Below are 72,089 nucleotides of genomic sequence, written 5' to 3'. Positions count from 1 at the left end.
TTTCTGGTTCTATACAAAAGGAAGAATTATTTTTTCCAACATTTGCAGTTTTGAGATTTTGTGATGTGGGCAATTCTCACTGGGGTTAGATGATATTGCAGGGTGGTTTTGATTTCCATTTCTCTAATAATTAGGGATGATGAACAATTTTTTCATGTGTTTGCTAGCCATTCATCTATCTTCTTTAGAGAAGTTTCTATTCATCTCTCTTGTCCATTGATATAAGGGATTGTTGGCTTTTTTATGTTGAGCAAATCAAATTCTCTGAAAATCCTAGTTATTAAGTTTTTGTCCAATTCAAAATATGCAAATATATTTTCCCATTGTGTAGGTTGTCTATTTGCTTTGTTTTTTTTTTGTCTCCTTAGCTGTACAGAAGCTTTTCAGTTTAATTAAGTCCCATTTGTTTATTTTTGTTGTTGTTGTAGATGCTGGCATGGATGTTGAGAGAAGGGAACACTTCTACACTGCTGGTGAGATTGATACTAATACAATCTTTTTGGAAGGAAGTATGGAGAACCCTCAAAGAACTCAGACTAGATCTTCCATCTGATCCAACAATCCCATTCCTGGGCATCTACCCAGAAGAAAAAAAAAATCCTTTTACCATAAGAGCACTTAAACTATACAGTTTATTACAGCTCAATTTACAATTGCTAAAATGTGGAAACAGCCTAAATGCCCACAAACTCAGGAATGGATTAACAAGCTGTGGTATATGTATGGATGGAATACTATTCAGCCACTAAAACAGAAGGAGACTTTACATGTTTTGTATTAACCTGGGTGGAAGTGGAATACATTATTCTTGGTAAAGCATCACGAGAATGGAGAAGTAAGGATCCTATGTACTCAATTCTGATATGAGGATAATTAATGATCTAGTACACAGTGGGGATGGGGGAAGGGGAGAGCAGAGAGAGGGAAGGAAGGATGGTGTGGGGGGTCATGGTGACCTTTTGGGGGCAGGGCACAATTATGAGAAGGGCTTTACCTAACAAATTCAATCAATATAACCCAGTTCTTTGTACCTTCAATGAATCTCGAACAATAAAAAAATGTTCTCAAACAACAGATGTTGGCATGGATGCAGGGAAAAAGGAAATCTTATACAATCTTAGTGGGACTGCAAACTAGTACATATCTATAGAAAAGTTTATTAAGGTACTTCAAAGAACTCAAAGCAGACAGGTATATTACTTGATCAAGAAATCCCTGTACTGATTATATACCCAAAGAAAATAAGGTCATTTATAAAAAGGGCACCTGAACTTGGATGTTTATAGCAGCACAATTTATTATTGTGAAGATGTATAAACAGCCTAACTACCCACCAATACATGAATAGATTAATGAAATGTGGTATATGCATAACATGGAGTACTACCCAGCCACAGCCATCAAAATGGCAATCTAGTACTTTTCTGACAACCTGGATGGAACTGGAAACCATTCTTCTACATAAAACATCATAGGAAGAGAGACACAAACACATGTGCTCAATAACAAATTGGATCTAATTTATTACCACTTAAATGAACATATGGAAGTAATTCTCAGTGAAAATCAAGCTGGAGAGAGTTAGGAATGGGTAATTGGATACAGTGCACAGTATATGGGTTAAGGAAACACTTATAACTTTGACTCAATCTGTACAAAAACAAAGCATATAAACGAAACATGTGTACCCCTTAATATTCTGAAATAAAATAAAATAAAAATGCATAAATAAAGTAACAAGTCCAAAATGAAAGTAATGACTAATTCATTAATTAATTATGGTGATAATAGAAATAAAGGAATAAAATTGAGGAAAATGTCAACTCCCCATTACCATTTTTTCCTCATGGAATGGTATGCTGAGAGGTCAGTTGGATCCCGATAGACATACAGATCATCTCATTGTTCAGGGAGCCTATAATTGTTTGATAAGGCTAATGTTCTGGACCTAATTATGTCCACCAAAAATTCCTATATTGAAGCTCTAATCCCCAGTTCCTAGGAGTGTGACTGTATTTGAATATGGGGCTTTTAAATAGGTGATTAATTTAAAATTAAATCATTATGATAAGCCTTAATTCAACCTTACTATTGTCCTTGTAAGTAGAAAATATTAGGGTACACAAGAGACACCAGGGATGTGCACACAAAAAACAAAGATCATATGAGAACAAATAGATAAGGTGGCTATCGCCAAGCCTAGGAGAGGCCTCAGGAAAATACAAACCTTCTAATACCTTGATCTTTGAATTTCATCTTTAAGAACTGCAAGAACATGGATTCCTATTGTTTTAGTCACCCAGTCTGTGGTATTTTGTTATGGTAGCCTTAAGTAAACTAATACAGCTTCCATAATAAAGTACTACAAATTGGTGGATTAAACAGAATAAATTTATTTTCTTATAGTTATGCAGGCTAGAATTCTGAGATCAAGGTGTTAGCATGATTTGTTTCTTTTAAGATTTCTCTCCTTGGATGGCAGATTGTTGTTTTCTCCAATGTCTTCACATAGTTTTCCTTTTATAAGTGTCTGTGTCCACATTTTCTTTCCTTTGTAATGATACCAGCAAAATTGGATTAGCACCCCCTCACATTATTTCCCTTTTCCTTAATTGCCTGTTTAAAGCTCTTGTCTTCAAATGCAGTCACATTCTGAGGTATTGACTGGAGGTAAGAGCCTCAACATATAAATTTTAAGAGAACTAAAGTTAGCTAATAATGAGCCTCAAACAAAAGGCATTGGCAGTTTTGTGGACCCTAGGGTTGGGGATAACTAAGCAGTGGGGTTTAGGAGTAAAAATACTGGGTATTGAGTCAGAATTAGGGTATCTTTAAAGTCTCCTATCCATTACCCATTGTACAATGAGGACTTAGCACAGGTGCCTAAGGAAAAGCTCTGAATCTTGAACTTCAGTTCTTTCAGAGACTGCCACTCACTGGCTGTGCATCAAGTTTGGTATGAAGAAGGCACTGAATGAGACCTGCCAGGTAAAGCTTTTTTAATTGCCTGTGACGGAACCTGGAAAATCATACACAGGTTTCTAACCAGACTTTTTAATGTACTGTTACTGTGAAAATTCCTTGGATATTGATGTCATTTTAGATTAGACCTGAGATTTGAGGGCTTTTTTTATGGACTGTGTGCAATCCTTTTTGGAGATCAGACTTACAAAGTCAATCAGTCTACTCTCCTCCCTTCTGCTTTGCTACTGGTATGTGGCATGTCTGTATGATGTTTTTATAAAATAATTGACTTATAATACAAAGTCCTTATTGTATTAAATATATACAGATTATTATTTAATAGATATACAAGCAGTTCTCAGGTTACAAATGAGAAATTTTTAAAGATATCTTTATGTTCTCAGATCCCTGATGAACAACTATTTGATAATAATAATAGCAATACTATTATGTTTCATATGTGGTAATAATAATTAAGGTAGGGGTGGCACCTGTGGCTCAAAGGAGTAGGGCTGGCCCCATATACCAGAGGTGGTGGGTTCAAATCTGGCTCTGGCCAAAAACTGCGAAATAATAATAACAATAATAATTAAGTGTAATACCATAATAATAATACCTCTGTATGCAATAATAAGTTATAGAAACTATTGTACTCTTTCTTTTAATTCAAACACACAGAATGTAAAGTCAAACTCAAGCAAAATGTCTATATTAGAGATTGAAATTACGAAAAAGTTTATTAAAGGTTAACATCCACCTTATGCTGCATCAGTGTCTACTTACCAAAAGGGACATTTTGGGGACAAGAAGTCAGGCTAACATTACTCAAAAGATGATGCTAGAAATGATGCTTTAGAAGATGTAGTGGGTGCTGGAGTATCAGAATTTGATTCTGCTGCTGGAGAAGGGGAACTTACTGGTAAAGTCAATTTCTTTAAAAAGGGTCATTTGTACAGCCTTTTTACTTTTTTTTTTTTTTAAATCATAAATTGCCTTGTAACTGCATGGTAAACCTTTGTAAACTGCTGAAAGTTGGGTCTTGTTCCTTAAGCTTACCAAATCTTCTTTCAGTGAGAATGCTCCAACTATTTTGTCATAAACTTTCTTAGCTCTAGATCTTCTGATTCTTAGTTCTTATGTTTCTATCTGCTGCTTCTATATTTCCATATGGTCTTCACTAGTTAATTCTTGTGAATGCAATTCTAGTAAATAAATTACATTTTTATTGATATACAATTGCAGTACATTGCCACTATCCTCCATGGCTTTTCTGGCTTTACTGATGTCTTCTTTTGTGAAGCCACAAAAATCAAAACAGAATTGAGGGCGCAATTTGTTACATACCCCTTTTATTGTTGATTACTTCATTTCCTCTCAAGAATTAGCAATGCTTCTGATGACATCATAAACATAATTCTTCCAGAACTCTGTAAGGTCATACCATCATCTTCCATAACCCTAACTACTTGTGTGGATACATGACATAAATACAAAACCTTAAGTGCATAAATGACTCCAAGGTCCATTTTCTGGGGGTCCATTTGCTGATAATAAGAATACAATGTTTACATTAGGGTGAAGGTCATCTAAATATGTTAGATGTACAGGAGTATTACTCAGCATAAATGGAATTTTAAAGAAAATTTTCTTAAAACAAAAATGTTCCATAGTATAAGTACATAATACAACAATTCAAACATGACAAGTGTGACTCATGTCTTTGACTTGAAAATATGGGAAAGTTTCTTTAATAATGTGATGAAGTGCTTTTGAAATTTTGGAGTGGTAAATAAGCAAAGGCTTGAGCTTAAAGTTTCCAGATGCATTACCCCCAAATACTAAGATTAGCCTGTCCTTTGCTATTTTATGTTCTGGTGAACTCTTTTCTTCTGTTGAAATGTAAGTGATTTTTTAAAAGTTTATTTATCTATTTATTTAAAATTAACATGAGGGTACAAATATTTAGGGTACACTGTTTTCAATTCTAATATAGAGTTCAAGTTGTAGTTGAGCCCTTCACCCAGGGGATGTGCTAAACACACTCACATTATGCATATTAAGTGAGATTCCACCAATTGCCCTCTCTCTTTCCTCCTTCTCTTTCCCTCCTCTCCCCGGTTCATTTCTAGACTATATCTGTGTTTTATCATTTGTGTGGGCATGTAGTTATTTATATATTGGTTTCTTATTATTATTGAGTTCACTGGATATTATTTTTTCCATTCTTCAGATGCTTTACTAAGAAGACTGTGTTTCAATTCCATCCAGATAAACATAAAAGATGTAAAGTCTCCATATTTTCTTATGTCTGAATAATACTCCATGGTATACATATAACATAGTTTGTTAATCTATTCATGAGATGATGGACATTTGGGTTGTTTCCACATCCTGACAATTGTGAACTGAGCTGCCATAACCATTCTGTTGTAAATGTCTTTGTGGTAAAATAATTTTTGTTCTCTGGCAAAAATAATAATAATTAATATTAAAATTAATATTAATTAATATTAATTTTTGTTCTCTGGCAAAATTCCTAGCAATGGAATTTTGGGATCAAATGGAAGTTTGACTTTTAGTTATTTTTTCTCTTTTTTTTTTGGGGGGGGGCAGATTTTGGCCAGGGCTAGGTTTGAACTCGCCACCTCTGACATATGGGACCAGCACCCTACTCCTTGAGCCACAGGCTCCGCCCAGACTTTTAGTTCTTTAAAAATTCTCCATACTGCTTTCCATAAAGGTTGTATTAGTTTGCAATACCACCAGTACTGTAAAAGTGTTCCTTTCTCTCCACATCTGTGCATCTGCAGCTTTGGGACTTTGTGATATGGGCTAATTTCACTGGAGTTAGGTGATATCTCAGAATAGTTTTGATTTGCATTTCTTTGATGATTAGAGATGATGACCATTTTTTCATGTGTTTGTTGGCCATTCATCTGTCATCTTCAGAGAAGTTTCTGTTTACATCTCTTGCTGCTTACACATGGGGTTGTTTGCGCTTTTCTTGTTAATTAATTTGATTTCTCTGTAGAATCTAGTTATCAGCCATTTGTCAGATTTGTAACATGAAAAAATATTCTCCCATTCTGAGGACCATCTGTTTGCTTTAGTTGTAGTACTCTTAGCTATGCAGAAGCTTTTTAGCTCCATCGAGTCCCATTTATTTATTTTTGTTTTTGCTGAAATTGCTGGAGAAGTCTTCTCTATAGAACCTTTTCCCAAGCCAATTTTTTTCAGAAATTTTCCCCACACTGACTTCTAGAATTTTTACTGTTTTGTGTCTTAAATTTAAATCTTTTATCTAGTGTGAGTCAATTTTTGTCAATGTTGAGAGGTGTGGATTCAACTTCAGTCTTCTACATGTGGCTAACCAGTTCTCCAAAAAATATTTAATTTATTAAATGGAGATTATTTTCCTCAGTGCATGCTTTTGTTTGGTTTATCAAAGATCAAATGGCTATACGTAGCTAGGTTCATCTGTAGATTTTCTATGCCTTCCATAGGTCTTTATCTCTATTTTTTGTGCCAATATGATGTGTTTTGATCACTATAGACTTGTAGTATAACCTGAAATGTGGTTAATGTGATGTCTCCAGATTTGTTTTTATTTATAAAAATTGTATTGGCTATTCAAGGTTTTTCTGGTTTCACATGAAATGAAGTACTATTTTTTAAAGTTCTTCGAAGTTTGACATTGGTGCTTTGATGGGGATTACATTAAATCTGTAGATTGCTTTGGGTAGTATGGACATGTTAACAATGTTGATTCTTTCCAGCCATGAGCATGGTATGTTCTTCTATTTCTTAATATCTTCCGCTCTTTCTTTTCTCAAGGTTTCATAGTTCACTTTATAAAGATTCTTTACATCCATTGTTAGATATATTCTTAGGTATTTCATCTTCTTTGGAGCTATTATAAAGGGTATAAAGTCTTTGATTTTATTCACATCTTGACTGTTATTGGTATATTTGCACACTACTGATTTGTGGGCATTGGTTTTGTATCCTGATATGCTACTATATTCCTTGATCACTTAAAAGAAATTTGTTCTTTAAAAAGATTAATAAAATTGATAAACCCTTGGACAGAATAACCAGAAACAGAAAAGTAAGATCTCTAATGACTTTGATCAGAGACAATAAAGGGAAAATAACAACAGATACCATAGAAATACAAAATAATGTCAATGATTCCTACAATGAACTCTATGCCCAGAAATATGAAAATTTAGATAAAATTGACCAAAACCTGGAATCATGTCATCTCCCTAAATTCAACGTGAAAGAATTAGACATTTTTAATAGACTTATATAAAACACTGAAACTACATTAACAATACAAAACTTTCCAAAGAAGAAAATACATGGACCAGATAATTTCACACTAGAATTCTACCAAACCTTGAAAGAGAACCTAGTACCTATATTGCATAACCTATTCCACAACAGAGAAGGAAGGAATCCTCCCCCACATATTCTATGAAGCAAATATTACCCTGATTCCAAAACTGGGAAAGGAACTAACAAACAAAAAAACAAAATTATAGGCCAGTATCTTTGAATATTGATGTAAAAATATTCAACTAGCTCCTAACAAGCAGAATACAGTGACACATTAAAAAAAATCTATACATCATGATCAAGTAAGTTTTGTCCCAGTTATGTAAGGTTGGTGTGCCATGCATAAATCCATAAAAATAATTAAATACATAAATAAAATAAAAACAAAGACCATATGGTTTTCTCAATTGATGCAGAAAAGACTTTTGACAATATCTAGCATCATTTTTCCTATAAGAACACTTAAGAAAATAGGCTGGGGTGGGACATTTCTTAAACTGATAACTTCGTCTACAACAAACCCATAGGCAATATCATATTAAATGGAGTAAAACTGAAAACATTATCACTCAGAACCGGAACTAAGAAGGGATGCTCTCTATTGCCCTAGCTATTCAAGATAATGCTGAAAGTACTAGTCATTGCAATCAGGCAAGAAAAAGAGATCACAAGCATTCAAACAGAGAGAGAGGAGGTCAAACGCTTGCTTTTTGAAGATGACATGGTCTTATTTCTGTAAAACTGCAGGGACTCAACTACAAAGCTCTTGAAATCTAAGTTCTTTCAGACGTTTTCTCCAGTACTTTTCACTCTAATTTATATAAATATTTGTTATGGCAATAATTCTTAATAATTCCTTTCGACATTTCAGGAAATTCAGTTGCTACAGTTACATCACCACTGTCTATTTTCACTTGCACTTTAATAATATGATTATTTGCCATATTTTTTAAATGATTAAATCAACCTTTACCTGCACAGATTCAAATTCTCTATCACAGACTTCCTTCGCTTTCTATGCACACAGCTTTTAAACTGCTGAAAATGCTTCAGGCCTTTTCTTGCACTAAAGCTAGGCTAATCAGAATATTATATTTTTATGTGTTATTCTTACAAAATAAGAAATAACCTATTTCAATAATTAATCCACAATGCTGCTTAGTCATAATTGATGATTTGATTGGAGTATTACTTTTGCATATTTCATTATTCTCACTTGGTTCTTTATAACAGTTCTGAGAGTCAAGTGACTAAAGCCTAATATTTATCCAGTGAATGATGGCATCTAACCTTTCTCTGAATTCTTAATTATTTCCACTTTTGTTTCAATTATAATCATTGACTCTTACTGAAGTTTGACCTAGACATGCAATGGACTTTCACTATGGAGGCATTGTCATAAGGTTAAACACAGACTCATAAAATTGAATAAAGTAGTTAAGAGGAAAGTGATACTGTGTATAAGAATCTGTATAAACAATGAAACTAGCCACCAGTGTAAAGTTGCTGCCCCAATGAACCACTTCTTCTATGTGGTTTTGTTTACACGCATGGAAGAAACTAATTCCTATAGTATTATTTTAATTATTTAATTATAAAATATCCTTTCTGGGAACCTTAGAGTCCATTCATAAGTACTGAAAGCCATAAGCCAGCTCATCCACAATCTAGTGACTGCCTGTACTCTACCATCTTTCTTATAGTTGATATCATTGCCGAATGCATTATTTTCCACTTTAGTTTTTTTTTTTTTTTTTTTTTTTTTTTTGCAGTTATTGGCTGGGGCTGGGATTGAACCCATCACCTTTGGCATATGAGGCCAGCACCCTACTCCTTTGAGCCACAGGCGCTGCCCTGTCCCCTTTTTTTAAGTGTCTCATTTGACTATCTAAATTTGTTGTCACTTCTTCTGATTATCATGATTACTAAAAGATTGTAAACATTGCTTTGGCAATATTATCTGGGAACTATTTTGGAAAACTGCAATCTTGAATTTTTGTAAAGGTATTAAGTGATCTCTAACAATCAATGCAAAATATCTTAGACTTCAATTTCTTCTGGCCAGTGTTTGTTCCACAGTTTTTTTTTTCTCTGAAATTATTATTCTATTTATTTTATTTTATTTTTTTATTAAATCACAGCTGTGTACATTGATACGATCATGGGGCATCATTCTTTAGCTTCACAGACCATTTGACACACTTTCATCACACTGGTTAACATAGCCTTCCTGGCATTCTCTCAGTTACTGTGCCAAGACACTTATTCTAATTAGAGATGTCTATTATATTAAGACTGAATAGTTTTGTCTTCTTTTTGTCATTCACTTTAATGACTTTACATTCTCCAAACATAAAATCTTTCTTATTATTCTATTCTTTGTGAATGCATTCTTTGTGGATGCACATACAGAACAGATTTTCTTTTCCAGGTAATTTTTGAGTAATATTTTACTTTGACACTTTCCACAGACTACATAAGCAAAACCATAGCATTCTTATGAGTTTTTATTTAATCTACTGATAGAAGTCTTTATTGTTTTTTACACATTTTTATAGAAATGAATGCAATTGTGAGGTAAGACCCTGTGTGAAATTTTATTTATTTTTTAGATCCCAGATACTTACATATACCTCACATATCATTTATAACTATTTACTTGGAATTAAGTTTAAGAAATTATCTGTCTTCTTAATCTATGTTTATTTTTAAGAGTGTCAATTTACAGATCATGAAATTTGCACTCTGCTTCTTTAAAGACTTAGATACATATTTGAGAAAGTTCACTTTACTCCTTCATTTATTACGTTCATTGTCTCTACCAAATTTTTTTAATTTTAATTTAATTAACTAAATTAAATTTGATAGTCATAATTAGATCTATTTGCAGTATTTCCCTTTGTCATGCTTTCTTATTAAGTTATAAGTAAACTAAAGAAATAATTTGACAAATATTATTCTAGTTTAGTAGAATAATGGGATTGTGGTATCAAATCAATTATCAGATGTCCTGATTGTTGAAATGATAAAGGATTGTATATTTTGCCCTGGTGCCAACTTTCTGTTTCTCAAATCAATTATCTATTTTGCTATCTCATTGTACTATCAGAAATTATATACCTACAGCGTTAGAAGTCATACTCTTCTTCACATTACTCTTTCTGCATCTATAAGTCAGAGATATTTCATTTTTAGAATTGTAGATTTCTATGCAATTAGACATATGCAGTGGATGTGTTTATAGTCTATTCCTCAAATTATATTTACGGTATTTTTCTCATCTGAAGTCCTATAAATATCTTTCTAGTGCTATTCATTTTATTCAGATCACACCTGATCACTTCCATTGTAATACAGAAAAATTTTACTAGTATGTTTCTATACTAATCTCCTTTTTAAACTTAAACACTTCTTCAATACTTCTGTGAAGTGGTTTAGTATATTTGCAATTTTTTATTTCAAAAAGCCAAGTTTATGTTTCATTGATCTTTTGTAATATTTTGTTTCAATTTCATTTATTTATCCTGTGATTTTCTAATATATTGTTTGTATTTTGTAGTTTTTTTTATTTTATAGCTCTTCAAAATGGTCCATTAGATTGTGAATTTGAAGTTTTTCTACATTTTTGATGTACTCACAGCTATAAACTTTTCTCTTCATACTTCTTCCGTTGTATCTCATAGAATTTGGTATGTCATGTTTACATTTAATTTGTTTTGATAATTTTTTAAAATTTCCTTTTTAATCACTTCAATATCCCACTGGTCATTCAGAAGCATGTTATCTAATTTCCATGTGCTTGCATAATTTTCAATATATATTGTTATTAGTTTCGCATTTTATTCCATTGTCTTCAGAGAAAATACTTGATATGATTTCACTTTTTATTTGGAAATTTTTTAAAACTCATTTTTGGCCTAACATGTGGTCCATTATTTAAAGTGATCCATGAGAAAAGATGAGCATGTATTCTTTAGTTGTTGGACAAAATATTCTGTAAATATTTATTATATTTTTTTTATTGTTAGGGATTAATTGAAGGGTACAAAGAACCAAGTTACATCGACTGCATTTGTTAGGTAAAGTCCCTCTTATAATTGTGTATATTACATTCTTTGGATCTATAGTGCAGATTAAATGTTTCTTTTTTTGATTTTATGTCAAGATGATTTGTCCAATGCTTAAGCTGTTTTGATATTACCAATGGTTATTGTATTATCATATTTGGATCTACATTTTTAAACTCTGATAGTTTTTGCTTTATATATCTGGATGCTTCAGTGTTGAATGCATATATATTTTGAATTTTTACATCCTCCTGCTGAAATGACACATTCATCACATATAGTGGGTTTTTTTAGTCTGTTTTTACAATTGTGATCTTGAAATCTATTTTATCTAATAGAAGTATAACTACTCATGCTCTTGTTTAGATTTCCAGTTGCATGGGATATCTTTTTTTATCCTTTTATTTTTATTCTATGTGTGTCTTTACAGGTGAAGTGGGTTTCTTATCGATGACATATAGTTGGATCCTTGTTTTCTTGATGCATTCAGCCACTCTATATCTTTTTTACAATTTATTTATGTATCTTTATTTCAGGTTAATGTGAGATTACGAACAGCTAAGTTACAATGTTTGCATTTTATTTTAGCAAGTATAATCCATTTTAATTTTGAAACTAAGATGTACAAACAGAATATATCTATTACATCTAGTCTCCATTCTTTGTACCAGACTCAAAAAACAATGCACACCATTCTTTTAATCTGACTTTCACCTTTGGCCATTCTGCATACTCATCCACCTGGCAACTATTCCCTGATGGAGAAAATGAGGAATGGCAGATTGATGGTGCTCTTTGAAATAAATTTTTTAAAAGAGAAGACATTAATGGTTTTAAAATAGTAAGGTTTAAGAAGTATTTTAACAAGTGAAACAGGAAAATGTTTAGCTTTTAACAATGTTTTCATTTGCTAGGTAGAATCCCACATGTAGATGTGTCCCACACCCAAGCGATGTGCCATAAATCCCTTACATGTGCCCATTAAGTAAGAGCACACCTATTCCCCTCCTGCCTCTCCTCTTCCCTGTTTCTAGTTCCCCCTCCCCCAGCATGAATTGAATTGAGTTTTTCTCTTATGTGGGCATGTATTACATTGTCTACTGGCCTCATATTAGTATTGAGTCATTGCATGCTTATTTTCCATTCTTCTGATACTTTACTAAGAAGAATGTGTTTCAATTCTATCCAGGTTAATATAAAAGATGTAAAGTCTCTGTCTTTTTATGGCTTAATAGTATTCTATGGTATACATATACCACAGATTGTTAATCCATTTCTGGGTTGGTGGATATTTAGGTTGTTTCCGTATTTTGGCAATTATAAATTGTGCTGCATTAAACAATCTAGTCCAGTTATCCTCATGATAAAATAATTATTTTTCCTGGGTAGATGCCTAGTGATGGGATTGTGGTATCAAATCAAATAACTAATTTGAGTTCTTTGAGTATTCTCGATAATTCTTTCCCAGGAGGCTGTATTAGTTTGTATTGCCACCAACATTGTAAAAATATTCCCTTCTCTCTGTATCCACGCCAGCATCTGCAACTTTGGGACTTTGTGATGTAGGCTATTCTTATTGGAGTTAAGTAATATCTCATTGTGGTTTTCTTTTGCATTTCACTGATCAGGAACAATGAGAATTTTTTCAGAAGTTTGTTAGCCATTCATCTGTCTTACTCAAAGAAGATTCTGTTTATGTCTCTTGCCCAGTGATATATGGGATTGTTTACTCTACTTTTATTGATTAATTTGAATTGTCTATAGATTCTAGTTATCAATGCTTTGCCAGATTTGTAACATCTGATTATTTTTCCCCATTCTAAAGATTGTCCATTTGCTTAAATTGCAGAAGCTTTTTGGGTTAATTAAGTCTCATTTGTTCATTTTTATTGTTGCAATTGCCACTGAGGTCTTCTTCATAAAATCTTTCCCCAAGGTGACATCATCAAGAGATTTCCCCCACAATTTCCTCTAGGATTTTTATTGTTTCATCTCTTAGATTTAAATCTTTTACCCAGATTGAGTCAATTTTTTTAAGTGGTGGAAGGTGTGGTTTGAGTTTCAGTCTTTTACATGTGTTTATCTAGTTCTCTAAGCACCATTTATTGAATAGGGATTCTTTTCCCCACTGCATACCTTTGTTTGGTTTATAGAAGATCATATGACAGGAAGAGATGGTTTTCTATTCTGTTCCATATGTCTATGTCTCTATCTTTCTGCCAATACATGCTGCTTTGATCACTATGGACTTGTAATATAATCTAAAGTCTGGTAGAGTTATACGTCAGGATTTGGTTTTATTACTAAATGTTGATTTGGCCATATGGGTATATTTTTCTGATTCCATAAGAAACAACTATTTTTTCAAGTTCTTCAAAGTATGATTTTGGTATTTTAATGGGGATTGCATTGCATGTGTAGATTGCTTTGGATAGTATACACATTTTGACAATTGATTCTTCCAATACAGGAGCATGGTATGTTTTTCAATTTTTTAATGTCTTCTGCTATTTTTTTTCTTAAGGTTTCATAATTATCTTTGTAGATATCCTTCACCTCTTTTATTAAGTATATTCCTAGGAATTTCCTTTTCTTTGAAGCTACTGTGAAGAGAATTGTGTGTTTGATTTACTTCTCAACTCAGCTGTTATTTCACTTTAGTCTTTGTGTTCAAGGTGAAAATTGTTTATATGCCACAATTACAGCAATAGCATATTTTGTATTTGTATACCTACTGTCACCAGTATTATACCTTCAGATTGCTTCATATTATTCATTAGTATCCTTTGCTTACATATGGAATAAACCTTTTAGCATTTCTTGTAGAAAAGATCTTGTGTTGATGAAATTACTCAGCTCTTTTTTTTGTCTCAAAAAGTTTCCATTTCTTCACATTTGAAAGATATATTACAGTATATAATATTCTAGGGTTAAGTTTTTTTGTTCTTCTTCTTACTTCAGCAGTTTTAATATGACATGCATCTCATTCCATGCTCATAAGCTTTCTTCTGAGAATTCTGCTGCTTAATGTATCTGAGGTCATTCTATATAATTCATTTTTTTCTTGCTTTCTTTATGAACTTTTCATTATCCATGGCTTTTGGAACTTGATTATTAAAGTGTCGTGATAATATCATTTTCATTATTATTGACTTGGGGTATTATGACCTTCTTGTACCTGAATATATATTTCTTTTTCATTATTTATGTATTCATTTATATTTCATAATATGATAGGGTACAAATGTTTTGGCTACCAGAATTGATTTTACAGATTGATTCAAAGTTATAAATGTGCCCATAACCCAGATAGCATTGTACCCATTAGATATAATTTTACCCATTCTCTACTCCCTCTTTCACCCTCTTGATTTCTGTTACATTATACTTCCATATGTGCACATAAATGTACATCAATTTGTTTCAATTTAATATTGAAAACATGAAGTGTTTGTTTTTATATTCTTGTAATACTTTAATTAGGAAAATGGTCTCTGGTTTAAGCCAGGTTGTTACAAAAGATATCAGTTCACTTTTTTTTTTGTATTTTTAAAAATATTTTAATAGTATTCCATGGTATATGTATACTACTTTTTATTAATTCACTCATATACTGATGGACATTTGGGTGGGTTCCACATCTGTGTGATTATAAATTACATTGCCATAAATATTTGAGTATGAATGTCCTTTTGATAAAATAGCTTTTTATTCTTTGGATATATAACCAATAGTGGTATTTTTGTATCAAATGGTAAGTCTATACTTTGAGTCTCTATGAGGTATCTCCATACTACTTTCCATAGATGTTGTACCAGTTTGTAGTCCCACAAACTGTATATATATATCTTCCTTTCTACATCCACACCAGGATCCACTGTTTTGGAAATTTTTGCAAAGCTTTTCTCACTGGAGTTAGATGATATCTAAATGTGATTTTGACTTATATTTATCTGATTAGAGTTGATGAGCATTTGTTCATATGCTTATTAGCCATTAATCTATCTTCTTTTGAAAAGCTCCTGTTCATGTCCTTCACCTGCATTTTTCTGGGGCTGTTTCATATTTTTTAATCTTATTTTCCCGAGTTCTTTGTAGATTTGGTATATTAGCCCTTTATCAGATATATATCATGAACATATAATATTATTTTTCCATTTTGTAAAATGTCTATTTGTTTACTATTTATTTATTTAGACAAAGTCTCACTCTGTTGACCTGAGTAGAGTGCTATGGCTATAACAGCTCACAGCAACCTCAAACTCTTGGGCTTGAGCAAGCCTCTTATCAGCCTCTATTTGATCTATTGATTGCTTTTTTGACTGTGCCTGTAATTTTCAGTAGCAGACAACTTTATTAGGATATTATTCTTCCCTGTTGGAATTTAGATGGAATATGGTATTACAAGATGTTGGTGTGAATGCCAATGCCGCAGAAAGACAGCCTGGCAGCCTTCAGGGATAAGCTCACTCCTGCAATGTTAAGAAATGAGGGCAAGAAACAAACTACACAGCATGGGATGGTGTGTAGCAAAGTTCTTTATTCAGGGGTCTGATTTTATACACTTTTAGTCAGGTACACACTTAATCTATCATCTGTTAGTTTTACCATTACCTCATTTTACCTATCTGAAATTAACTTGTAAGGAAATATCCTGTTACCACATCAACACAATCACTTCTGTAGTAAACATTCTTTTCTAGACACTGACTAATCTCTTGGGAAGATATCTAAATAAAGATCACAAAGAATAAAGCAACCACAGGAGAACAAAGTTAATGGAAGAGTACCTTCAAGCGTTCACTCAGTTTACTCAGCATGAAGTAACAACTGTGTTTCTCCTCAGGGCAGAGCACCTATAGACCTCTGACAATATGTTTTTTAACATATGTCAACCCTCTCGCCCATATCTCTGAGGAAGGGTGGCATGCCCTTTGGCCTCAGGCTTGACAGGGTGCACAACTTCAGAGAATTGGCTTGTGGAATTTTAACTCTACACAAGTTAACTCTGTGCATGCCTCTGGGGGGCCCAGGTCCCTTAAACCTCCGTAAGAATAGCAAGCCATTTTAAACTCACACTGAGTTCACTTTGTGTGCTTGATGTAGGATATGTTTATTTCTAAATATTATCCTACACAATATCCCTTTCCTCTGCTATAATAACCTTTCTGGCTATATAAGAGTAATGTACAAAAGTTTCTGAACTTATTTCAAGTTCCTTAGTGTCAAGGCAGGAAAATTTTATATGAAATTATAGGGGGGCGGAGCATTGATGGCAGACAGGATGGACGTGTAGCCCACCTCTCCCAAGCCATCAGGTGAGAGGAAAGGCAGTCTGGACCTTCCCTGTGTGTGGATTATTGTAGTGGACAGACAGCTGGAGGCACCCAACGAACTGGCGGATTGCTATATATGAGGGGTAATTTAAAATCACAGACTCTATTGTAGAGATTCTTCCCTGCTCGGCTGTGCCGGCCAGCAGGCCCCTCCCCTACAGAGGTCAGTAGCTTGTAAATGCTGACAAAACCCAATTGACAAATAATTATTCCTGACCTGAGGGAGGCATCCGAAAGGAGAGCCACTCAAAACCACGGGGAGCTGGGCAAACTGTTGGACAATTGAAGGGAAGGGATCCTGCCTGGGAAATAGACATTTTGAACTACCCAAAAGGGCGGGCACCTTTCCCCCAGGCGTTGGAGGGGGCTGGCGGTTTAGGCTGCATGGCGAACTGGCTGATGCCAATCCAAAAGAGAAACTCTGAACCATAAAACCCAGAATAATTCCCCCGAATGCTCCAACCCCAGGACCCGGCTTGAAGCCGCCGACCAGGCTTTGGCTGCTAAAGCTGGGAAGCTACAGAAGCCACAGACCCGGCTTTAGCTGCTGAGGCCGCGAACTTGGCTTCAGCCCCGGGAGCCAGCTACAACAGATAAAACTGCAAGTCCGCCAACAACCCCGCGAACTCTGCACGACTACCCCTACAGCTGATTGTAGTCGCCAGTTTGCAGGAGAACCTGGGAACAGAGTGGGAAGACTTGAGAAGCGTGGACACCTGCACTGAGTGGGAAGGTCGGTCGCAAGTGCTGTCTGGAAAAGAACAGCCGAGGTTACACAATTATTAGGCGACAAACTTTTGCAGAAATTCCAAAATGGCGATCGGCCATGGAAGGTGGTTACCATGGTAACAGTATAAACTGTAAATCAGGTATAAACCTCGGAACCACTCACAGCGCCACCTGGTGTCCAGAAAGTATATTGCAGTATGAATATATTCCTACGAAAGTTGATCCCTACAGCAGACATATAGATAAATATAGGTATATTTCTACATGCAAGAATATTTTTGTAGTTGGTGGCTTTTTTTTTTTTTTGGTTTTCATGTTTTTTTTTTGTTTGTTTGTTCTGTTTTTGTCTGTTTTTTCCTCACCATTTTCTTAGAGGAGATTTCGATAATTTTTTATTATTACTTTTTATATAAATATATTTTTATTTCTATGTATTCTAATTTTAATTTCTTCTTTCTTATCATTTAACATTCCTAATAACACCACTTTTTTCTCTCTATTTTTTCCTTTCTTTCAATTGTTTTACGATTATCACTATTTTTATTGCAGTTGTCGTGGCTGTTACCTGTATGTCTATGTGTTTCTGTCTGTCTCTGTATCTATGGGCCCGCGTGCCTGGTAACCTTTTTATCTGTTTATTTGTTCATTTGGTCTCAATGAGCTTGGTGTTACGACCTGCAACTCTGAGCTCCTAACACTCCCCTCCACTCTCACTCCGTGATCTGGAGACCTGCCCCTCCAGGAGTCCAGATTCTTGGGTGAACTCTCGAGAGGTGCAGACAGGACCTGGACTGCAGCTGGCCAGTACTGACTCTGTAGCAAAGGAGCGAGAAGATGATGGTCAGCTAAGAAGGAATTACACAGGAACGGTGGTGCCCCGAGGTGCAGAGCAACAGCTGTCTTCAGCAATAACAAGGCCCACCCCCAGATATCCCATAGCCTTTGCTCCTATCTTCCTGGGCAACCAGATGAGGCTGAGCATCTTCTAAGATGGCAACAACCATGGAACAGATCTGGGACTGAAACACAGGCCCCGTGAGTAAAGGGTTTGCCTGAGGCGGCACTGACCTGGGTGGAACACAGGGACTAGAAAACACACCCACAGAGCCAGGAAACTCCCAAGGTGGGGCTGATCCAGAGGACCGCTTGACTGAGCCTAAGATGCACCTGGCCCTCAGGGGATCACCAGCCTATAGACAAAGCAGACCAAGTGGCTGCAGCTGACAACTGATCGTGCTGCGAATACAAACCCATAGGACTAAAGACAGGGCCTGAGGCACAGGTTCTGGGAACTCAAATCAGCCTCTCCACTGCAGAAAAATCTAGCAGGGTCAGAAACAAACTCCCACAGGGTTGTTCCATTCACCCAGTAACATAAACTAAGGGTGGGTCTGGAACTGAGTAAACACCTCCAGCCTCCATCAAGTGCCTGAGGTTGACAGGACACAATACCCCCTGCTAGATAAAGACAGAGAGTAGCGGCCTAGACTACCCTGTGATTTAGGCAGGTGCAAACCCCTGGAGTATCTGCTTACTGCAGAAAACTGACTGGGTCACAGCCCTGTGGGGCTAGCAGCGACTGGGTATGGCAGAGCTGCAAGGTGGGGAAGGAGGCATCAATCTTCCCAGATGGATCTATTTACTGCGTGGCTCTTCCTGACTCCACGCAGCACTGGAGCAAGCCATATTAGAGCAGTCACCAGAACCCTGTGATCCAGTTCGTAGGGACCTCTTGAACTCTCCCACCCGAGGCAGCTGCTGACTGAGACAATTGATTTGGACCTTTTGAACTGAGCCACTAACTTGGGGACTATCCAGGTGGTACCCTGGGTGTGTGGTTGTAGGAAGGTTTTATTTTCCCTTTCCATTTGTTGCCTGTGGTGGGTGGCGTGACTTAATTGCTGGTATTTCTCCACAGCTGAGACTTCAACCCAGAGTAACTGTTTCACTAGGGTCAAATAGAAACCAGCTGAAAACAAGACAGAACAACTTAGCCCCTCTACACCAAACAGGGCCCCAGTTTCTCAGGCCACAGCAATGTAAAGGTCCTTGACAAAACACCAGGGGAGAAATCAAAGGGAGTAAAACAATCATGGGGCGGAATCAGCGGAAAAACTCTGGTAACATGAATAACCAGAATAGATCAACCCCCGCAAGGAAAGATACAGCAGATGTAATTGAAGATCCCATTCACAAACAACTGGCTGAGATGTCAGAAATCGAATTCAGAATTTGGATGGCAAACAAGATTAACAAAATGGAACCAGGAATTCGTGGAGAAATTCAAAAGCTGTCTCAAGAATTTAACAAATTTAAAGACAAAACCACCAAAGACTTAGACACACTGAAGCAATAATTTGCAGCCCTCAAAGATATGAAAAATACAGTAGAATCCCTTAGCAACAGAATGGACCAAGCAGAAGAAAGGATCTCCGACATTGAAGATAAAGCCTTTGAACACTCCCAAACTCTCAAAGAGGAAGAGACATGGAGAGCAAAAATGGATCACTCTCTCAGAGAACTCTGGGATAACTCGAAGAAGGCAATTATCCGACTCATAGGAATTCCTGAAACAGATGAAGTGGCCTCACTGGGCACAGAGGCCCTTCTGCATGAAATTATGAAAGAGAATTTTCCAGACATGCCTAGAGAACCTGAAATTCAGATAGCAGATAGATTCAGAACCCCAGCATGACTCAACCCCAATAAGATATCCCTCAGGTATATCATAGTTAACTTCACTAAAGTTAATATGAAGGACAAAATTCTCAAAGCAGCCAGGTGAAAGAAAACTATTACCTTCAAAGGGAAGAACATTAGAATGACTGCAAATCTCTCTGCTGAAACTTTTCAAGCCAGAAGAGGGAGGTCATCAACGTTTAATCTCCTCAAGCAAAATAACTTTCAACCCCGAACTTGTACCCAGCTAAACTGAGTTTCATTTACGATGGAGAAATTAAATACTTTAATGACATTCATATGCTAAAGAAATTTGCCATAACCAAACCAGCTCCTCAGGATATTCTCAAACCTATCCTCCATAATGACCAACCCAATCCTCTACTACAAAAGTAAACTCACTCAGAAACTTCTGATCAAACTCCAACTTCCACAATGGCAAAAGGATTAAAAATGCCTGTTGGACTTTCAAAAAACTGAATATCAAAAATTTCAATAAACTTATCAATACTCTCCATTAATGTGAATGGCTTAAACTACCCTCTAAAGAGACATAGGTTAGCTGACTGAATACAAAAACTCAGGCCAGACATTTGTTGCATACAAGAGTCACATCTTAACTTAAAAGGCAAATACAGACTCAGAGTGAAAGGATGGTCATCCATATTTCAGGCAAATGGTAACCACAAAAAAATAGGTGTTGCAATTTTATTTGTGGATACAATAGGCTTTAAACCAACAAAAGTAAGGAAGGACAAGAATGGTCACTTCATATTTGTTAAGGGTAAGACTCAATATGATGAGATTTCAGTTATTAACATCTATGCACCCAACCAGAATGCACCTCAATTTATAAGAGAAACTCTAACAGACATGAGCAACATGATTTCCTCCAACTCTATAATAGTCAGAGATTTTAACACTCCTTTGGCAGTGATGGATCGATCCTCCACCAAAAAGCTGAGTAAAGAAATTCTAGATTTAAATCTAACCATCCAGCATTTAGATTTAGCAGACATCTACAGAACATTTCATCCCAACAAAACTGAATACACATACTTCTTATCAGCCCACAGAAATTACTCCAAAATCAATCACATCTTAGGTCAGAAGTCTAACCTCAGTAAATTTAAAGGAATAGAAATTATTCCTTGCATCTTCTTGGACAATCATGGAATAAAACTTGAGCTGAATAACAACAGGAATCTGCATACTCATACAAAAACATGGAAGTTAAATAACCCTATGCTGAATGATAGCTGGGTCAGAGATGAGATCAAGAAGGAAATTGCCAAATTTCTGGAACAAAACAACAATGAAGACACAAACTATCAGAACCTCTGGGACACAGCAAAGGCAGTTCTAAGAGGGAAATTTATAGCACTGCAAGCCTTCCTCAGGAGAACAGAAAGAAAGGAAGTAAGCAACTTAATGGGACATCTCAAGAGACTGGAAATGGAAGAACCCTCCAACCCCAAATCCAGTAGAAGAAAAGAAATAACCAAAGTCAGAGCAGAACTAAATGAAATTGAAAACAAAAGAATAATACAACAGATCAATAAATCAAAAAGCTGGTTTTTTGAAAAGGTCAATAAAATAGATAAACCTTTGGCCAACCTAATCAGGAAAAAAAGAGCAAAATCTCTAATCTCATCAATGAGAAATAACAAAGATGAAATAACAACAGACTCCTCAGAAATCCAAAAAATCCTTAATGAATATTACAAGAAACTTTATTCTCAGAAATACGAAAATCTGAAGGAAATTGACCGTTACTTGGAAGCACGCCACCTTCCAAGACTTACCCAGAATCAAGTGGAAATGTTGAACAGGCCCATATCAAGTTCGGAAATAACATCAACCATACAAAATCTCACCAAAAGGAAAAGCCCGGGACCAGATGGTTTTACGGCAGAATTCTACCAAACCTTTAAAGAGCAATTATTACCTATATTACTCAACCTGTTCCAAAAGGTAGAAAAGAAGGAAGACTACCCTACACCTTCTATGAAGCAAACATCACCCTGATTCCCAAACCAAGAAAAGACCCAGCAAGAAAATTATAGACCAATATCAATAATGAATATAGATGCAAAAATATTCAAGAAGATTCTAACAAACAGAATCCAGCAACATATCAAACAAATCATACATCATGACCAAGTCAGTTTTATCCCAGGGTCTCAAGGCTGGTTCAATATATGTAAATCTATAAATGTAATTCAGCACATAAACAAATTAAAAAACAAAGACCATATGATTCTCTCAATCGATGCAGAAAAAGCTTTTGATAGCATCCAACATCCCTTCATGATCAGAACACTTAAGAAAATTGGTATAGAAGGGACATTTCTTAAACTGATAGAGGCCATCTACAGCAAACCCACAGCCAATATCATATTGAATGGAGTTAAATGGGAATCATTTCCACTCGGATTTGGAACCAGACAAGGCTACCCATTGTCTCCATTGCTCTTTAACATTGTAATGGAAGTTTTAGCCGCCACAATTAGGGAAGAAAAGGCGATCAAGGATATCCACATAGGGTCAGAAGAGATCAAACTTTTGCTCTTTGCAGATGATATGATTGTATATCTGGAAAATACTAGGGACTCTACTACAAAACTCTTAGAAATGATCAAGGAATACAGCAGGTTCTCAGGTTACAAAATCAACATTCATAAATCGGTAGCCTTTATATATATCAACAATAGTCAAGTTGAAAAAAACAATTAAGGACTCTATCCCATTCACAGTAGTGCCAAATAAGATGAAATACTTGGGAGTTTATCTAACAAAGGACATGAAAGATCTATATAAAGAGAACTATGAAACTCTAAGAAAAGAGATATCTGAGAATGTTAACAAATGGAAAAATATACCATGCTCATGGTTGGGAAGAATCAACATTGTTAAAATGTCCATACTACCCAAAGCAATATATAATTTCAACGCAATCCCCATTAAAGCTCCACTGTCATACTTTAAGGATCTTGAAAAAAATAATACTTTGTTTTATATGGAATCAGAAAAAACCTCGAATAGCCAAGACATTACTCAAAAATAAAAACAAAGCAGGAGGAATCATGCTACCAGACCTCAGACCATACTACAAATTGATAGTCATCAAAACAGTGTGGTACTGGCACAAAAACAGAGAAGTAGATGTCTGGAACAGAATAGAGAACCAAGAGATAAATCCAGCTAATTACCGTTATTTAATCTTTGACAAGCCAATTAAAAACATTCAATGGGGAAAAGATTCCCTATTTAACAAATGGTGCTGGGTGAACTGGCTGACAACCTGTAGAAGACTGAAACTGGACCCACACCTCTCACCATTAACCAAGAAAGACTCTCACTGGATTAAAGATTTAAACCTAAGACATGAAACTATAAAAATACTAGAAGAGAGTGCAGGGAAAACCCTTGAAGAAATTAGGTTGGGCGAGTTTTTCATGAGAAGGACCCCCTGGGCAATTGAAGCTGCTTCAAAAATACACTATTGGGACTTCATCAAACTAAAAAGCTTCTGCACAGCCAAGAACACAGTAAGTAAAGCAAGCAAACAGCCCTCAGAATGGGAAAAGATATTTGCAGGTGATGTCTCCTACAAAGGTTTAATAACCAGAATCCACAGAGAACTCAAACGCATTAGCAAGAATAGAACAAGGGATCCCATCACAGGCTGGGCAAAGGACTTGAAGAGAAACTTCTCTGAAGAAGACAGGCGCACAGCCTTCAGACATATGAAAAAATGCTCATCATCTTTAATCATCAGAGAAATGCAAATCAAAACTACTTTGAGATATCATCTAACTCCAGTGAGACTAGCCTGCATCACAAAATCCCAAGGCCAGAGATGTTGGTGTGGATGTGGAGAAAAGGGAACACTTTTGCACTGCTGGTGGGAATGCAAATTAATACATTCCTTTTGGAAAGAGATATGGAGAACACTTAGAGATCTAAAAATAGATCTGCCATTCAGTCCTGTAATCCCTCTACTGGGCATATACCCAGAAGACCAAAAATCACATCCTAACAAAGATATTTGTATCAGAATATTTATTGAAGCCCTATTCATAATTGCTAAGTCATGGAAAAAGCCCAAGTGCCCATCGATCCACGAATGGATTAATAAATTGTGGTATATGTACACCATGGAATATTATGCAGCCTTAAAGAAAGATGGAGACTTTACCTCTTTCATGTTTACATGGATGGAGCTGGAACATATTCTTCTTAGTAAAGTGTCTCAAGAATGGAAGAGAAAGTACCCAATGTACTCACCCTTATTATGAAACTAATGCAGGACCTTCACATGAAAGCTATAACACAGTTACAATCTAAGTATAGGGAGAAGGGGGAAAGGGAGGGGAGGGAGGGGGGAGCTAGGTGGAGGGAGGGGGATTAATGGGATTACACCTGCAGTGCATCTTACAAGGGAATATGTGAATCCTAGTAAAAGTGGAAATTAAAGGTCTTAGCAAAATAACTAAGAAAATGCCACGAAAGCTATGTTAACTAGTGTGATGAAAATGTGTCAAACGGTCTATAAACAAGTGTATGGTGCCCATGATCATACTAATGTACACAGCTATGATTTAATAAAAAAATAAAAAATAAATAAATAAATAAAAATAAAAAAAGAAAATTTTATAGGAAATTATTATTGGATATGAACAAGAATAACAATGCTAGATAACACCAACTTCCTCTTAAGGGAAGGCAGCCAATGATTTAGACTTTCTTGAAAAGAGCGCTTTTTGTGGATACTTTCTTCATTTCTATGTTTCTCCTGCCTTCAGTTTTGTACCCATGTGTTTATAGCTTCCTCTCAATCAAAAACTTTATTTTCACACTTGAGAAAATTTTTCCCTTTTCCACAGGTTAAAAAAAGTGAGTCTTACCAAGTCTCATAGTTTAATTGTGTGAATAGTAATCTCAGAATGCACAAATGATTTCATCCTGGTTGACATTAGTATTCCTTCTTTATAAGATTCTTAAAAAGTAATTTAATTTTAAGTATCCCAGGCAGTGTAATTCTTAGCCTAACAGATCTTTTATTAGTTGGCCTATTAAATATGTACATCTTAGAAAGTAGAACATTATTTTTTCTCTCCCTAAGAAATAGCATAATCCAAATGCACTTTGGAAAAAATAATCTTATATGCAAGGTTTTGGTTGTATCTTGAAGTTAATATGTGTCTCTTACAGATCTAAAAGAATATGTTCTTTGCCTAGATTAATGAAAAATATGTCATACAAGCTTTCCCATTTTTTTCCTGAGAAAATCTACTAAACTCAATTCATCATCTTCCACTTGAACAAAGGTGGAAGTCTCTTGAACATTAGAAAATATAATAGTATGTGCAGTTCTAATAATTGTTCTTACCATACATCATGCCTCCAAATCAAACATGTATCTATAGCAATAAAATATTAAAAAATCAATGAGTTACACTTCATTTTACTGATTAACATTTTAGATTAAATCTAAATATTTTTAGGGCTTGAAATTTTCTGAAGAAATAATTAAGTCTTAAACTTCCGATTGGAGATGACAGTAGTGAGACCCTAATGAAAAACTGAAATATAATTGGTACAGCTAAAAACTGTATGTACAGTTCACAACACATGCCAATTTTTAAGTCTTATTATTTTTTAATTTCAGATTAATATGAAGGTACAAATATTTAGGTTACATTGTTTTCATGTCTAAGGTAAATTTCAAGGTGTAGTTCATTCCTTCACCCAGATGATATGCTGTGGGGGATCTCCAAGAAAAAGACTATGGATTGGAAGAGATGTGACACCCAAGGAATCCACCTGTTCCAGGTCCTCACTCTGCCACTTATAGCCCTCTTTGTGTGTTCCCATGGCCATTTCCCCTGACCTGACTATAATTTTATCCACCCTTCCCCTGCCTTTGATTTTTGTCACACATACTAAATTCACCAGAAACCTGAAAAAATATTGCCAAAGGCCTCCCTTTCTCCTTTTTTACCCTTTCACTCCTCCATCATTCCCCTCATAATTTTCAAGTCATAAATTCAATATTGGAAATCCAAGTTGAGATAAATCATATTTAACAACTGTTACTCAATCCCAGAAGTTCTCTTAAATAAATAACTTTTAAAATAAAAATTAAAGAATAATCCTATGGCCTGTTATAAATTAGATTCTGTTTAATATTTTATACTTAAATTTGTATATCAATACTCCATGTAAATTTCCTTTTTTTGTTTGGGATTCATCAAGGGTACAAAGAATTAGCTTACACTGATTGAATTTGCTAGAAAAGTCCCTCTTATAACTGCGTCCCACTGCCAAGAGGTGTGCCATACACCATGGAATCCATGCACCTCCCTTATCCCCTCTGTCTACTTGCTCATTCACCTATCCCTCCTTGTATTAGCCCATCAATTGCTTTCATATTAGAATTGAGTACATTAGATTCTTGCTTCTCCATTCTTGTGATGCTTTACTAAGAAGAACGTGTTTCACCTCCACCCAGGTTAATACAAATGATCTAAAGTCTCCATCTTTTTTAGTGGCTAAATAGTATTCCACCCATACTTATACTCCAGCTTGTTAATCTGTTCCTGGGTTGGTGAGCATTTAGATGTTTTCCATGTTTTGGTGATTGTAAATTGAGCTTCAATAAACAGCTAAATAAACAGTCTAGTGTAAATCTCCTTATGATAAAAGGATTTTTTTTCTTCTGGGTAGTTGCCTGATAATAGGATTGCAGGATCAAATGGGAGTTCAAATGTGAGTTTTTTGAGGATTCTCCATACTAACTTCCAAAAAGGTTGTATTAGTTTGCAATTGCACAAGCAATGTAAAAGTGTTCCCTTCTCTCCACATCCATGCCAGCATCTGCGGCTTTGAGACTTTGGGATGTGGGCCATTCTCACTAAGTTTGGGTGATATCTCAGCATAGTTTTGATTTTCATTTCTCTGATGATTAGGTGTGATGAACATTTTTTCATATGTTTGTTAGTATCTGTCTGTCTTCTTTAGAGAAGGTTTTATTTATGTCTATTTCCCAGTGATATATGAGATTGTGGCTCTTTTGCTGTTGATTAATTTGAATTCTCAGTAGATCCTAGTTAGCAAGTTTTGTCTGATTCATAATATGAATATAAATATCTTTTCCCATTCTGAAGGTTGTCTGTTTGCTTTCGTTGTTTCCTTAGGTGTGCAGATACTTTCCAGTTTAATTAAGTCCCATTTGATTATTTTTATTGTTGTTTCAATTGCCATGAAAGCCTTTTTCATAAAATCTTTCCCCAGACTGATATATTTAAGTGTTTTACCCACACTCTTTGAGGATTTTTGTTGTTTCTTACCTTAAATTTAATTTTTTTATCTATCTTCAATCAATTTTTGTAAGTGGTGAGAGATGCAGGTCTAGTTTCAGTCTTTTACATGTGATTATCTAGTTCTCCCAGCACCATTTATTAAATAGGGATTCTTTACCTAGTGTATATTCTCATTTCATTTATCAAAAATCAGATGGCTAGGGAAGTGCCTGTGGCTCAAAGGAGTAGGGCACCAGCCCCATATACTGGAGGTGGCAGGTTCAAACCTGGCCACGGCCAGAAAAACTGCAAAAAAAAAAAAAAAAAAAATCAGATGGCTATACGATGTTAACTTCATCTCTTAGTTTTCTATTCTGTTCCATAAATCAATGTCTCTATTTTTGTGCCAATACCATGTTGTATTGATCACTATGGCAATACAGTATCCCCAAAATCTAGGTAGAGTAATATCATCAACTTTATTTTTATTACTAAAAATTGCCTTGGCTATAAGGGGTTTCTTCTGGTTCTATAAAAATCAAAGAATTATTTTTTTCCAAATGTTGAAAAGTATTATGATGGTATTTTATTGGGTATTGCATTGAATCTGTAGATTGCTTTGGGTAGTATAGACATTTTAACAATATTGATTCTTCCCAGATATGAGCATAATATGTTCTTCCATTTGTTAATATCTTCTGCTATTCCTTTCCTTAGGGTTTTGTAATTTTCTTTGTGGCAGTACTTCACCTCTTTTGTTATGTATATTCCTAAGAATTTCATTGTTTTTAGAGCTACTGTGAAGGAAATTGTGTCCTTGATTAACTTCTGATCTTGGGTGTTATTAGCATATAGTAAGGCTACTGATTTGTGGACATTGATTTTATAACCTGAGATATTGGTGTCATTTTTGATCATTTACGGGAGTCTTGTGGGTTCCTTAAGTATAAGATCACGTTGTTGGGAAATAGCGAGAGTTTGACCTCCACTGTCCCTATTTGGACGCCCTTTATTTCCTTCTGTTGTCTGCTTGCGTTGGCTAGAACTTCTAGCACTATGTTGAATAATAGTGTTGATATAGGACAACCTTGTCTGTTTCCAGTACTCAGTGGAAAATCTTTCAGTTTTAATCCATTTGGTTAATGTTAGTTATGGGTTTGTTGTAGATGGCATTGATTAGCTCAAGAAATGTGCCACCAATGCCTGTATTATTTAGTGTTCACATTAGGAAAGGGTGCTAAATTTTATCAGATGCTTTTTCTGCATCTATTGAGAGGATCATATGGTCTTTGTTTTTGCTTCTGTTGATATGGTGAATTATGTTTGTGGACTTGCATATGTTAAACCAGTCTTGCATGCATGGGATGAAACCTACTTGATTGTGATGTATGACTTTTTTGATAAGAAGCTGTAATCTATTGCCTAGGATTGTATTGAGAATTTTTGCATCTATATTTGTCAAGGAAATTCTCCTTTCAAGTTAAGTCTTTTCCTGGTTTTGTTATCAGAGTGATATTTGCTTCTTAGAATGTGTTTGGGAAGATTCCTTCCTTCTCTATTTTTAATACTAATTTCTGAAGTATTGGAATAAGTTATTCTTTGAAGGTTTGATAGAATTGTGTTGTGAAGCCATCTGGACCAGAACATCTTTTGCTGGGAGAATTTTTATTGTTTCTTAGATCTCAGTTCTTGAAATTGTTCTTCTCAAATGTACTCACCCTTATTATGAAACTAATGTAGGACCTTCACATGAAAGCTATAACCCAGTTACAACCTAAGAATAGGGAGAAGGGGGAAAGGGAAGGGAGGGAGGGGGGAGGTAGGTGGAGGGAGGGGGATTAATGGGATTACACCTGCGGTGCATCTTACAAGGGTATATGTGAATCCTAGTAAATGTGGAATGTAAAGGTCTTAGCAAAATAACTAAGAAAATGCTACGAAAGCTATGTTAACTAGTGTGATGAAAATGTGTCAAACGATCTATGAACCAAGTGTATGGTGCCCCATGATCATACTAATTTACACAGCTATGATTTAATAAAAATAAATAAATAAATAAAAGATCTATTTCTTATTGATTAAGTCTAGACATAGGATGTGATTCCAGGTATTGATCCATTTCCTCCACATTGTCAAATTTCTGGCCATAAAGTTTCTTGTAGTTCTCAGAGATGATCTCTTGTATCTCTGTGGCATGTGTTGTTATTTTCCATTTATCATTTCTGATTGAGTTTATTAGAGATTTTACTTTTCTGTTTCTAGTTAATCTGGCCAAAAGTTTATCCATTTCATTTCCTTTAAAAAAAAAAAATCTTTCTGTTTCATTAATTTTCTGGATGATTCTTCTGTCAATTTCTTTAATTTCTGATTTAATTTTTGATATTTCTTTTCTTCTGCTGTGATTGGTATTAGATTGTTCTTTTTCCAATTACATAAGATGTTTTTTGAATTTGTTGTTGTACTTGCTTTCTGCTTTTTGAACGTATGTATCTAATATGATAAATTTCCTTCTTAAGACTGCTTTTGCTGTATCCCACAGGTTTTGGTAACTTGTGTTTTCACTATTACTATGTTTAAGGAATTTAACAATTTCTTCTTTTATCACTTCCTGAACCCAATGATCATTGACCATAAGGTTGTTTAATTTCCATGCCTATGTGTGGGGATGAATGTATTTGTTGGCGTCAAATTCCACCTTTATTGACTTATAGTCTGAGAAGATACAAGCTACAAATCTACTCTTTTAATTTTGCTGAGGTTTGATTTGTATTGTAGGATGTGGTTAACTTTAGCGTATATATAATGGGCTCATGAGAAAAATGTATATTCTTTAGCTTTGGATGGTGTGTGCTGTATATGTCTATTAATTCCATTTGTTCTTTGCTAACATTTAAGTTCTTTGTATCTTTGTTAAGTTTCTGTTTAGAGGATCTGTCCAGGTTTGTCAGGGTGTTAAAGTCCTTGGATATTGTAGTGGTATAGAATATCATGTTTCTCAGACCTATCAAGATCTGTTTCATAAATCTGGGAATATTTTAGTTGGGTGACTAAATATTTAAAAATAAAATGACTTCTTGTTTTATTGTTCCTTTGACCAATATAATGTGTCCATATTTGTCTTTCATAATCTTAGTTGCTTTAATTCCTCTTCTATCTGAGAATAAGATTGCAACCCCTCTTTTCTACTGATTTCCATTTGTTTGAAATACTGTTTTAATCCTTTAACCCTACCTCTTGATTTGTCTTTCAAGGCTTCATGTATCTCCTGGAGACAGCATATGATGGCTTGTGCATTTGTTTGTTTGTTTTAAATTTTTTTCGGTTTTTGGCTAGGGTTGGGTTTGAACCTGGCACCTCCAGTATATGGGGCCAGCACCCTACACCTTGAGCCACAGATGCCACCTGGCTTTTGCCTTTTTATCTAATCAGCCAGCCTATGCCTCTTCAGTGGTGAATTCAGTCCATTGACATTTATTGAGTGATTTAATAAGTATGGTGAAGTTCTATTCATTTTATTTTGTGAAAGTCCAATGTATAGTTTCATCTTTTGCACCATTGTGGAAGCTAAGTTTTGACGTTTAATTTCTTGGATTCAAGAAGTAGTCCATTGTGATGGTCTGTGCTAAGAATAAGTCTAAGTATTTCCTTCAGAGCTTGTCTTTTTGTGGTGAATTTTCCCAGTGGTAGTGTATCCACATAAGATTTGATTTCTTCATCAATTTTGAAGCTTGATTTAGCAGGATACAGAACTCTGTGCTGTTAAATGTTTTCTTTAAGAATGCCTAAGGTGGATAATCATGCTCTTCTGGCTTGGAAGTTTTCAGTTAAAAGTCTATTGTCATCCTAATGGCCTCTGTAAGTCAGGTGGCACTTACTCCTGGCTTTTGTAATTTTTTTTTCATCTTGATGTTGGACAGGTTAATTACAATGTGTCTTGGGGAGACTCTGTTTCAGTTGAGATGACCTGGGGTTCCATATCTATCTGAAACAAGTGTATCAGAGTCTTTAGTAAAACTTAGGAAGTTTACATTTATGATAGTCTCCAGTAGGGCTTCCATTCCTTTGGGGAAATCTTCCCCTTCAAAAATCTCTATTATTCATATGTTTGAGTGCTTCATGGAGTTGTGTAATTCTCTAAGTGCCTGTTCTGCTTTCTCTCTCTTCTTTTCTGTCCCTTTAACTACCTGGGTTAACTCAAAAATGTTATCCTTTGGTTCTGAAGTTCTTTATTTTCCATAGGCTAACCTATTTTTGACACTTTATACTGTGTCTTTGCATTCCCTGATTGTCTCCTTCGTTTCCTTAAGCTATGCTATATCCTTTCTATATTATACATATCACTTTTCCAGTTTTTATTTCTGTCTTTCCATTCTTTTGTCAATTTTTTAATTGTCTCTATCATCCATATTTTCAAGTTCCTTTCTGTCAAGTCCATTAAGTCTATACAGGTCAAGTCCTCTGCGGTAGCTGACTCATGATCCCTTGGGGAATTCCTCTGTTTTGTTTTTTCATGTGGCCTTAATTTTTCTGTTGGTTCCTCCTCATGTGTTCTTTCTTCTTGTTCATCTCCTTGTCCTCCTTTTTCCTTCTGACTGCCTCCTTTGTTTCAAATTATCTTGTCTCAGAACTTAAGTCTTGATGTGGCCTCAGGCTAAGCAAAATCAAACTCTTCCTTGGTGGCCAAATAAACAAAAGTCCTAGCTCTTGATGAATATGTTGCAATATTTTTCCATGTCACTAAATGGTGCTGTGGCTATTTTAGGAGACAGAGAGCAGCCAGCAACCTCTGTGGTTATTACTTAAAACTTAGTTGCCTTCAGTGATTGCCTGATCTTTTTTTCTCCGCCTTCAGACCCTGCCAGATTGAGACCTTAAAGCCCACGAGAATCCTTCAGGGGTAGGTCTCACAGTGACCCCTGGCTCCAGTTTCCATGGGGTCCATGAGTCCCTCAGCCTGTGTCAAGAATGGATCTCTGATCCTGGCAGACGGAATTAAGACAGCTGTCCTTTAGGTCCTTAATAAGAAGGACTCATGACCTTCCCATAATGACTGCCCCCTGGGCACTGAGATATTCTTTGTATGTCTGCCTCATCAGCCACCAAACCTATGGCAAATCCATTCCAACTGGCATTCAAATCTGGTTGCTTTATACTGTTCAAGACTGCCCACTCTTCCAAGCTTTCTATTCAATGTTCAGCTTCCTTCAACAAATAAAAACTCCAGAATAGCTTCCTCCCATCCCAGCCCTCTATGAGGGGCCAGCTGATCCCATCTGGTCACAATCACTTGCCTAATTCATCAGATTTCCACTTCTCTGGATCATATGCTGTGTCTAGCTCACTATCTCCTCTCTGTGCTCCCTGAGCTACAACTCAGGGTAAAGGTCCCTGCATCAGACATGACTGGGTTTTCTCTTTGTTCCCACTCATTCTAGGAGAGCTCAGCTGAACAATCCTTCTGGTCCACCATCTTGCTCTGCCCTTACTCCATGTATATTTAAAGATGAAAATACTGAATAACTTTCAATACAGACATTAGCAAATTTAAGATATGTTGATTAACAATAACTTTAAAAATCCCCTGCACAGTGATAAAAAATATAGTATCATTTGAGTATAGGATTAATTTATACTCTATATAATTTTTAATTTCCAGGGAGAAGTATACATTTCTTCCTTTTTCCATGTGATTCTAATTCAGACAACAGAAACTGTACATACAATGTCAAACAAAAAATAGAAATTAAGTCCACAGACTAAATAACTGCAAAGTATTTTAAGTATTCAGTTAATACTTACAACAACTGTGATGAATCAAAAACATATTCAGAAAATGTCTAGATAATTTATGGTTGGAATATGATGCACAGTATTGTTTAATGAAAAGGGATGAATATAAATATAGCCACAAGTGTATTTGTTGGGAAAGTCTTGTCAAAGGATTCTATAATTTATTTATTGAAGGAAACACCTTTTATATTTTTTGTTTGGTTTTGAGCCAAAATTAGTAGTGTTTATGTACAGAAACTAAAAACTTTATTTTGAGTGTGTGTGACAGAGTTGTAAGTTAATGTAGTGATTTTCTACATTTCTATTTTTCTTATGGTTAAATATTTTTGTACATTTAAGTCTACCTCAATTGACTATAAAAATTTAAAATAGAATAATATCCTATGGGGGAAAAAAACATATCCATTGAAAATTATAAAATGAGCATTAAAATAATCAGAAAATAGGCATATCCCTGAATATTTACAATTCTCATGCACCATTGTTAAGTAGTAAAATAAGCATAAATTCCAATTTATAAACAGCCATCTTGGCTATAATCACTTCACAGCCTGCTCTTCTCTCTTTTTTCTTCCTTCTTGCTCCTTTTTCTTTCTCTTTCATTGAAAATTTACTAAGGTACTGAAACAGGAAGAGTAGTTTGAGCCAAGAATTTTGTATGTGGCCACCTTTCCCCAGTTGACATGTCCTCCAGTCTAAGGTTCCCACTGAGATTCTGGCCCACCCTCTCCATGAGAGGACCTATGGTGATCCTAGGATGCTGATCTGGAAGCTCCTTGCTCATTGGCATTTCTCAGAGACACACACCAGAAGGTGAGACACTCAGACTGGATCCCATGCCTCCAGCAATTCAGAAGGTTGCTGTGGACATAAAGAGGAGGTTTGGGAATTGGACTCAGGAGTTAAGGGAGCCCATGTGGGAAGAACAGCCAGATATTACTATGAGTGTCTGAGAGTGGTGATCTGGGGAAGCACCCTCTACCACAGCAAATCCACCTGTTGGACTAAGGCAGTGCAACAGCAGGGAAAGCACCAGCCCATGGCAGCATAGCAACCATATGTGGTGCAATCAGGTACCAAGAATGTGGGAGAATTTTGGCATGTTCTTCTGAGCAGTCTTCTTAGTCTGCAGAATTTTCCTTTATCTTGCTCCCATCATCTTTCCTAGAAGAGCCCTGATGAGGCTCAAAGTTATGTGATCAAACTAGGGAGGGTCTCCAGTTAGAGAAGATCCCATCCCTCCTCACCCAACTACATGAATGGGTGCCTGTAAAGTCAGGTAATTGAAGTCTTTTCTTTATGAGCAGTAATACCAGTCTGGAGAGCCTTCCTTAACCATCCTCTGAGTGGCTTACTCTAGCAACTTGGAAAGCAACCTCTGAGATTTATCAAGGCTTTTCACAACCTTCTAGGTTCATGCAACGTACTCATTCACTCACCTCTGCTGTAGGGGCGATCAAGTAATCTCCTAGGAGCTACAAGTTGATTCCCAAAGCCTAGGGCAGTCAAGTGTTCAACCTTAGGGACTAGAGCTTATTATAGGAACAGAAAAACATTTCAGCCTTTGGCTGTTTACTGCTGCTCTCAACCACTGAAAGGGAGAAAAACTTTATTGCTCATCACACTATCTACCAACTCAATCAAAGTGTGGGGCTGATTCACATTCACAAGTATCATCCGTCATCTCAGACACTATGATGTGGTTCCCAACACCATTTACATTGCTGGCAAGAAGTGAAGACAACAGAATAGTGGAAACCCAAGGGGACACTGATTTTTAGGAGGGAAACAAAAGTTACAGCAAGATCAATCTGTGAGGAATTTCTGTCTTGCAATGCAGATCTCTGGAAGGATTGGAGAAAAGTTCAGAATCTGTGCAGAGATATTCCATTAGAGAGAAAGTGCAGCAGATATCATATTTCTGCAATTGAAGGCATGCTGATTACACTGGTACATGGAGCTACGTCTTCTCAGGACACATTCTTCTAGCAATAAACTTTGCATCACTATGGCCATGCCTAGGAGACACCAAACACCTGTGATGGGGGGCCAAGCACACCTCCTCCTTGATGTGAGACATAAACTTAGGAGCAGCCTTAGATGCCACAGGCATCACTTAAGATGTCATTTATTCATAAATAAATTCTGTGGCTTCTAAGTGTAGATGAAGAACTTTGGCCATCCAGCAAACGTTGGAACACCTACATGACATCTAGACTGTTGAGACAAACTCGTACCTGTGCAAATGGCATTAGTTTTCCCCACACTCATGGAACACCCTCCCCCAATATGGGTGGTTCTGCTTCCAAAATTCAAAAAAGCCAGTTCAGAAGGTCTAATATGAGTCTAAGATTCTGTTTTTGTAGCTACTATTCACCTACTTGGCGTGTAACTATACCCCTGAGACTTTAAGAGTTGTGCCTTGTCCTCAAGACACCACTACTGAATGTTCACCACTGCTACTGAGTTGGCAGAACCACCCTGAGGTGCAAAACTTTACTCAGAAACCCCCAGGCCTAAGCAGACATCATACTGGACTTGTTTCAAGAGAGGTCCCAGCAAAGGATAGGAGGTTCCATAAATTTTATTAACCCAGTGGTCAGAGAAGGGGGTCCATAGGAGAATAAACCAGGAATAGAACCCTGGCAACATGAAAATAAAAACCAAAATAGTTCAACACCATCAAGGCAGTACACTGGACCTACAGTAGTAAACTACACCCGTAAGAAAAATGCTAAAATGACAGAAATATAATTCAGAATATAGATGGAAAGGAAGGTAAATGGAATTGAAGAGAAAGTTGGAAACTAATGAAAAGAAGCAAAAATATTTTTCAGGAAATCAATGAAAAAAAGAAAAAGTAACTAAAGGGATAAACACACAAGAAAAGATATAGTAGAACTTAAATAAATAAAAGTGTCACTTAGGGAGCTTTAAAACAAAGGAGGAGGCTTTAAGAACAAGATAAACAAAGGAGAACAAAGGTCTAATTCTTTTTTTTTTTTTTTTTAAAGGTCTAATTCTTAAAGACAAGGCTCTCAAGATAACCCAGTGATTCAAAGAGATAGAAAAGAACATAAAAAAGTCTGAGCAATCACTGAGAGAGATATGAGACTATGTGAATAAACTGACATTCAAATTACAATTATCTCTGAAGGAAATGAAGAAATATCTAAAATCATGGTAAGTCTATTCAGGAAAATTACTGAGAAAAACGTTCCTTGTATTGCCACATACTGATATCCAGATAAAAGATGAACATTAAATACTAGTACTATTAATAGAAAATAGGTCACCTCCAAGACACATAATAATCCACCTGATCAAAGTCAAAATGAAGGAGAAAATTCAGCAAGCAACGCAGTGAAAGCATAACCTACAAAGGAAAACTCATCAGGCTAACTGCAGGCTTTTAAGCAGAAATCTTACAAGCCAAAAGGGATTGGGTGCCATCTTTAATCTACATAAAAAGAGCATCTGCCAGTCTAGAATTTTGTATCATGCAAATCTTAGTTTCCCAGTTAATAGAGAAATCAATATTTTTCCAAACAAGAAAATACTGAGTAAATTTGCTATAACCATACCTGCTCTGTATGAAATACTAAGAGCACCACTATACACAAAACAGTACAATAGACTCTCACCAGTATAATTTATCCTAAAAAGTCTCCCAAATTTACAATTCTCATAAAACAATAAAACAAGAGGTAAACCAAAGCAATAAGGTACTACCCAATAGGATTAACAGGCTAACATCCCATATATGAATGCTATTAATTAACATTAATGCACTAAATGCTCCTCTCAAAATATAGGCTGTCTGAAGGGTTGAAGTGGATAAAAACACCCAAGCCAAATAACTGTTGTCTCCAGAAAACACATGTAAGGCACAAGGATGCACACAGACTCAACCTAATAGAATGGAAAAAAATATTTCACATAAAAGTAAATCAAGAAAAACAGTTATAGTCTTTCTCATTTCAGACAAAATTGACTTAAACCCAATAAAAGTAAAGAAAAAAAAAGGTGATTATATAGTGGTAAAGTGAGAAATTCATCAAAAACATATGACAATCTTAAATATTTATATGCCCATAACAGAAGCTTCCAGATGCATAAAGAATGTTTTACTAGAGCTAAGAAAAGAAACAATTAGCATCATCATAACTTCTAGCAACCACAGCTCTCCAGTATAAGAGCTCAAAAAATCTTCAAGTAAAAAAATAAAGAAACAGTGGATTTAAAACCAAATCTAAATTGAACGAATGTAATAGACATTTAGAAATATTCCTCCCCCAAACTACGGAGGAAGAAATATAACTCCTAAGCAGAACAATAATAAACAGTAAGATTGAAAGAGTAATAATATAAACGTCCTTTACCCCCTGGAACAGATGGATTCAGAGTCAAATTCTATCATATGTGCAAAGGAGACCTGTCATCCATAATATAGACATTGTTCCATAATATTGAGAAGCAGAGAATCCTTCCCAAACTCAGCATGACCTTGATACCAAAGCCAGGAAAGAATACAACAAAAATGAAAAGAAAACTACATAACAATATATTTTATAAATATAGATGCAAAACTCCTCAATAAAATACTAGCAAACCAAATTCAAGAACACATGAAAACAAACAAATAAACAACAACAACAACAACAACAAAAACAATTACCAATACCAGGCATCCAAGTGTGTTTCAATATGTGTAAATCAATAAATGTGATTCATCACATAAACCAAAGCAAAACAACCACCACATGATCATCACAATAGATGTAGGAGATATATTTGACTAAATTCAGCACACTTTCATGATAAAAACCATCAATGAACTAGACATTGAAAGAAAATATCTCAGAATTATAACATCCATATATTACAAACACACAACAAAAATCATACTTAATGGAGAGACATTGTCATAATTCTGCTTAAGAACTGAAAAAAGACTAAGATGCCCACTGTCACCACTTTTATTAAATGTGGTGCTGCATGTCCTCGCCAGAGCATTCAGGTAAGAAAAGTGTACTAAGGGTATCAAAATTAGGAAAAAGGAGGTCAAATTATTAGTCTCAGTTGATGGTATGATGTGGCATGTAGAAAATATCAAAGATTTCATCAAGGGTCTCCTGGAATTGGTAAATAAATTCAGCAAAATATCAGGATACAAAATCAATATACATAAATCAGCAGCATTTCTAAATACTAATAGTCATCAAGCTGAGAGTCAAATTAAGGACTCAATAACTTTCATAATTGTTATAAAGAAAATAATATACCTAACTATATAGTTAACCAAGAAGGTGAAAGATTTCTTCAAGGACTATGAAACTCTGAGGAAATAAATCACGAAGGAAACAAATAAATGGAAAAATATATTGTGCTTATAGATAAGCAGAATTAACATTGTTAAAATGTCCTTACTACCCAAAGCAATTTACAAATTCAATGCAATGCACATCAGATTACTAAAATCATACTTCCAAGATCTAGAAAGAAAAATAATTCTATGCTTGATATAGAATGAGAAAAAAGCCCTAATAGCCAAAGCAATCATAAGTAAAAAGAAGACATTTGGAAACATCACATTACCAGGCTTCAAACTATACTACAAGGCTATAGCAATGAAACAGCATTATTTTGACACAAAAAGAGAGACATAGACTAGTGTAACAGAAACAAAAACTCAGATATAAAACCATTTACCTACAACCTCTGATCTTTGACAAAGCAGACAGAAAAACACACTGAGTAAAAGAAGCCCTATTCAGTAAATGGTGCTGGGAAAATAGAATAGCCATGTGCAGAAGGATGAAACAGGATCCCTAAGTCTCACTTCTCAGAAAATTAATTCAACATGGATAAAAAAGACTTAAATCTAATGCACAAAACCATAAAAATTCTAAGGGAAATATATGAAAAACTTTTCTACATGTTGTCTTAAACAAAGAATTTATAATTAAGATCCCAATGGGAATCTGGCAACAACAAAAATTAAAAAAATGAGAGTTGATTGAATGCTAAATACCTTCTTCACAGGTAACAAAATAATCAATAGAACAAATAGCCTACAAAATGTGAGAAAACGTTTGCAGGCTATACATCTGATTAAGGGCTAATAACCAGAATTTAGAAGAAATTCAAACAAATCAGCAAGAAATAAACAAACACCCCTATTAAAAAATTGGGCAAAAGACATGAACAGAAGCTTCTCAAAAGGAAAATCAGAAATGGCCAATAAACGTATGAAAAACTGCCCAAGTCTCTCATTATCAGGAAAATAAAAAATAAAACCACAATGAAATAGCACATTATAATATTTAAAATGGCTTTTATTAAAAAGTCCAAAAACAGTAGATGCTGGCATGGGTGCAAAGAGAAAGAAACACTTTTACACTGTTAGTTCAACTACAAATTAGTACAATATCCATGAAAAACAATATGGAGATTCCCCAATAAATTAAAAGTAGACCTATCCATTCCTCAGTTGGTGGGCATTTAGGCTGTTTCCACATTTTGGTGATTGTAAATTGAACTTCAATAAACAGTGTAGTGCAAGTGTCCCTGTGGTAAAAGGATTTTTTTCCTTCTAGGTAGATGCCAGCAATGGGATTGCAGGATCAAATGGGAGGTCTAGCTTGAGTTTTTTGATGGTTCTCCATATTGCCTTCCAAAAGGGTTGTATTAGTTTGAAGACCCACCAGCAATGTAAAAGTATTTCCTTCTTTACACATCCATGCCAGCATCTGCAGTTTTGAGACTTTGTGATGTGGGCATGGACTACTATTCAGTCACTAAAAAATATGGAGGCGTTACGTCCTTTGTCTTATTTTTTTCCTTTTACTAAGTCATATATACATAGATCATGAATATATTTATGCCTTTGTGGGATTCAATGTGTTGATTATTTATACAAATTGGAGTGCTTACATCCAACTAATTAACATAGCTTTCATCCCATTTACTTAATCACAGTGTTAAGACATTGTGTTTTATACTTGATAGATTTGACTTGTACCCTTGCAATATGCTCCATATATGTGGTCCCACCATTAACCCTCCCTCTAATGGGTACAATGAAAACTATTTGGGTGATGGAAAAACCTATACCTGGGACTCAATTATTACAAAAATAATCGATGTAGCCTGAAGTATTTGTAGTCCCTCAATATTTTAATATAATAAAAATAATAATAAATAATAAAAAAATTCATTAGGCCAAATTGGAATTTGAAAAGGGGATATTAATACATCTTTTCTTTACAAATTTGAAGTCATTGGTGGAAATTTGCTGTTTTACTACAGTGTAAACTTGAAATAGTATTCAACATTTGTAAGTATACAAAAAGAAGAAAAAAAGAGATAAATACAGTGGAAACACTATGTTGACACCCCGAGGAACTATAACAAATTGGTCAGCAAATGGAGGAAGTTAACATAAGGAACTAGGCCTAATGTACTAACATGTACATGAACCCTGCTTTCTTGCACAGCTTTTATTAGAGAATATTATACAAAATTATGCATAATCAAAACACAGTAAAATCATAAATATGGCATACGAAATCAGTACATTTACTGTTTTCTCCTGGCTTAATAATTCTCTATTAAAAAAAGAGTCAACCTTGATCTATTGACATAAGTGCAAGCCCTCTCAATGCTTGCTACACAACCCAGTATAAAATTTGTCCACAGAAAATAACTTCACTGCATTATTAATGCTTGACACCTCTTCTTTCGGAGTCTCTGAAATTTTTGTCATCTTCACTGCTTCTTACACTTCATCAGCTACTTCCTACAGTTTAGAAAGTTTCATGCTCTTACTTTTGTTGCCATTCATGACAATGCATCTATCAGGCACAACCTTGGAAATCAATCTGCACTCCTGAGCATTAAAGATGTGATTATCTTTGAAGCCTCTACTGTAGTCTGGGAAATTGTTGATGAACTTTTACACAACTTCTACTGAAACTTTATTGAATTCACCACTAAGATGTCCTGGGAGTTTTCATGTTGCATTTTAAATGTCTTCTGCCAATCACTTTATGCTTGGAGATCTGCCACCCCTAATTTGTGTGTGAATTTTTAAGCAGCATCTTGAGTTATCATCCCATAGGCTAACAAATTAACTGCTCTCATTTCTTCAAACCAGTTTAATGTGGCCTCATTGATTTCATTGAGGAGTTTTTCTCTTTTTCCACTGTAAGTCTCAACTTTCCTTGCCATTTCTCTCCCAGTACTCATGTTAACATTTTTTGATGCTGTTTACTGTAATCTTGCTAATACTAAAGTATTCTGCCATCTTTCTTTGACTGTTGCTTTCCACAAAATGTAGAAGATCAACCTTTTCCTTCAATGTCAGCACTCTGAGATTTATTTTCAGCCATCATATCTCAATTAACTGCAAATTTTTCCAGCAATTTTAGAATTTAACTGCAATTTGGACCAGAACTTTACATTCAAAAAGAAAAACTTCAGCATGTGATAAAAAAAATAAGATGTTAGGCCTAATACAACCATAGTAATACTAAAACAGGAAAAAATAACTTATACTAAAGAAAAAATAATACAACTAATGGGAAAATCCCACACCTTCTTCCCTTTGGTATAGAGTGGATTCAACTATTCAAGTTATAGAAGATAAATTATTATGTGTGTCACAGTACTAGTGGACAAGATATAAAGTACAGAAGTGGTTAATAAACAGAAGTCAGTCTTCTTTGAGTACATGTGGTGCATGTCTTGTGTATGAAAATTAGAGTAACTCAAAGATGTGGTCAATGTAGGAACGTGGGAAAATATGCAGGTTCTACTGCATGCGCAATATGCAAAAAAAGTTGATAGAAGCTTTGGAATTGGAAGATATGATAGAAATAGGACAACCAAAGTAAAGAAAATAATTATGTTGATTAATATTACTTTCAGAAGATGAAATGATATAACTGTTCCTGATACATCTTTCTAATATGTATGTTTAAAAAGTCACTGTGATTTATTTTCTATTAAGGACATATAAAACATGTGTAAAACATTTCCATGTAGGATGTATAAAACATGAACATTGTTACTTTGGTAAAAATGATGAAATGTCAGAAAATTTTAAAAAGTCATTTGGTTTTTTGAACCCATCAACGCATTGAGGTTACAAATTAAACAGAGAAGTTAGAACAAAGCAGTCAGAATTCTAAAGGAATATATAATCCCATCAAAAGAGATCTGGAGCATGAAAAATGCATCCCCTTAAGCAGAATTATTCTGATCAAGGGTTAAGAATGTAGGTAGGGTTAGAGGAGAGGACTGACTATAAACTAGCATACACAACTTTTTGGGTGATGAAATGATGGAAATATTCTATATCTTGACTGTGATTAGGATTACATTACTTAAAAGTTATTTGTCAAAAATCATTAAGCTGTACACATAGAAAGAATGAGTTTAATTTACTCTTCAAATTCTTGGTGTTTTTAGACAAGAAAGAAAGAATTACTAAAATACAGAAGAACCTCCATAGTTGACCACTTCCTCACATCAACTACCTCCTTAAGTAGACCACCACATGTATGTATCAGTACAGTGGACCTTATGTTGACCACCTTTGTATGCAGACGAGTTTGTTATAGTCTCTTGGGGAGTCAATTTACAGAGTTTTTACTGTATTAGTAACAAAAGAGTGCTATCAAAGAACCTTCAAAAGGTTTAAACACATGTTTAATAAATATGTTTAATACATTAATTATCAGAAGCCATTCTTTTCTGGTATATTATAAGTATATAAAGAGATTATGGTATATATTCACAATTGGGAATTCAATTCAATAAGTATTTATTGGGTAACTCGTGTTTACATATTAGTTTACCATTTCTTAAGTATGCTTAGTTATTAGTTATAAATACAAACATGGAATGTGTTTGGAGTTGGGTAGAGATATTATTGTATGTATATAAAGAGATTATAGTATATATTCATGATTAGGGATTCAATTCAATAAGTATTTATTGGGTAACTCGTGTTTATATATTAGTTTACCATTTCTTAAGTATGTTTAGTTCTTAGTTATAAATACAAACATGTTACGTGTTTAGAGTGGGATAGAAATATTATTGTTCCCTTTTAGAGAGAAAACTGATGCTTAAATAAGTTAAAACTCTTGCACAGAAACAGACAAGAAGGAAAGAGCTGTGGAGCTGAAAATAATTTAAATAGTTCTCAGATATATATTCTAAAACTGGATTTGGAGAATCCCAAGAAGTACATCCCTGGAACAAAAATGATCTTCGCTGGCATTAAGAAGAAGGGAGAAAGGGCAGACTTGTTAGCTTATCTCAAAAAAGCTACAAATGAGTAATAGACGGCCATTGCCTTATTTATTACAAAAGAGAAATATCTCATGGCTTTTTTTTTTATGTGTACCAATATTTGATTGGTCTCATTTACCAGAATTCAGATCATGAATGAGTGACAGAATATTTTTGTTGGAAAGTCCCAGTTTAACTAAGACTGGCTTGTGGTTAAATGAATATGATCGGTTTTTTGGATTTTGATAGTGATTCCAGTTCAGTAAATGCATCACTGTTTTCCATTTCTAAAGATATGTTCAGATTTAATTAGCAATGTTTACCTTTCACAAAGATAGTAAATTGCCATCCCAAAGCCTATTGAAGATTGGTTTTATATTAAGATTTATATAACTGATTATGTGAAATCCCCTCACTGTCTCAAAACCAAGCAAGATTCACTGGTGTTTTAATTGGTGTTCATTAGCCTGTTAAAGGTGATGGCTGGAGAGAAGGTAGCAATGTTTGCTTTGTATTTTTGATCTTTATTACGCCAATATAATTTCCCTGGGTCTACTAAAAAGAAAAAAAAAAAAAGAAGAAGGGAATTGACTTCTGAGTTGTTAGAGGATTGAATGAGATAATGCATGCAACCAACATTACACATTGTAAGTTATCTATTTGTTAGCTATTGATATTATTCTTCTGGTTAATATGTCTTAGAAAAATGGGTTTGGAATGAACCCTACAAATCATGTAGCCTAATAATTTGTGGATTGTTGAAGTATCTAATTTAATCTTTCTTCTGCAGCCCATCATTTAACTATTTCCCATTCAAAATACCCTCAATAAAAAGATGAGATAAAGAAAAAAAAATATTTTCAATTTAACTTCCCCCGAAGCACATATTCAAGTTTACACTTCTTACTTGTAAAAAAAACAAACATCTGCCAGCTCTAACATACATGAGCAACTTGATTTCCTCCAGGTTCATAGTAGTCAGAGATTTTAACACCCCTTTAGCGGTGTTGGATAGATCCTCCAAAAAGAAGCTAAACAAATAAATGTTAGATTTAAACTTAACCATCCAACAATTGGATTTAACAGATATTTAAAGAACAGTTTATCCTAACAAAACTGAATACGCTTTGTTCTCATCAGCTCATGGAACATACTCCAAAATTGATCACATCTTAGGTCACAAATCTAACCTCAGAAATTTTATAACAATAGAAATTATTCCTTGCATCTTCTCAGACCATCATGTAATAAAAGTAGAACTCAGTAACAATAAGAACCTGTGTACTCATACAAAAACATGGAAACTGAATAACTTCATGCTGAATGATAGCTGGGTCATAAATGAGATTAAGAAGGAAATAAACAAATTTATGGAACAAAACAACAATGAAGACACGAACTGTCAGAACCTCTGGGATACCTCAAAGTCAGTCCTCAGAGGGAAATTTATAGTACTGCAAGCCTTCCTCAAGAGAACGGAAAGAGAGGAAGTTAACAACTTAATGGGACATCTAAAGCAATTGGAAAAGGAAGAACATTCATATCCAAAACCCAGCAGAAGAAAAGAAATAACCAAAATCAGAGCAGAATTAAATGAAATTGAAAACAAAAGAATTATACAACAGATCAATAAATCAAAAAGTTGGTTTTTTGAAAAGGTCAATAAAATAGATAAACCTTTAGCTAACATAACCAGGAAAAAAAGAGTAAAATCTCTAATTTCATCAGTCAGAAATAGTAATGATGAAATAACAACAGACTCCTCAGAAATTCAAAAATCCTTAATGAATACTACAAAAAACTTTATTCTCAGAAATATGACAACCTGAAGGAAATCGACAAATACTTGGAAGCACTCCACCTCCCAAGACTTAGCCAAATGAGGTGGAAATGTTGAACTGACCTACATCAAGTTATGAAATAGCATCAACTATACAAAATCTCCCTAAAAAGAAGAGCCCGGGTCCAGATGGCTTCACATCAGAATTCTACCAAACGTTTAAAGAGGAACTAGTAACTATATTACTCAAACTTTTCCAAAATATAGAAAAAAGAAGGAATACTACCCAACACATTCTATGAAGCAAATATCACCTTGATCCCCAAACCAGGAAAAGACCAACAAGAAAAGAAAATTATAGACAAATATCACTAATGAATATTGATTCAAAAATATTCAACAAGATCCTAGCAAAAAGAATCCAGCAACACATCAAACAAATTATGCAACACAACCAAGTGGATTTTATCCCAGGGTCTCAAGGCTGGTTCAATATACACAAATCTATAAATATAATTCAGCACATAAATAAATTAAAAAAAAAGACCATATGATTCTCTCAATTGATTCAGAAAAAGCTTTTGATAATATCCAGCATCCCTTCATGATCAGAACACTTAAGAAAATAGGTATAGAAGGGACATTTCCTAAACTAATAGAGACCATCTACAACAAACCTATAGCCAATATTGTGCTGAATGGAGTTAAATCAAAACCATTTCCACTCAGATCAGGAACCAGGCAAGGTTGCCCATTGTTTCCATTGCTCTTTAACATTGTAATGAAAGTTTTAGCAATTAGGGAAGAAAAGGCGATCAAGGGTATCCATACAGGGTCAGAAGAGATCAAATTTTCACTCTTCACAGATGATATGATTGTTTATCTGCAAAACTCCAGGGATTGTAGTACAAAACTCTTAGAAGTGATCAAGGTGTACAGCAGCATCTCAAGTTACTAAAATCAACATTCATAGGTCGGTAGCCTTTATATATACCAACAATAGTTAAGCTGAAAACACAGTTAAGAACTCTATTCCATTCACAGTAGTGCCAAAGGAGATGAAATATTTGGAAGTTTATCTAACAAAGGACATGAAAGATTTCTATAAAGAGAACTATGAAACTCTAAGAAAAGAAATAGATGAAAATGTAAACAAATGGAAAAATATACCATGCTCATGGCTGGGAAAAATCAACATTGTCAAAATGTCTATACTGCAATATACAAATTTAATGCAATCCCTATTAAAATTCTACTGTCATACTTTAAAGATCTCAAAAAAGTAATACATCATTTTGTATGAAATCATAAAAAAACTCAAATAGCCAAGACATTACTCAGAAATAAAAACAAAGCAGGAGGAATTACTCTACGGGACCTCAGACTATACTGTAAATCAATAGTGATCAAAACAACATGGTACTGGCACAAAAGCAGAGAGGTAGATATATGGAACAGAATAGAGAACCGAGAAATGAACCCAGCTACTTACCATTATTTGATATTTGATAAGCCAATTAAAAATATTCAATGGGTAAAAGATTCCCTATTTAATAAGTGGTGCTGGGTGAACTGGCTGGCAACCTGTAGAACACTGAAACTAGACCCACACTTTTCACCTTTAACTAAGATAGACTCTCACTGTATTAAAGATTTAAACTTAAGACATGAAACTATAAAAATGCTAGAAGAAAGCACAGGGAAAACTCTTGAAGGAATTGGCCTGAGCGAATATTTTTTGAGGAGGACCCCCCCCCCCACGGCAATTGAAGATGCATCAGAAATACACTACTGCGACCTGATCAAACTAAAAAGTTTCTGCACAGCCAAGAACATAGTAAGTAGAGCAAGGAGACAGCCCTCAGAATGGGAGAAGATATTTGCAGGATATGTCTCCGACAAAGGTTTAATAACCAGAATCCACAGTGAACTCAAACGTATTAGCAAGAAAAGAACAAGTGATCCCATCTCAGGCTGGGCAAGGGACTTGAAGAGAAACTTCTCTGAAGAAGACAGGAGCATGGCCTACAGACACATGAAAAAATGCTCATCATCCTTAACCATAAGAAAAATGCAAATCAAAACTACTTGGAGATATCGTCTAACTCCAGTAAGATTAGCCCACATCACAAAATCCCAAAACCAGAGATCTTGGCGTGGATGTGGAGAAAAGGGAACACTTCTGCACTGCTGTTGGGAATGCAAACTAATACGGTCCTTATGGAAAGATGTTTGGAGAACACTTAGAGATCTAAACATAAATCTGCCATTCGATCCTATATTTCCTCTTCTAGGTATATATCCAGAAGACCAAAAATCACACTATAACAAAGATATTTGTACCAGAATGTTTATTGCAGCCCAATTCAAAATCGCTAAGTCATGGAAAAAACCCAAGTGCCCACTGACTCATTAATGGATTAATAAATTGTGGTATTTGTATACCATGGAATATTATGCAGCCGTAAAAAGGTGGAGACTATACCTTCTTCATGTTTACATGGATGGAGCTGGAAAATATTCTTCTTAGCAAGGTATCCAAAGAATGGAAGAAGTACCCAATTTACTCAGCCCTAATATGAAACTAATTTATAGCTTTCATACAAAGGCTACAACCCAATCTCAGCACAAGAATATGGGGAAGGGTGCAAAGGAGGGGAAGGAAGGGGAGGTAGGGTGTAGGGAGAGTGATTGGTGGGTCCACACTTAGGGTGCATCTTGAAAGGGTGCAGGTGATGTTTACTAAGTGTAGAGTATAAGGGTTTGAACACAATAATTAAGAAAATGCCATGAAGTCTATGTTAACCAGTTTGGTGAAAATATTTCAGACTGTATATGGAACCAGAAAATTGTACCTCATGATTGCATTATTGTTCACAGCTATGATTTAATAAAAAAAAAAAAAGAAATCATTCAAGAGGTACATATATATCAGGTACTCTTTGAGTCCCTCAAAGCCAAACAATGAATAAGTTCCTTGTCTTGGTTTATGAAATAATTAAATTAACAGTGAAGAAAGAGTCCAGTGCATGAGCATGTAGTCTTTTTCCAACATGGTTTTGCCAAACCACTCTAAGAATCTCAGACCAAAATACAGTCACTCAGTTTCTAATGCTTATCCATTTCTAAATTACTTAAGTGTCATATTTTTTTTTCAAAATCAGAGGAGACACTTTTTGCTTCTCTTATAATAATGATACTAGTTAATTTTATATTGCTCACTATGTGACAGTGAGACACTTTTATAAATACTTTATACTGTCACCCTTCATCCTTACAGCAACTCTACAGAGTTATGTACTATTATTACACTTATTTTATATATTTGGTATAAGAGACATAAAATATTCAAATGGGGGTAGTGCCTGTGGCTCAAAGGAGTAGGGCGCCGGCCCCATATGCCAGAGGTGGTGGGTTCAAACCCAGCCCTTGCCATAAACTGCAAAAAAAATAAATAAAATAAATAAATAAATATTAAAATGGTAATAGAGCTGAGATTTCAAAAGGTCTGCATCAGTTTTTTTTTTCTTTTGTGTGTTTGTGTGTGCTTTTTACTTAATTTTTATTTATTATTAGTATGTAATCGTGGTATATATTAGTTACCAGAGTACATATCATGTATGACACTGGTGTACTATACAATGTATCATAATGAAGTCAAGATAGTTTGGTATCCATCACTACAAGCATTTATTTTTTGTGTAAGAAACCATCTAATCCCACTCTTAGTCATTTTGAAATATACAATAGATTATTATTAACTATAGCTACCATGTTTTGATACCAAATACTAGACTTTATTTATTTTTTCTCAATCTATTTTTGTACTAATTAACCATCTCCACTTTATACTTTCTTCTTCATTACCCTTACCAGCCACTGGCAACCATCATTCTACTGTCTTCGTGGGTTTAATTTTTTAAAACTTTTAACTTCTACATGTGACTGAGCATATGCAAAATTATTCTTTTTGTGCCTAGCTTGTCACACTTAACATAATTTTCTTCAGTTCCATCCATATTATTTCAAATGACAAAATTTTATTAATTTTATGGGTGAAATATATTATTTATACATATATTATCTTTATTCTTTTTTATGTATTTTATCTATTTATCTGTATTCTTTATCTATCTATCTATTAATGGACACAATGTTTGTACCATATATTATCTATTGTAAATACTGCTGTAGAACCCATAGAGTACAGATATCTTCTTGATAAACCAATTTTCTTTCTTTGAGATACATATCCAGCAGTGAGATTGCTGGATCACATAGTCGTTCCATTGTTAGTTTTGTGAAGAACCTCTGTACTGTTCTCCATAGTGGCTGTACTAATTTACATTCCCACCAACAGTGTACCTGAGTTCCCCTTTCTTCACATCCTCACCAGCATCTATTATTGCATGAGTTTTGGACAAAAGCCATGTTAACTGTGATGAGATGATATCTTACTGTAGTTCTCATTGGCATTTCTCTAATTATTAATGACATTGAAAGTTTTTTCATGAAATGGGCAATTTATATATCTTAATTTTATAAATGTCTATATATCTTAATTTTGGAAATGTCTATTAACATCTTTTGCTCATTTTTCAATTAGATTATTTTAAATTTGTTCTTATGATTTGTTTGAGCTCCTTACATATTTTGGTTATTAGTACCATGTCATATAGATAGTTTGCAAATGTTTTCTCACTTTATGTGGGTTGTCTCTTCATGTTTTCATTTGCTTCCTGTAAAGAAGCTTTTCAGATTGATGTAATCCCATTTTTCCTTTTTTTGTTGTTGTTCATTCCCTGTTTTGCAGTATTACTCAAGAAACCATTGCCCATACCAATGTCCTTCAGTGTTTCCTTAATTTTTTCTTTTAATAGTTTCATGCTTTAGATTTAAGTCTTTAACTATTACAGTAAATGGAAGTCTTAACAATAGAGTTCCTATTAATTTCAGAAAATATTAATTTGAGGTTATTGAGAATCAATGCAAAGAAACTTGAAAGGTATTCTAAGGTATCTTAAATATAGTATTTGTTTCAGAGAGGGATCAGAACATAATCCCCACAGAGACTTTCTACTGTGTAATAGATTGCAAATTAAATAAATAGTTTGCATGGCTTGGTAAACTAAGAAAGAAAACAGGGCTTTGAAACACATAAATTCTCCTCCTACTATTTGTATATTCTAACTATGGTTTTAAAAGCTGTTCTTATACTCTAAGCATTAGTTTTGTCCTCACTAAAAGAAGACATCCATCTTCAGTAGTTAATACAGTATCTGAACATGGTAGAAATTAATATAAATCATTTAATTAATTATTAAATATCTCTGTATTCAATATTTATCTTTAAAATATCATTATTTTGTTGCTACATAAAGCCAAAGTGTTACTTATATAGAATCATAAAATAGTGCTATAAGAACATACCATTGATTAAAAAATGCAGCAAAACAAAATAACAATTTTCACTTTAGAGCATGGAGAAAAAGATATAAAAGACTATTGTGGTTTACTTCTTTCTCTGTATTTATTAGAATATGTTGTGCCGCACCCCCGGCATCTAGCCGGGGTGAAGTGGCGCTGTCCGCATTATAAAATGCGTGAGTAGGTGGTATGTGCTCCCCGGAGCGAAACCCCCAGCACCCCTGGTTTGCGACAGCAGCGCATAAGTTGCCTAGCATGCCTTTGTTTGAACGTAATGACTCATGTGGTGCGGCATAAAAGCCTAAGAAACCTTTGCTCTGAAACCTGTTTGTCGAGTTGAATGCCTGCTTGTTTTGTGAAACTAAGAATAAACATAATGACTTACTGATCCACAATTAAACACAGCAAGAATGGCTGTGCCGAACTCAGTGGCTCCAAGAGAGCCTGCACAACAGCACGTCCCTACCATAAATGTCAGTGACTTGAGACAATGCAGGCACGGCAAACAAGATGTTTCAACATGACATACACTATCACCGCCTGCAGTAAAACTTTACTTAGAAAAACATCTTACTTCACTAATTTTCATATGTAATACAAATCAATAGAGTAGTTTAATGTTTAACAAACAATTACTTATGAATCAAAGTATAGTTACTAATAGAGGTAAAAATATATAGAAAATATATATAGAAGTAGTCAAGCATTATACGTAAAAGAATATGTTCAGCTATTTTTAAAAGAAATTATAAGAAACTGAGAACAATTACAGAGCTAAGAGAAGTCACAAGCCTTGACATTCCTAGATAAGGGGAAGTAACCAGGTGTTACTGATAAAACCACCTCCCTAGAGCAAAAACCTTGAAAAGATAAACCACCTCCCCAAAACAAAAACCTTGAAAACATGTAATGCATGATAAACCGCATATGCAGACACAAAGATAATTTACAAGCATAAGCAAAATAACGATTACATTGTTTGAACCCTGAAAAGAAAATGTATAAATACCAACTTCTGAACTCAATAAAATTTACAGCTGCTTTCTTCATCACTCGTGGTGTGTGGCAGTTTGTCATTTCATCCTGCGTCGACCTTTTCAACCAACCTGTACCGTTCACCCTGAGCACCCTCGGACTGAGGCCCATCGACTGGCGGTCCGTGACAATGTTGGATCCAAAACATTTGAACTCAGAAAGAGTAGAATGATAGTTATTAGATGCTGGACAGAGGACGGGGCCTGTGGCTCAGTGAGTAGGGCACGGGCCCCATATACCAAGGGTGGTGGGTTTAAACCCATCCCCAGCCAAACTACAACAAAAAAATAGCCGGGCGTTGTGGCAGTTGCCTTTCCTCCCAGCTACTCAGGAGACTGAGGCAAGAGAATCACCTAAACCCAGGAGTTGAAGGTTGCTGTGAGCTGTGACGCCATGGCACTGTACCGAGGGTGATAATATGAGACTCTGTCTCTCAAAAGAAAAAAAAAAGAAAAAAAATGCTAGGCAGGGAGGTTATAAGGGAAGAATGCAGAGTTTTTGGTCAATGAGTACAAATAGAAAAAATAAGTTTTGAGATCTATTGCACAGTACAGTGACTATAATTAATAATTATGTATTGAATATCCCAGAATAATTAAGAGCATAAATTTCAAATACCATAGATGTGGAAGGGAAATGAGGTAATGCATATGTTAATTAGATTGATGTAATCATTCCATATTATATACATATTTCAAAATATTGCATTGTATTTCATAAAGTACATAAAATAATTTCTTTATTAAAATATTAGTTTTTTTAAAAATAATTGTTAGTTTTAGCTGCCATAACAAAATGACATAGTCCTGGTGGCTTCAGCTCTATAGGCTGAGAAGTCCAAGATCAAGGCTCAGGCTGACTCAGTTCCTGGTGAGGGGTTACTTCCTAGCTTTCATACAATCATATTCTTGCTATGTAATCCCGTAACCTTTTTAGTGCATGCTCAATGACAGAGGGTGATATCTCCGGAGTGTCTTAAAACAAGATTTACCCTCATTACCACATCTAATCCTAATTATCTCATAAATGGTCTAACTCTAATTAACTCTTTAGATAACCACATCTGGGGTCAGGGCTTCAGTGTATGAATTTGAGGGAGATGCAAACATTCAGTCTAAAAAAAAACTAAAATCCACATTTTGTTCATTATTATTATATTTGTTGTTTTATTAAAACATAGCATTAGCCACAAATATTTCAAATGATGAACTAAGACATTATTTTTGTAAGATTAAAAGGAAAGCTTAAGTTAATTTAAAATGAAAAAAGTCATTTACAGATTTTACATTTTATGTTGACTTTATAACCTCAAGTAACTATAGTAGCATGCATGGTCACATTGAAAGTTAGGTTGACCCTCCCAATGAAGACTGCTTGATCTGTGTGATTATGTCTACATGGGATTTGAAGCTAATTAATCCCTTTCATATATATTGATATGTATTTAAAATCTATACAATAACAGAATACATGTCTTAATCATTTGTTATAAATATATAGTATTATATTTACATTCAGGAGTGTATGTCTACCATAAGAAGGCCTGTGAAATATGCCTATAAATAACATCTATTGTCCTACATATTTATTATTTGGTTGTTCATTTTCATCACTAGACATCATCTTGGGTCATTTTTGTCTGCTTTTCTAATTTTGAAATCTTAATATATGATTTTTCTATCAGTTTTCCTAAAAGCCAATAAATAATGTTTTTAATGAAAATATGGATTTTGAAAAAAAATGTTTATTGGGAGAGTATCCATCAGGCAAAATAATAAACCAATAACCTAGAAACAAAAATGTCAACAGATGTACAATTGTGACTACCTGTGGATTTTCATGTGGACCTTAGAATAAATGGAAAATAAACACATTAATTAATTTAGTATTAAAAATTCTTTCCAGAAAATTTATGATATATAGTTTGAATTACTTTTCAACATCTGAGAAATATTTTATGTGTAGCATGCATATAATAGGTTTCCTTGGTTTGTAAGTAGTTAACTTGCTACATTTATTTATTTATTTATTTATTTATTTTATTAAATCATAGCTGTGTACATTGATAGGATCATAGGGCATCATTCACTAGCTTCACAGACCGTTTGACCATTTGACACACTTTCATCACACTGGTTAACATAGCCATCCTGGCATTCTCTCAGTTACTGTGCCAAGACACTTACATTCCACTTTTACAAGTTTCATATATACCCTTGTAAGATGCACTGCTGGTGTAATCCCACCAATCCCCTTCCCTCTACTCACTTCCCTCCTCCCTCCACTCCATTTCCCCCTTCCCCCTATTCTTAGGTTGTAACTGGGTTATAGTTTTCATGTGAAAACCTTAAATTAGTTTCATAGTAGGGCTGAGTACGTTGCGTACCTTTTCTTCCATTCTTGAGATACTTTACTAAGAAGAATATGTTTCAGCTCCATCCATGTAAACATGAAAGAGGTAAAGTCTCCATCTTTCTTTAAGGCTGCATAATATTCCATGGTGTACATATACCACAATTTATTAATCCATTCATGGATCGATGGGCACTTGGGCTTCTTCCATGACTTAGCAATTATGAATAGAGCTGCAATAAACATTCTGGTACAAATATCTTTGTTATGATGTGATTTTTGATCTTCTGGGAATATGCCCAGTAGAGGGATTAAAGAATTGAATGGCAGATCTATTTTAGATCTCTAAGTGTTCTCCATATATCTTTCCAAAAGGAATATACTAATTTGCATTCCCAACAGCAGTGCAAAAGTGTTTCCTTTTCTCCACATCCGTGCCAAAATCCTGGTCTTGGGATTTTGTGATATAGGCTAGTCTCACTGGAGTAGGATGATATCTCAAAGTAGTTTTGATTTGCATTTCTCTGATGATTAAAGATGATGAGCATTTTTTCATATGTCTGAAGGCCGCATGCCTGTCTTCTTCAGAGAAGTTTCTCTTCAAATCCTTTGCTCAGCCTGCAATGGGATCCATTGTTCTTTTCTTCCTAATGCTTTTGAATTCTCTGTAGATTCTGGTAATCAAACCTTTGTCGGAGACATAACCTGCAAATATCTTCTCCCATTCTGAGGGCTGTTGGCTTGCTTTACTTACTGTGTTCTTGGCTGTGCAGCTGCTTTTTGGTTTGATCAAGTCCCAGGAGTGTATTTTTGAAGCTACTTCAATTGCCCGGTGGGTCCTCTTCATAAAATACTCTCCCAGACCGATTTCTCCAAGGGTTTTCCCTGAACTCTCCTCTAGTATTTTTATAGTTTCATGTCTTAAGTTTAAATCTTTAATCCAATGAGAGTCTATCTTAGTTAATGGTGAAAGGTGTGGGTCCAGTTTCAGTCTTCTACAGGTTGCCAGCCAGTTCACCCAGCACCATTTGCTAAATAGGGAATCTTTTCCCCACTGAATGTTTTTAATTGGCTTATCAAAGATTAAATTATGGTAAGTAGCTGGATTCATATCTTGGTTCTCTATTCTGTTCCAGACATCTACCTCTCTGTTTTGGTGCCAACACCATGCAGTTTTGATCACTTTCGATTTGTAGTATAGTCTGAAGTCTGGTAGCCTAATTCCACCTGCTTTGTTTTTATTTCTGAGTAATGTCTTGGCTATTTGAGTTTTTTTTTCTGATTCCATATAAAATGAAGCATTATTTTTTCAAGATCTTTAAAGTATGACAGTGGAGCTTTAATAGGGATTGCATTGAAATTATATATTGCTTTGGGTAGTATGGACATTTTGACAATGTTGATTCTTCCCAGCCATGAGCATGGTATCTTTTTCCATTTGTTAACATTTTCAGCTATTTCCTCTCTTAGAGTTTCATAGTTCTCTTTATAGAGATCTTTCACGTCATTTGTTAGATAAATTTCCAAATATTTCATCTTCTTTGGCACTACTGTGAATGGAATAGAGTCCTTAACTGTTCTTTCAACTTGACTATTGATGGTATATATAAAGGCTAACAATTTATGAATGTTGATTTTGTAACCTGAGACACTGCTGTGTTCCTTGATCACTTCTAAGAGTTTTGTAGTAGAGTCCCTAGTGTTTTCCAGACATACAATCATAACATCTGTGAAGAGTGAAAGTTTGATCTCTTCTGACCCTATATGGATACACTTGATCACCTTTTCTTCCCTAATTGTGGTGGCTAAAACTTCCATTACAATGTTAAAAAGCAATGGAGACAATGGGAAGCCTTGTCTGGTTCCTGATCTGAGTGGAAATGATTCCAATTTAACTTCATTCAATATGATATTGGCTGTGGGTTTGCTGTAGATCGTCTCCATTGGATTAAGAAATGTCCCTTCTATACCGATTTTCTTAAGTGTTCTGACCATGAAGGGATGCTGGATATTATCAAAAGCTTTTTCTGCATTGATTGAGAGAATCATATGGTCTTTGTTTTTTAATTTGTTTATGTGCTGAATTACATTTATAGATTTACATATATTGAACCAGGCTTGAGACCATGGGATAAAACAGACGTGGTCATGATGTATAATTTGTTTGATGTGTTGCTGGATTCTGTTTGTTAGGATCTTGTTGAATATTTTTGCATCTATATTCATTAGTGATATTGGTCTATAATTTTCATTTCTTGTTGGGTCTTTTCCTGGTTTGGGATCAGGGTGATGTTTGCTTTGTAGAACGTGTTGGATAGTCTTCCTTCTTTTTCTACCTTTTGGAACAGGTTGAGTAATATAGGTACTAATTCCTCTTTAAAGGTTTGGTAGAATTCTGACGTGAAACAATCTGGAACCGGGCTTTTCATTTTAGGGTGGTTTTGTATGGTTGATGCCATTTTAGAACTTGATATTGGCCTGTTCAACATTTCCACTTGATTCAGGCTAAGTCTTGGAAGGTGACGTGCTTCCAAGTATCGTGCAATTTCCTTCAGATTTTCCTATTTCTAGGGAAGAAAGTTTCTTGTAATATTCATTAAGATTTTTTTGTATTTCTGAGGAGTCTGTTGTTATTTCGTCTTTGTCGTTTCTGATTGATGAGATTAGAGATTTTACTTTTTTTTTCCTGATTAGGTTGGCCAAAGGTTTATCTACTTTATTGACCTTTTAAAAAAAACCAGCTTTTTGATTTATTGATCTGTTGTATTATTCTTTTGTTTTCAATTTCATTGAATTCTGCTCTAATTTTGGTTATTTTTGTTATTTCTTTCCTTCTACTGGGTTTGGGGTTGGAATGTTCTTCCTTTTCCAGTTGCTTGAGATGTCCCATTAAGTTGTTAACTTCCTCTCTTTCCGTTCTCATGAGGAAGGCTTGCAGTGCTACAAATTTCCCTCTTAGAACTGCCTTTGCGGTGTCCCAGAGGTTATGGTAGTTCATGTCTTCATTGTCAGTTTGTTCCAAAAAACTGGCGATTTCTTTCTTAATCTCACCTCTGACCCAGCTATCATTCAACATAAGGTTATTTAACTTCCATGTTTTTGTATGACTATGCAGATTCCTGTTGTTACTCAGCTCAAGTTTTATTCCATGGTGGTCCGAGAAGATGCATGGAATAATTTCTATTCCTTTAAATTTACTGAGGTTAGACTTGTGACCAGAGATGTGATCAACTTTGGAGTAAGTTCCGTGGGCTAATGAGAAGCATCTGTATTCAGTTTTGTTGGGATGTAATGTTCTGTAGATGTCTGCTAAATCCAAATGTGGATGGTTAGGTTTAAATCTAAAATTTATTTGCTCAGCTTCTTGTTGGAGGATTGATCCAACACTGCCAAAGGAGTGTTGAAATCTCCGACTATTATGGAGCTGGAGGAAATCAAGTTGCTCATGTCTGTTAGAGTTTCTCTTATAAATTGAGGTGCATTCTGGTTGGGTACATAGATATTAATAATTGAAATCTGATCATATTGAGTATTACCCTTAACAAATATGAAGTGACCATTCTTGTCCTTCCTTACTTTTGGTGCTTTAAAACCTATTGTATCTGCAAATAAAATTGCAACGCCTGCTTTTTTCTGATTACAATTTGCCTGAAATATAGATGACCATCCTTTCACTCTGAGTCTGTCTTTGTCTTTTAAGTTAAGATGTGACTCTTGTACACAACAAATATCTGGCCTGAGTTTTTGTATCCAGTCAGCTAACCTATGCCTCTTTAGAGGACAGTTTAAGCTGTTCACATGAATGGAGAATATTGATAAGTCTGGTGAAATTTATGGTATCCAGTTTTTCAGAAGTCCAGTGGACATTTTTAATCCTTTCACCAGTGTGGAAGTTGGAGTTTGATCTGAAGTTTCTGAGTGAGTTTACTTTTGTGGTATAGGATTTGGTTGGTCATTATGGAGGATAGGTCTGAGAGTATCCTGAAGATCTGGTTTGGTTATGGCAAATTTCTTCAACATATGAATGTCATTTAAGTATTTAATTTCTCCATCATAAATGAAACTCAGTTTAGCTGGATACAAGATCCGGGGTTGAAAGTTATTTTTCTTTAGGAGATTTAAAGTCAATGACAACCCTCTTCTGGCTTGAAAAGTTTCTGCAGAGAGATCTGCAGTCATTCTAATATTCTTCCCTTTGAAGGTAATTGTTTTCTTTCTCCTGGTAGCTTTGAGAATTTTCTCCTTCATATGAACTTTAGTGAAGTTAATTATGATATGCCTGGGGGATGTCTTATTGGGGTTGAGTCGTGCTGGGGTTCTGAAGCTGTCCGCTATCTGAATTTCAGAATCTCTAGGCATGTGTGGAAAATTCTCTTTCATAATTTCATGCAGAAGGGCCTCTGTGCCCAGCGAGGCCACTTCATCTGTTTCAGGAACTCGAATGATTCAGATATTGACCTTCTTCGAATCATCCCAGAGCTCTCTGAGAGAAGGATCGGTTTTTGCTCTCCATTTCTCTTCCTCTTTGAGAGTTTGGGAGCGTTCAAAGGCTTTATCTTCAATATCAGAAATCCTTTCTTCTGCTTGCTCCATTCTGTTGCTGAGGGATTCTGCTGTATTTTTCATATCTTCGAGGGCTGCTAATTTTTGCTTCAGTGTGTCTAAGTCTTTGGTGGTTTTGTCTTTTAATTTGTTAAATTCTTGAGACCACTTTTGAATTTTTCCTTGAATTCCTAATTCCACTTTATTAATCTTGTCTGCAATCCAAATTCTGAATTCAATTTCCGACAGCTCAGCCAGTTGTTTATGAATGGGATCTTCAATTGCATCTGCCATATCTTTCCTTGAGGGGGTTGATCTATTCTGGTTATTCGTGTTACCAGAGTTTTTCCACTGATTCTGCCACGTGGTTGTTTTACTCCCTTTAATTTTTTCCCCTGGGGCTTTGTCGAGGGCCTGTACAGTGCTGTGGCCTGAGAAACTGGGGCCCTGGTCTGGTATGGTGGGGCTAAGTGGTTCTGTCTTGTTTTCAGCTGGTTTCTGTTCCACACTAGTGAAACAGATACTCTGGATTGAAGTCTCAGCTGTGGAGAAATATCAGCAATTAAGTCACCCTGCCCCCAACAGGCAAACAATTGCAAAAGGAAAATCAAACCTTCCTACTACCATACACCCAGGGCACCACCTGATTTGTCCTCAGGCAATTGATTCTGTTCAAAAGGTCCTAATCAATTGTCTCAGTCTGTACCTGTCTTGGGTGAGAGAGTTTAAGAGGTCTCTGGGAACTGGATCACAGGGGTCTGGTGACTATACTCTGGTGTGGCTTGCTCCAGTGTTGCTTGGAGTCAGTAGGAGCCCAGCCAATAGATCCGTCTGGGAAGGTTGATGCCTCCTTCCCCACCTTGCACCACTTTCACACCCAGTCATTGATAGCCCTGCTGTTGGCTGACCCAGTTGCCTCTAGTGAACCAATACTCCAGGAGCTTGCACCTGCCTGAATCACAAGGAAATCTGCCAGGCTACTTTGCTCTGCCTTTCTCTAGCAGGAAGAGGTGAGGCCTGACAACCTCAGGTGCTTGATGAAGGTTGGGGTGTTTTCACTCAGGTCCAGTCTCACCCCTGATTAATGTTACTGAAAGGACAGAACAGAACACCTTTGCGGTTCCCCTGCAGAAGAGAAGCTGAACTGAGTTCCAAATCAGCTTGTCTTTGCTCTTGTATTGTCTATAGGCTGATGATCCTCTGAGGGCCAGGTGTGTCTTAGGCTCAGTAAAGCGCACCTCTGGGTCAGCCCCGCCCTTTCCCCAGTTTGCAAGTTGGTGTTGCCTCAGGCAAATCCTATTCTCACAGTCTCTGGTTGCCCAGGGAGACAGGGGGTGTGGCTTCAGAATATTCGGTAGTGAGCGGTATTGCTACCAAAAGAGGGCTGCTATTTTATGCATCAGGGAACCGCTCCTGTGGTGTAGCTCCCTTCCAGCCAACCGTCCTCTCTCCGCTCCTGTGCCATAGAGTCTGCAATGACCGGCTGCAGCCCCGGCACTGTCCACACCCCTTGAGCAATTGCCCAAGAGTCTGGACTCCTGGGCGACAGGCCTCCAGATCTCAGAGTGAGATCGGAGGGGAGCACTGGGAGCCCAGGGTTGCAGGTAGAGAACACACACAGTTCCACACAGTTTTATGCCTGGCTGTATTGTTGCCAAAAGATGGCTGCCACACTGTGCCTCAGGGAACCACAGCTCCGGTGTGGCTCCCTCTCAGCTGACTGTCCTTTCCTCGCTCCAGCGCCCCAGAGCCAGCACCCACCGGCTGCAGACCAGGCACTGTCCACACACTCGCTCTTGAAACCACCCAAGAGTCTGGACTCCTGGGGGACAGTCCTTCAGACCTTGGAGCGAGAGCAGAGGGGAGCGCTTGGAGCCTAGTGTTGCGGGTAGAGAACACACACAGTTTTACACAGTTTTATGCCTGGCCATATTGTCGCCAAAAGACGACTGTCACACTGTGCTTCAGGGAACTGCAGACCCCTCTCAGCTGACCGTCCTCTCCTCACTCCTATGCCCTGGAGCCAGCGCCAACCAGCTGCAGTCCAGGCACAGTCCACACCTCTCGAGAAATCACCTAAGACTCTGAACTCCTGGGGGACTGGCCTCCATACCTCAGTGTGAGTGGAGGGGAGCACTGGGAGCTCAGAATTCTAGGTTGAGACTATATACAGTTTTATACAGTTTTATGCCTGGCAGGAGGACGCCTTGGCACCCTAGTAGGGGAGGTAGGTCCAGTTTTTACAGGGTCTCTCCCATGGAGTGTAGTGGGAGGACCTTTGAACTCTGCCCGATTGTTTGTGGGGCACTCCAAGCTATTTTTATGGGGGAGGGGACTCCCATCCGCTTGGTGATGGATTTTGTACCTTTTGTTTGTATCCTTGTGGTCGCGGCTTGCCTCAGTGGGGTTGAAGAGCATTCTTCAACCTTCTCTCTTAGTGCAGCTCAAATCCACCAGGTTACTTGCTAAATTTTTGTCCTTTAACTCTCCTTCTGGATGGGAGCCTCTGTGGAAAGCTGGCTTCACTCAGCCATCTTATCTCCAAGTTCAACTTGCTACTTTTAAATAAATGCAGTTGTTTATAGATGGTGGTGAACTTCCTATTTCATTGTGTTAAGAAAGAAGTCAATGTGCAGCCAAAAAGTGTTCAAAGGCCTTTAATAGAAGCCCTCAGAAGAGTAAAGCCAGAGGTATTTGGTCTGTGACTAATGTTACAGTCAATTTTACTTCTGGTTTAGGAAATGTCTTTTTGGAGTCCAGCATCATAGATGCAGATGCTCTAGTTGGAAACAATCCATGATACATTTTGATCACTGGGTTATAATGGTTGACAACTTCAAAGTGCCTCCTCTCTGCAAAAGAGGCTGTTTGGTATTAAAGATAAAGATGCAGCTTACCTAAGAAAAGATCAAAGGGATCCACATTTAGAAGATGCTCATGGGAGAAGTTTCAGTATGGCACTTAGAATAGAATAATTGTGCTGAAGTGATGATTCATGTAATTTTAGTCTTATTTAAGCCTTAAAATTTTCAATGGGTAAAATCAGATTCTCTGTATTTGAACTCTAGAATTTGTGATTACAATTGGAGTGAAGACTCTATATTTTCTAGTCAACACACCTGCTGCTTGCAAGCAGTATATGAACCCCTAGAAAAAAGATCCAAGTGGGTTTCCCATTTGGGAATCCCCCCCACTATTTTCTGCAGGAGGATTTGTTATCCTTCCTCTATTTCCTCGGTAAAATAAACATGTGCTGTTGCTTACTCACATGGTCTGTTGTTTCATTCTTCAATCTCCAAGATCAGGAACCCATTGCAGAAAAAATACTGGTAGCAATATGGTTCTATATAAATAGTTTCCATGAATCTAAAAACTAAACAAGACAAAACAAACAACAAAAACAAAATATCTTCCTAGAATTAATAATTAAATTCAGCCTGATCATGGGATATAAGACACACACACAAATCAATTTTGCTTCTATATGCTAGGAATGAACACGTGAACACTGAAATTTCAAATAAAATGCATTAATGAGCAACAAGAAATGAGATACTTATGTGTGAGAAAATGTGTAGAACCTCTATGTTGAAATTAGCAAATTCCTGATGAAACTAATTAAATATCTAAAATGAGTGGAGAGATTTACAATGTTTATGAATTAGAAGTATCAATGTAACAAGTTTGGCAATTCTTCCAAATTGATTATATGTCAAATATATAAATGTCTAAACACAACAATTAAATAAGTGAGGTTAATGCTATGTTAACCAGTTTGATGTGAACATTCCAAATTGTATATAAAATCAGCACATTGTACCCCATAAATGCAGTAAAGTACACAGTTATGATCTAATAAAAAATTGATTATATATTTATCTCAACCTTCATATCCATCTCAAAAGAAAATGTTTATATACATCAGACTGTTTTAAACGTTTATAGAAATACAAAAAAACTAACATAGCCACTATAATTTTGAAAATGAAGACTAAATTTCATGGATTCTATCCAAATTCAAGAGGTAGTATATTGCTACAACAATCAAAATTTTGTGGTATTGGTCTAGGAATAAACCCATATGTCAATGAAATAAATAGGTATTCCAGAAGCAAGTTTACAGACCTCTAGCCAACTAATGTCCACAATGGTGCAAAAACAAGTTCATGGAGGAAATAGTCTTTTCCACAAATAGTTCTGTGAATTATACATCCATAGACAATAATTTTTAACCTGTTTCACATAACATATGCAACAATTAACTCAGAGATAGGGTCCATTTAAAGGGGATATCTAGTGTGATACTTCCCCACTTTAAGTAAAAAAGCTGATAACACTTCACACTAAGGAATTGTTCCCCGCTGTTGTTGGAGTCCCGGGCAGGTTCTTGGCTGTTCAGCTTCAAGCTTATTGTACCCTCAATGAATCCCCAACAATAAAAAAAAAAAGAAAGAAAGAGGAGGTGGCCTCTGTAGCCACAGTAAGTGTTACAGTTCAAATATACTCTGACTCGTGGAGTGTGATGCAGAGCCTATTTATTTCAGCAAGGGGTGGGAGGATTTCCTCATGGAAGAGAACCCAAGAGAGAGTTGCAAAAAAAGATGGAAGCTCTAGTTATATATCCTGACATTCACTCCTCTTCAATCTCGACCCCAGCCAATGAGGTCTGTTTATTTTCAATCCTCCTGATTATTGGTTGTATCTTCAATCCTCCCTCTAATTCGTTTTTGATCCTGGGGAAAGTCCGAAGGGAAGTCCCAAGACCTACCAGCAGTCCTGTATCAGCCACTTGTAGAATGATGCAAGTACTTGGCAGAAGTAAGAGTAATTCTTTTCAGGAGAAGAGAACTGTCATCTTAGGGCTTGGGAAATAAATAAATACTCAATAGCAGTAGGTCAAACAAAATGATTAATAAAATATATAAGAAAACAAGATTCTTTGAAATAAAGCCAACCATAATAAAATAGGTATGGTGATTATAAATAGAAATTATCTGAACTCTTAATCATGTAGGTTCTAGATAAAGAAGACTATTTGTAAAATGATGCTTATATTCACGGTCATAAACATTTCAAGTTTTTATTTACTATGGATTATGTCACATGAAGAACACATTTTCTTGAGCAGAGTTAGAGAAGAAGCAAACTAATAGGGAGAAAAGAAATTAGGTGCTTATTTAATTTAAATAACCAGATTAATAACCATTTGCAACACATTATGTTATTGCAAACATGAAAACACAATGGTTGGCAAATATGAATAAGTGAGATTTGAAGATATATTTCATGAGTGCCTCTGTATAAAAATGATTTTAATTAATAACAGTCAACATGATATCTTCATCTTACTATTCATTCAATATTGTTTAATATTATAAGGAAATTCTTTAGATAAATCTTCTAGTTCTATAATAAATGAAATATGGATCCTATATTATTTAAATATGTCAGGTTATTTGAAGGTGTAGAATTAATGTTTAAATTTACAGATAGTGTTCCCCGAAATATATTCCCACTTCTTTATATAAATATTAAGACATCTTTGTTTCCATTGTTAGGTTTTCACAGTCTCTTATTTATAGGTATATTACAAACATATCTGTAAGTTTCTTTTGTTCCAGCCTATTGTTTCTTTTTTGTCAAATGTGTGAATGAATATTAAACATCTATTCTGTTTGATTATATGTTTTTATTTTATTTGTATTCCTCTACGACAACATACCTTTGAATTATTTTATGGAATTTTTTTTTTTTTAGGTCCCACTAGCTTTATTATCAGAAGGCCAGCAATTCCTGAGAACATTGAGAGTAGTCACTCAATTCTGTTCTGCCCTTCCATTTCCAAAATCACAGTTTTATACATAAAAGTTGAAAGCAAATATCACCTTAACCCTTATCTTAAACAACAATAATTAACCCTTATCTTAAACAACAATAATCAGCATAACCCATGACCCATAATAAACAATAATTGGCGTAACCGGTGACCGCAAACAACACTTCTAATTCTAAAGTTAATCTCTTAAATCAATTGCCATAAACTACTCAAGATAAACGTTTTTAAGTTAAAGCTGAATTTACAAAACAATAAGGATAGAAGACATGAGGTGAAGGTCATGTTGAAGCTAAACTGACTAGACCAGCTGTGTCAGCCCTGGCCTCCCTGATTCTGTCTTATTCTCACTACATGTGCTCTCATCAGCACCAATAATTTTTTTTATTAAATCATTTGTACATAGATAATAAATACATTTATGCCATTATGGGATTCAATGTGTTGATTATTTGTATAAATTGGAGTGCTTACATCCTACTAATCAACGTAGCCTTCACCTCATTTACCCAATTACAACGTTAAGACACTTGTGTTTTACACCTGATAGATCCAACCTGTACTTGCAATAAGCTCCATAGGTGTGGTCCCCCTTCTAACCCTCCCTCTATCGACCCACCCCCCTCCACTCTCCTCTCCCTCCCCTTCCCTCCTTCATTCTAGGCTATAGTTGTGTTGTATTTTTCTTATGTAAGTGTGAGTGATTATAAATTGGTTTCATAGTAGGCCTGAGTACATTGGATATTTTTTTTTCCATTCCTGAGATACTTTACTAAGAAGAATATTTTCGAGCTCCATCCATGTAAACATAAAAGAGGTAAAGTCTTCATTTTTTTAATACTACAAAGTATTAAATGATATACGTATACCACAATTTATTAATCCATTCATGGGTTGATGGGCACTTGGGCTTCTTCCATGACTTGGCAATTACGAATTGAGCTGCAATGAACAATCTGGTGAAAATATCTTTATTGTCAAATGATTTTTGTTCCTATGGATATACACCTAGAAGAGGAATTGCAGGATCAAACAGCAGGTCTACATTTAGATCCCTGAGTGTTCTCCAAACTTCCTTCCAAAAGGAACATACCATCTTGCATTCCCAAGAGCAGTGCAGAAATGTTCCCTTTTCTGCACATCCACGCCAAAATTTGTAGTTTTGGGATTTTTGTGATGTGGGCTACTCTTACTGGAGTTAGATGGTATCTCAGAGTAGTTTTGATTTGCATTTCCTGATGATTAAAGATGATGAGCATTTTTACATTTGTCTGTAGACCATGCACCTGTCTTCTTCAGAAAGGCTTCTGTTCATGTCTCTTGCCCACAATGAAATGGGATCACTTGTTTTTTTTTCTTAGTAATAAGTTTGAGTTCTCTGTGGATTTGGGTTATTAGACCTTTGTCAGAAATATAACTTGCAAAAATCCTCTCCCATTCTAAGGGCTATCTACCTATTTGCTTTATTTAGTGTGTTCTTGGCAGTGCAGAAGCTTTTAAATTTGATTGGATCCCAGTAAGGTATTTTGATGTTGCTTCAATTGCCCGAGGTGTCCTCCACATAAAGCATTCTCCCAGGCCAATTTTTTCAAGCGTTTCCCCGGCACCCTCTCTAAGAATATTTATTGTTTCATGTCTTAAGTTTAAGTCCTTTAACCAGTGAGAGTTAATATTTGTTAGAGGAGAAAGGTGTGGGTCCAGTTTCAGTCTTTTACAGCGAATTCACCCAGCACCATTTATTGAATAGGCAATCTTTCACCCAATTTATATTTTTAACAAACTTATCAAAAATCAAATGACGATAACTGTCTGGGTTCACCTCTTGATCTTCAATTCTGTTCCCTACAACTACCTCTCTATTTTTGTGTCAGTACCATGTTGTTTTGATCACTATCAATTTATAGTGTAGTCTAAAGTCTGGAAGTGTGATTCCTCCCAATTTGTTTTTATTTATGAGTAATGTCTTGGCTATTTGAGCTTTTTTCTATTTCCATATAAAATGAAGTACTAATTTTTCCAGGTCTTTAAAGTACGACAGAGATGCTTCAATAGGGATTGCATTAAATATGTAGTTTGCTTTAGGTAGTATAGACATTTTAACAATGTTGATTCTTCCCAGCCATGAGCATGGTATATTTTTCCATTTGTTAACATCTTCAGCTATTTCCTTTCTCAGAGTTTCATAGTTCTTTTTATAGAGATCTTTTACATTCTTAGTTAGATACACTCCCAGATATTTCATCTTCTTTGGCACTATTGTAAAGGGAATAGAGTCCTTGATTTTTTTTATCCCTTGACTATTGTTGGCATATATAAAGGCTACAGATCTATGAGTGTTAATTTTGTATCCTGAGATGTTGCTATATTCCTTGAACACTTCTAGGAGTTTTGTAGTTGATTCCCTGGGGTTTTCCAGATATATAATCATGTCATCTTTGAAGAGTCACAGTTTAATATCCTCTGGTCCCATTTGGATCCCCTTGATTGCCTTCTCTTGCCTGGTTGCAGTAGCTAAGACTTCCATTACAATATTAAAAAGCAGTGGAGAAAATGGGCAACCTTGCCTGGTTCCTGATCTGAGTGGAAATTATTTCAGTTTTACTCCATTCAATATGATATTGGCTGTGGGTTTGCTATAGATGGCCTCTATCAGTTTAAGAAATGTTCTACCAGAATGTTTATTGCAGCCCAATTCATAATTGCTAAGTCATGGAAGAAGCCCAAGTGCCCATCGATCCATGAATGGATTAATAAATTGTGGTATATGTACACCATGGAATATTAGCAGCCTTAAAGAAGGATGGGGACTTTACCTCTTTCATGTTTACATGGATGGAGCTGGAACATATTCTTCTTAGTAAAGTATCTCAAGAATGGAAGAAAAAGGACCCAATGTACTCAGCCCTACTATGAAACTAATTTAGGGTTTTCACATGAAAGCTATAACCCAGTTACAACCTAAGACTAGGGGGAAGGGGGAAAGGGAGGGGAGGGAGAGGGGAGGTGGGTAGAGGGAAGGGGATTGGTGGAATTACACCAGCGGTGCATCTTACAAGGGTATATGTGAAACTTGGTAAATGGTCTGTGAAGCTAGTGAATGATGCCCCATGACTATATCAATGTACACAGCTATGATTTAATAAAAAAAAAAGAAATGTTCCTTCTATACCTATTTTCTTAAGCATTCTGATCAAGTTAGGATGCTGGATATTGTCAAAACCTTTTTCTGCATCAATTGAGAGAATCATATTGTCTTTGTTTTTTAATTGTTTTAATATAATACATCACATATTGTTTATGTGATATATTATATTAAAACATGTGAATGATGCCCCATGACTATATCAATGTACACAGCTATGATTTAATAAAAAAAAAAAGAAATGTTCCTTCTATACCTATTTTCTTAAGCATTCTGATCAAGATGGAATGCTGGATATTGTCAAAACCTTTTTCTGCATCAATTGAGAGAATCATATTGTCTTTGTTTTTTAGTTGTTTTAATATAATACATCACATAAACAATATGTGATGTATTATATTAATGGATTTACATATATTGAACCATTCTTGGGACCATGGAATGAAACCCACCTGGTTGTGATGTATAAATTGATTGATGTATTGTTGGATTCTGTTTGCTAGGATCTTATTGAATATTTTTGCATCAATATTCATTAGAGATATTGGTCTATAATTTTCTTTTCTTGTTGGGTCTTTTCCTGGTTTGTAGATCAGGGTGATATTTGCTTCATAGAATGTATTAGGATGTATTCCTTCTATTTCTATGTTTTTGAACAGGTTGAGTAATATAGATAATAGTTCCTCTTTAAAGATTTGATAGAATTCTGTTGTGAAGTCATCTGGTCCTGGGCTTTTCTTTTGGGGGAGATTTCTTATAGTTGACGCTATTTCAGAACTTATTATAGGTTTGTTCAACATTTTCACTTCTTTCTGGCTAAGTCTGGGATGGTGGCATGTTTCCAAGTATTGATCTACTTCCTTCGGGTTTTCATAGTTTTGAGAATATAGTTTTATGTATTGTTCATTAAGGATATGTTGAATTTCTGAGGAGTCTGTTGTTATTTGGCCCTTATCATTTCTGATTGATGAAATTAGGGATTTTACTCTTCTACTTCTGGTTAGGTTAACCAAAGGTTTATCTATTTTATTGACCTTTTCAAAAAAACAACTCTTTGATTGGTTGATCTGTTTTATGATTCTTTTGTTTTCAATTTCATTTAGTTCTGCCCTAATTTCAGTTATTCTTTTCTTCTGCTGGTTTTAGGGTTGGAATGTTCTTCCTTTTCTATTTGCTTGAAATGTCCCATTAAGTTGTTGACTTCCTCTATTTCCATTCTCTTGAAGAAGGCTTGCAACTCTATAAATTTCCCTCTTAGGACTGCCTTTGTGGTATCCTAGAGGTTCTGATAGTCCATGTCTTCGATATTGTTTTGTTCCAAAGATTTGGTAATTTTCTTCTTAATTTCATTTATGACCCAGCTATCATTCAGCATGCAGTTATTTAGTTTCCATGTCTTTGTATGCATATGCAGATTCCTGTTGCTACTGAGTTCTACTTTTGTTCCATGATGGTCCGAGATAATATAAGATGTGATTTCTATTCTTTTAAATTTGCTGTGGTTAGACTGGTGCCCTAAGATGTGATCAATTTTTGAGGATGATTCATGGGCTGATGAGAAGAATGTGTATTCGGTTTTGTTAGCAGTAAATGTTCTGTATATGTCTGTTAGATACATATGTTAAATGGTTAAGTTTAAGTCTAAAATTTCTTTGTTTAGCTTCCTTTTTGAGTATCTATCCAACACTGCCAAAGGGGTGTTAAAGTCTCTGACAATTATGGTCCTGGAGGAAGTCAAGTTGCTCATGTATGTTAGAGTCTCTCTTATAAACTGAGGTGCATTCTGGTTGGGTGCACTAATGTTAGTAATTAAAATCTCATAATGTTGAGTGTTGCCCTTAACAAATATGAAGTGACCATCATTATCTTTCCTTACTTTTATTGAGTTAAAGCCTATTGTTTCTTCAAATGAAATTGTGACACCAGCTTTTATTCTGATTTGCATTTGCCTGAATTATAGATGACCATCCCTTCACTCTGAGTCTATGTTTATCTTTTAAGGTAAGGTGACATTCTTGAATGCAGCAGATGTATGGCCTGAGATTTTGTATCCAGTCAGTCAACCTGTGCCTCTTTACAGGGCAATTTTAGCCATTCACATTAATTGCCAGTATTGATAAGCCACAAAGAATTTTGGGTATCGAGTTTTTCGAAAGACCAATGGACATTTTTAATGCTTTTGCCACTGTGGAAGTTGGAATTTGATCAAAAGTTTCTGAGTGAGTTTACTTTAGTGGTGGAGGATTGTGTTGTTCATTATAGAGGATAGGTATGACAACATCCTGGAGAGATGGTTTAGTTATGGCAAATTTCTTTAACATGTGAATGTCATTAAAGTATTTATTTCTCCATCACAAATGAAACTCAGTTTAGCTGGATACAGAATCCTGGGTTGAAATTCATTTTGTTTAAGGAGAGTCAAGGTCGATGACTGCCTTCTTCAAGCTTAAAAGGTTTCAGCAGAGAGATCTGCAGTCATTCTAATGTTCTTCCCCTTGTTGGTTATGATTTTCTTACATCTGGTTACTTGCAGAATTTTATGCTTCATATTAACTTTGGCCTAGGTAATTATAATGTGTCTATGAGAATTTTAATTCAGGTTGAGTCCTGCCAGTGTTCTGAATCTGTCTACTATCTGAATTTCAGAATCTCTTGGCATGTCTGGAAAATTCTCTTTGATTATTTCATGAAGTAAAGCATCTGTATACTTTGCAGCAACCTCATCACCTCCAGGTATTCCTATAAGGTGAATGTTAGATCTCTTCATATTATCACAGAGCTTTTTTTGTTTGTTTGTTTTTGTTCTCCACTTCTTTACCTCCTTGAGCATTTGGGAGCATTGAAAAGCTTTGTCTTAAATGTCAGATACCCTTTCTTCTGCCTGCTCCATTCTGTTACTGAGGGATTCTACTGTATATCTCAGATCTTTGAGGGCTGCAAATTCTTGCCTCAATGTGTCAAAATCTTTGGTGACTTTGTCATTGAATTCATTGAATTATTGAGATATCTTTTGAATTGCTGCTTGAAATTCTAATTCCATCTTTTCCTCCATTCTGTTGTTTTTATTTGCCATCCAAATTCTAAACTCCATTTCTGACATATCAGCCATTTGTTTATGAATGGGATCTTGTACTGTGTCTGCCTTATCATTCCTTGGGGCAGTTGATGTAGTCTTATTATTCATGTTGCCAGAGTTTTTCTGCTGATTCCACCTCATGATTATTTTTCACCATTAACTAGATGGGCAGGTAAGGTGAAATTGGATTGGGAGTTCCTGTTGTTGTGGTCGACCAGCCTTTTGTTAAGGATCTGGAACTGATGACTGTAGCTTTTTCCCCTATAGCTTTGCAAAGTACCCATACAGTATTACAGTCTGAGGCTGAGGAAACCTTCTTGATGTGGTGGGGTTATGTGGCTCTGTGTTTTATTCAGCTGGTTCTTGTTCGATCCTAGTGGATCAGTGACTCTGGTAAAGTCTTAGTTGTGGATAAATACAAACAACTAAGACACCCCACCCCCCATGGAAAACAACTGGAAGAGGAAAATTAACCCTTCCCGTTACCACACAACCAGAGTAACACCCGAGAGGGTCCTTGGGTGATTGGCCCAGGTTAGGAGTTCCAAACAAATTGAGCCAGTCAGTATGAACTCTCAAGTGGGAGAGTTCTAAAGGTCTCCAGCAAGTAGATGGCAGAGGTCTAATGGATGCTCAAATTTGGCTTGCTCCGGTGCTCTGTGGAGTCAGAAAGGCCCACCTGGTAGCAGTGTTTGATGAGTGGGCTGAGTCTCTTTCTCTACTTTGCTCCTTTTTCATGCCCAGTCACGGGTGACCCCACAGGGCTGAGGTCCTGCTCCCTCTAATAAGCAGATGTTCCAGGGCTTAGCACCTGTCAGAGTCACAGGAAGGTCAATGCCCCCATGGCCGAGCCACTACCCACTACTACCAGCTGGCTGGGGGAGCTGAGGCCTGCCTGCCTCAGGTACTGAATAGCCACTGTCAAGTGTTCAACTTGGATTCAGTCTAATCCTAAGGGTAACAAGTTAGCAAATGTTTTTCTCCCTCAGCCACTCTGCCTTTGCCCCTGCCACTCTGTAGCACCAGTATCCCTATAGAGTGAGTTCTGGCTTCCTCTGACAGTCCTCAGAGTTGGGGAGGTGTCTCTCCAAGGTTGGACCCCATCAGAATAGCTTTATTTTTGCTGGATCTTTGTGGGAAGTGACCCTGTGCAGCTCCCTAGCGACTGGTACAGCCAGGGAGTTCAGGCTGTAGGAGCAGCTCCTGGAGCATGGGGCACACGGATCCAGCAGCTGGGCATAGGATGCTGCACATGGTTCTGGCAGCACCTAGCCCCCAGTGGCTTCCACAAGGAGAGTGCTTGGCTCATGACTCTCGCAGGGCAGGGGAATGGCGTGGAGGCAGGGAGGGTGCAGGGATAGGAGTGTGGGACACAAGGCTCTAGTTG

This window comes from Nycticebus coucang, chromosome X (assembly GCF_027406575.1).
Source record: "Nycticebus coucang isolate mNycCou1 chromosome X, mNycCou1.pri, whole genome shotgun sequence".
In the NCBI taxonomy this organism is placed as follows: Eukaryota; Metazoa; Chordata; class Mammalia; order Primates; family Lorisidae; genus Nycticebus; species Nycticebus coucang.
The sequence above is the reverse complement of the archived record's forward strand: the minus strand, read 5'-3'. Positions refer to the sequence as shown.